The 72,089-nt window shown below is 42.5% G+C and overlaps 1 protein-coding gene across 1 annotated transcript; it reads left to right on the forward strand.

Moving 5' to 3' along the window:
* The first annotated feature begins 16,805 nt into the window (after window positions 1-16,805).
* LOC126470215 (cytosolic iron-sulfur assembly component 2A) lies at window positions 16,806-44,549 on the forward strand. Its single transcript, XM_050097895.1, has 4 exons — window positions 16,806-17,060; window positions 27,077-27,156; window positions 39,235-39,418; window positions 44,357-44,549. The coding sequence occupies exons 1-4, from the start codon at window positions 16,886-16,888 to the stop codon at window positions 44,455-44,457; spliced, it is 540 nt and encodes a 179-aa protein (XP_049953852.1). The 5' UTR covers window positions 16,806-16,885; the 3' UTR covers window positions 44,458-44,549.
* The last annotated feature ends 27,540 nt before the right edge of the window (window positions 44,550-72,089 follow it).

Consider the following 72,089-nt stretch of genomic DNA (forward strand, 5'->3'; position numbering starts at 1 on the left):
GATGATAGGTGGTCACGTGACACTAAACCGTTAACATGAGTCACGGCAGTGAAGTGCCATTCGGCTCTTTGGAACCAGCGTTGTAAGATGGGTCGACGTGGGTAAGTGACGGAATGGCAGAAAGGGGCTACCGTATTTGAGAGTGCCCATGATTATACACTTAATGATAATGTTCGGTTTGTTGCTATATCAACGCGGACAAGTCAACGTGTCTACAAGGAATGGTGTACCAGTCGCAGCCACGTAACACAGCGTTAGAACAGTGGCTCTGAAAACATCCTTACTGACCGGGAACGGTGACGGGTGTCATGTCTTGACAAAGACATCCGATTTCAAATCTGACAGGAATTGCTGACGTTACTGAATGCACGTCCACCTCAACAAGTTTCCGAGTGAACATTGCGGACAGAACGCAATGCGGTCCCAAGAGTCGTGAATTTTCTCTTTTCAAATAAAGAGAGGCGATAAATGCACCGACGGCCCCCTGAGTCGTTTAATCCGCAGTACGTGGAGAGTACAGTTCAATCCACAGGTGGTTTTGTCATGTTTTGGAGGCGTTTTTCGTACCATGACTTGGGCGCAGTCATTCAGTGTACCGTGAACATGACACAGGGATGTTTATTTCAACATTCTCTGTGGTCAGGTTACCCATTCCTCTACGTTTTCATGTTGAATATGTTGACTCAAACCACAGTTACGAGATTACAAAAACATTCGTTTATTGATATAATTAGCTCTCGTTATTTGCCTTGTACTCCGCTAAGTCTGTATCCCAAATACTTTGTCCCTCTTTGAGGGTCTATTTTTGCAGCTTGGTTTTTGTGTAAAATAGCTGGTAGGGGATGCTTGTCACAAAAATATCACATGTGAGAATTTATCCCGGCAAGCTAATTAATAGTTTTTCGCTTGTTTTAGATATATATTTTGAGAAATCACAAAAAAAGACACACGAGGAGAAGTTTCTCGAGACATAACGCTTGCAGCAATGTGGAAAGTAAGAAAGGAGGGATTATCGATTCGTACAGCTGTACCTGATCATTATATTGGTTACAGAACTTTAACAAGATATAGTAAGAAAATTCCCCACAGTGAAATTTTTCGACTTACCACCACCATTGGTTTTTCAAATAGAGACGTTTTTTTCTGATGACGACGAGAAGGAATTAAAGTGATATGTTCTTCAAGACCCGATGTTTACTGCGAGTTAATGCCAAAAGAAATAAAAAAATTCTGGGCTATAGTATTTTCAAGGCAGATTCTATTAAATGTTGTCGGCAGGATAATGGTGTCCTGGAGGTGAGTGGTTGGCTGATTTTTATGAAGAGACGCATAAATCTTTGATTACGAAAACCCGTGACGACGAGGTCTGCACGAGCTCCTAACTTCAACTGAACAAACATGAATTCTTTTTCAATTATTGGAAAATAGATCTTACGATGTGTTTTCCAATCTCGCGGACTCTGGGACATGTCTAAAACGGGAATTAGTACTGTGAAGATTGTTGCTTACAGTAAAACTGAAGAAAAACGGATCCAGCGTACAGAATTAAGAAGTGGCTTTCGCATAATGCACCCCTGGGGCAAATGCGAGTGATATACATGTGAAAATTGTGAAACTGCACTCGAATGTGCCTAGTCTAATATGGGATAGTTTCTTACATACTTAATTACTATTTGATGACTATTTGGTACTAAGTAATATCTGTGAAACCCAACCCGAAGTCGGGGCAGGAGGTCACAAAAATTCCCTCTGAAAGAGCTTTTTTTCTGAAAAATCAAATGCTGCTATGGACTCAAGTTTGACGGAAAATATTGCCAAGAAATTCAGTAAAATAATCAGTCTTAATAGCAAAATGGTTTATACACAGTAACGGATTTCAGAGGTTGAAGATCATCTTCAGACCACACGAATGTGCCCTCTGGGATATGTTTTTTGTTCCGCTCTTCGACTCCGCAGATCACTAAAGGAGACACTTAATGGTCTGACGATGATCTTGAAAGAGTCAAACCAGTTACCATGAACAAATTATTTTGCGATCAATACTTATTATTTTATTAAAACTCAATTTAGATAGCTGATTTCCAACCACGTTTTCAAAATTCATAACCAAGAACACATATTACGCAATATGCCAATTGTAGAAAGAGAAATTGTAAACACTGTCTCTTAAAAAATTAAAAATCTCGAATTAAGGTCTACCCCAGTCTCCCCTAAATTTCTTTGGCGTAACTTTCAAGATATTGCAATTCAGAAAAAAATGTAGCCTTTGAAACGCATACGCCGAAAAATTGGAGAATTACGGGTTTTACGCATTTAATTTAAGATGTATAATAGCATCAGCGTGTCATCACTTCGACAACGTCATAATTTATTGAATATACAGTTTAAGTGCGCACTTCCAATTACCAGTTTTGGCCAAACATTATGATTATGAACACTGTTCTGTAAACTATGGCTGTACGAGCGTGTAAATGAAGGGAACGCAGTTTCATTCAGTCGTTTCCGGCTACCTCTGGGAAATCAGTTTTTTCCGAGGTTTTTCGCCTTTCGGTCTTGCATTACCGTACTCGATTTCCTGCGGTTTGCCGTTTCTACACTCCTGGAAATTGAAATAAGAACACCGTGAATTCATTGTCCCAGGAAGGGGAAACTTTATTGACACATTCCTGGGGTCAGATACATCACATGATCACACTGACAGAACCACAGGCACATAGACACAGGCAACAGAGCATGCACAATGTCGGCACTAGTACAGTGTATATCCACCTTTCGCAGCAATGCAGGCTGCTATTCTCCCATGGAGACGATCGTAGAGATGCTGGATGTAGTCCTGTGGAACGGCTTGCCATGCCATTTCCACCTGGCGCCTCAGTTGGACCAGCGTTCGTGCTGGACGTGCAGACCGCGTGAGACGACGCTTCATCCAGTCCCAAACATGCTCAATGGGGGACAGATCCGGAGATCTTGCTGGCCAGGGTAGTTGACTTACACCTTCTAGAGCACGTTGGGTGGCACGGGATACATGCGGACGTGCATTGTCCTGTTGGAACAGCAAGTTCCCTTGCCGGTCTAGGAATGGTAGAACGATGGGTTCGATGACGGTTTGGATGTACCGTGCACTATTCAGTGTCCCCTCGACGATCACCAGTGGTGTACGGCCAGTGTAGGAGATCGCTCCCCACACCATTATGCCGGGTGTTGGCCCTGTGTGCCTCGGTCGTATGCAGTCCTGATTGTGGCGCTCACCTGCACGGCGCCAAACACGCATACGACCATCATTGGCACCAAGACAGAAGCGACTCTCATCGCTGAAGACGACACGTCTCCATTCGTCCCTCCATTCACGCCTGTCGCGACACCACTGGAGGCGGGCTGCACGATGTTGGGGCGTGAGCGGAAGACGGCCTAACGGTGTGCTGGACCGTAGCCCAGCTTCATGGAGACGGTTGCGAATGGTCCTCGCCGATACCCCAGGAGCAACAGTGTCCCTAATTTGCTGGGAAGTGGCGGTGCGGTCCCCTACGGCACTGCGTAGGATCCTACGGTCTTGGCGTGCATCTGTGCGGCGCTGCGGTCCGGTCCCAGGTCGACGGGCACGTGCACCTTCCGCCGACCACTGGCGACAACATCGATGTACTGTGGAGACCTCACGCCCCACGTGTTGAGCAATTCGGCGGTACGTCCACCCGGCCTCCCGCATGCCCACTATATGCCCTCGCTCAAAGTCCGTCAACTGCACATACGGTTCACGTCCACGCTGTCGCGGCATGCTACCAGTGTTAAAGACTGCGATGGAGCTCCGTATGCCACGGCAAACTGGCTGACACTGACGGCGGCGGTGCACAAATGCTGCGCAGCTAGCGCCATTCGACGGCCACCACCGCGGTTCCTGGTGTGTCCGGTGTGCCGTGCGTGTAATCATTGCTTGTACAGCCCTCTCGCAGTGTCCGGAGCAAGTATGGTGGGTCTGACACACCGGTGTCAATGTGTTCTTTTTTCCATTTCCAGGAGTGTATCTGTGCACTCATTTTTTCGAGATTTGGTTTTCATGCTACGTCTTTCTCTGAAAGTTAGGTGTGAAATTTGAAATGTTATTTACAAGGCGCTTAGGCAAATAACTAGAATTTCGTGTGTTTTATTAGTTTGTTTCGCGCGATTTTCTCGCTACTGTGTTGATAAACATACAGGGTATTTAGTCGGTTGTCAGCTGTCGAAAACGTTTCGTCTGTTTTGGCAGTAGCAGCGATTCTTTATTTTGTATAAAAATGGATAAGGGAATTTGTATTAAAATTTACTATAAGAACAGTTTAAAGTGTAGCAACATTTAGAAACGTAAGTAAAACAAGAGCTTACAAGTGGTATAAGCATTTCGAAGAAGACCCTAGAAATGTTAAAGACGACGAGCGCCCTGTGTTCCCCAGTGCATCATCAGCCGATGAAATATTGAAACCAAGCGTTAAAAACGAATACAAACGGTCAACGAATCGCAGTCAGAGATGTCGCTGAAGATGTTGGCATTATGAGTTCACTCGTCCCGGGAAATATTTTCGAATTTTCTAGATATGAAACGTTTGATAGCTAAATTTGTTCCAAAATTGTTCAATTTGGAAGAAAACAGCGTTGAATGCAAGTAGCTCAGAAGTCGCTAGATGAAGTCAACAATAATGCACAGCTACTAGAACGTGTCGAAACCAAGGCTCGATCGCACCAATAGAAGGGTTAGGGATAGCCAGACTGGAAAAAGAGCGCCAAACACGGTCAGACATGCAGGTTAAGCTGAGTGTATTCTTCCCGACAGCTCGTGGCTCTGTGGTTTGCGTCGCTGTTTCTCGATTACCGGGCCCCCAGTTCTCTTCCCGGCCGCGTCGGGGAGTTGCTCCGCTGAGGACTGGCTGAATGTGTTGTCCTCGCCATCATTTCATCATCATCGACGAGCAAGTCACCGACGTAGTGTCAAATTAAAAGACTTGCAGCAAGCGGCCGAACTCCCAGAAGGGGGCTGCGGCCAAGAAATGCCATACGCACATATTGCACTGTGTTCTTCGGTAAAAATGAAATGTCGTGTGACGAGGGCCTCCCGTCGGGCAGGCCGTACGCCTGGTGCAAGTCTTTCGATTTGACGCCACTTCGGCGACTTGCGCGTCGATGGGGATGAAATGATGGTTATTGGGACAACACAACACCCAGTCCCTGAGTGGAGAAAATCTCGTTAACGGCGTATTGCACCATGAGTTCTCACCATAATGTCGAATTATCGGTAATGAGTATTACTTACAAGTACAACGCTACCTGTGTGAAGCAGTACGAAAGAAATACCCGAATTGTGGCGGAACAAACTGCTTGTTAGTAATTTTTTGACGTGAACAGTAGTGTAATAATGTGCCAGCATCCAAAGTCGCCAGAAACGGCCCCGTGTGACTTTTTTCTGTTCCCAAAAATAAAGAAAACATTAATTGGCCTGCGTTTTGCAAACATAGATGAGATTAAAAACACATAGCTGAGACAACTCAAAGCTATCTCAGTGATCGAGTTCCCGAAGTGCCTTGGGGATTGGAAAAAGCGCTGGGATAAGTGTATAAACTCTAATGGGCCCTTCTTTGAAGGGGATAACATTTATCTGGAAGAATAAATAGAATTCTTTGGAACGAAACAAAAAAATTGCCGTTAATTTTTACGCATATCGTAAGTAAAAATATAAATGCTTCAATAAAAAAATCATCAATGAGTGGCCTCAGCTGCAAGTAGCACACATCAAGAAACTTATATAGACTCTCTTCCTCGCCGAATTGAGGATATCTTCAAGGACAGAAGTGGAATTATACGATACTGCAGTGACGTCCCCTGGGGGTGATTAATTTTTTGTTGGGTACGTTTATGTGAAGTATTTCTATAACAAGTTGTTTCAAATCGCCAGAAAAAATTATTTTTCTTTTTATCGTGTTCTATCAAGGATCAATAAAGAATTCAATCGATGTTAAAAGCTGATTAGAATCACTTGCTTACGAAATTTGGTTAACTATAATTTCCAGCGATAAACTCAGTTACGCAGTGGGAAAGCGAGTCAATGCATCCGGCAGCTCGTCCTCACCTGGTATTGATTTTTCTGTGTGGACCCGGGCGCAGCCAATTCCTAGAAGTGGACCCCGGGTAGCGCACGTTGGTGGGGGAGGCGGCCCGTATAGTTACCTAGCGCGCCCCAACTCTGGGAAAGCTAAAGCATGGGCAACTGCTTGCCTGCCTGCCAGTCCTTATGTAAATGTCAACTGTTCCATCTCGCTAAACAATATACTAACGAAATTTAAGTTTCATTTGTTAATGATGCACATAGCTGTTTTGGTAATAAGGTTTTTGTTATTAAAAGTTTCACGTACATTCGACACTGTCAATACCTGACAAAGTGCAGATTTTTTTTTTTTTTTTACTTTTCCTGTTACTTTATTATTATTCAGTGCATAAAACTTTTCAGGGATAAGGAGAAAACATTAGTTCAATCCAGTGAGTGACAAATAAAGGAAACAGACGTATTCCTTTTCCATAAGGGAGGAAATCACTAGATCGTCAGTGCATAAAATTTACTGTCCCAAGGAATATGTATTTTTATTGAAAGGATCTAACTTAGCGGTTTAGTCAGTAGAAGTCATTTTAGCCAATGTTACTCTTACTTTTCCGATTACAAACATGAGCAGTGAGGTTTGGCCACAGATCACGTACCTGACTCAATTTTAAGAGTAAACGTACAGCAAAGGATGGTCTGGCAGCAATATAAAGCTTAACACGTGCTCTGAATGTGGGTAGAGGAGGCATTGTGTGGTGAGCTCTGTAGCCATTTCCACTGCCATGCTTTGAGGAAGGCAGTTGGTCCCTCTGTAGTTTCAATCCTATCTTCCATAATGGTGTGGTGGATAAGGGGTTGGGATGACCATCAAATCAATAACAGAAACAATGAACAGCTGTCTATCCTCATACAAATTAATTTCTTTGTCTCTGTTTCCAGATTTATAAGTATATCATGCCATTTTGGTGTAAAGTGCGCAGTGATTACTCTATGTGTACACATACATGTGGGAATTATTGTCAGTGGTTGCATTGTTGCTAACTTGTATCTGTGTTGTAGGTTCAGAAGGAAGGCTGTTGTGGAGTGTAGGTGGTAACATCTGTGATGATTTCAAATGAGTTATTCAGTATTGGGTGTGTTACACAGCCTCACTTAGGGAGCGGCATGTGGCCTCATCACCTTCAGAGTCCATGTGAAATTTATTGATTGCTGCTAACTGATTGTTGACTGAGAAACGAAACTGTGGTAGCTTGCACACAGGGGCTTGGAATGCTTCTGCATGTTTTCAAGCAGCTTACATAGAAGGTCTCCCAATCATACCCCGAGTGCCAATACCAGATGTTCTACAGAAGAGCAGTCTGTCTCGTAACAGGAGTGGAAAATTGCTGCATTTCAGGCTGAGTTAGAAGAGGCTAGGCGAGAATTGGGCAGGTTAAGGGGAGAGAAGGGTAAACTGGGGTGGGAAGTGGCAACAGGCGTAAGGAAGAGGCCAAGAAATTCTTCTTACAGCTTTGTTATTAATGTACAAAATAGGTTTGACCTGTTGCCTCTGTCAGGAACTGATGAGCCTCTCACAGAAGCAGATGTAGACAGGGCTCAACAAGCTTTCAGCAGCAAATTGAATAAGAATGTAGGGAAGTCCGCAAAGAGTGTGTGTGTGTGTTTGAGGTTTACGGGCGCTAAACAGCGGGGTCATCAGCGCCCGCCTGCAAAGAGAAAGAAAGTCTTGTTGCTAGGTAGTTCTCATGCTAGGGGTGTGGGCCAACTTCTGCAGGATGAATTAGGGTCAGAATAGCAGGTCACAAGTTTTTTTCAAACCTAGTGCTGGACTGGGGCAGGTTACAGAGGATTTAGGTTCACTATGTGGAGGCTTTACTAAGGAAGATACCGTGGTTATTGTGGGTGGGCCAGGCAACAGTTTTGACATAGATCTGGGGTACAGCATAAGTGTGACCTGGCAAAGATTGCATCAACATCGAGTCATCCTAGTGTTGGGTTTGTGTCGGTTCTGGAGCGCCACGACTGACCTCATTTGAGCTCTACTGTCAGGAGAGTTAATTTGGAGTTGGAACGGCTACTTGGATCTGGTGCAGGGTCACACATTGGTGTGGTTCCTGTTGATTCACTCTGTAGGTGGGACTATACTAGACGTGGCCTACACCTCAACAAGAAAGGGAATGGTAAACTGGCTGGGCTGATAGCAGGAAATTTAAAGGGGGGAGTAACTACATCTCATGGTGGAAACTCTTTTTAGTGTAAGATCAGTGTCCAGTGGGAAACTCAGCCAGGCAAGTACTAAAGATGTTAAAAAGTTCAAGATACAAAAGTAAAGTGATAAATAATGTTAGTATATTTCATCAAAATATTGGGGGATTGAAGAATAAAATTGATGAGCTTCTGCTTTGTTTAGGAGATACAGGAACTGAGAGTGTAATAGATGTACTATGCCTGTCTGAGCATCACATTGTCACTGATATGCAAAAGGTTAGCATCAATGGGTGCAAATTAGCTGCACACGTAAGTAGAGATAATATGATGAGAGGAGGAGTTGCCATATATGTCAAAAGCTTCCACAGTGTAAAAAATTTAGAAACTAAAAAATTTTGTGTAGAGCAACATGTGTAAGCATGTGCCACTGAACTTAAACTAAATGATGGCACTTTCATAATTGTAACAGTGTATAGGTCCCCCTCAGGGAATTTCCAGCTATTTCTAGAAAACTTGGATGCTTTGTTGTGCTATCTGTAAGACAGGGGGAAGCAAATTATCATTTGTGGGGATTTCAATGTTGATTCCCTGAAAGAGTGTAATAGGAAGAATGGCCTTGTAGTATTACTCAGTTCTTTCAATTTGAGCTCCATCATTGATTTTCCTACTTGGATAACAAAGAACAGCAGTACATTGATAGATAACTTTTTTATAGACCAAGATAAGTTTAAGGACATAAATGCTTATTCTGTTGAGAACGATCTTTCAGATCAAGGTGCACAGCTAGTTACAGTACATGACATAGCTCCCTGCAGTATATCAAATCAGACTTTCAAAGCAGTGCATTCAATTAACAATATAAATATTGCAAACTTTAGGGAAAGCTTACAGCAGCTAGACTGGGATGAAGTGTATAAGGAACCCGATGCAAACTTGAAATATAACTTATTTCACGATACATTTTTAAGGGTATTTGAAAATTGTTTTCCCAAGAAAATAGTTAAACATAATTCCAAGAAAACATATAAAAAACCTTGGCTAACTAAAGGAATAAGAATATCCTGCAACCGTAAAAGAGAACTGTATCTAACAGCAAGAGGGAGTACTGACCCCAAAATTGTTCAATATTATAAAAACTATTGTGCGGTACTAAGAAAAGTTATTAAAAAGTCCAGAAGCATGTGTTTCATGTCTGAGATCAGTAACTCTGATAATAAAATTAAAGCAATTTGGAATATTATTGAAAGGGAAACAGGGCAACCAAGAGCACAGGAAGACTTTAGTGCCATAAAACTGAATGACAAGTGTACTAACAAACAATCAGAAATTGAAAATATTTTCAATAATCATTTTTTAAACGTTGTGGAGAAAATAGGATCTAGATCTTCACTAGAAGAGGCAAGGCTACTAATAGAAGAGCGCATACCTGTGCAGTTTGAAACAACTGTAATTCCACCAACCTCTCCCTCTGAAATCAGTAAAATAATAAACTCACTGAAAAGTAAAAGCTCTTACAGAATTGATGGCATTTCCAGCAAGGTACTTAAAGCTTGTTCCCCACAGATAAGTAGGATTCTCAGCCACATATGTAATAGCTCTTTGGAGCAGGGTGTTTTCCCCGATAGACTGAAATATGCCATTGTAAAACCATTGCATAAAAAGGGGGATACGTCGGATGTCAACAACTATCACCCAATCTCTCTTCTGACAGCTCTATCAAAAATTTTTGAGAAGGTAATGTATTCAAGAGTAGCCTCCAATATTTGTAAAAATAAAGTACTAACAAAATGTCAGTTTGGGTTTCAGAAAGGCTTTTCAACAGAAAATGCTATATACGCTTTCACTGATCAAATATTAAATGCTCTGAATAACCGGACATCACCCATTGGTATTTTTTGTGATCTCTCGAAGGCCTTTGATTGTGTAAATCATGGAATTCTTTTAGATAAGCTAAATCATTATGGTTTGTGTGGGGCAGTGTACAAATGGTTTAATTCATACTTAACTGGAAGAATGCAGAAAGTTGAAATAAGTGGTTCATGTAATGTTAAAACAACAGCTGATTCCTCAAACTGGGGGCCTATGAAGTACGGGGTCCCACAGGGTTCTGTCTTAGGTCCTTTACTGTTCTTGATATACATTAACGACTTACCATTCCACATTGATGAAGACGCAAAGTTAGTTCTTTTTGCTGATGATACAAGTATTGTAATAACATCCGAAAACCAAGAACTAATCGATGTAATTGTAAATGATGTTTTTCACAAAATTATTATGTGGTCCTCAGCAAACGGACTCTCTTTAAATTTTGATAAAACACAGTATATACAGTTCTGTACAGTAAATGGCACAACTCCAGTAATAAATATAGACTTTGAACAGAAGTCTGTAGCTAAAGTAGAATTTTCAAAATTTTTAGGTGTGTCCATTGATGAGAGGTTAAACTGGAAGCAACACATTGATGGTCTGCTGAGACGTCTGAGTTCAGCTACGTATGCTATTAGGGTTATTGCAAATTTTGGTGATAAGAATCTCAGAAAATTAGCTTACTATGCCTACTTTCATTCACTGCTTTCGTATGGCATCATATTCTGGGGTAATTCATCGTTGAGTAGAAAAGTATTCATTGCTCAAAAACGTGTAATCAGAATAATTGCTGGAGCCCACCCACGGTCATCCTGCAGACATCTATTTAAGGATCTAGAGATCTTCACAGTAACCTCACAGTATATATATATTCACTTATGAAATTTGTTGTTAATAATCCAACCCAGTTCAAAAGTAACAGCAATGTGCATAGCTATAATAACAGGAGAAAGGATGATCTTGACTATGCAGGGTTAAATCTGACTTTGGCACAGAAAGGGGTAAATTATGCTGCCACAAAAGTCTTTGGTCACCTACCAAACAGCATCAAAATCCTGACAGAAAGCCAACTAACATTTAACAATAAATTAAAAGAATTTCTAGGTGACAACTCCTTCTACTCATTGGCTGAATTTTTAGATATAAATTAAGGGAAAAAAACTTAAACATTAGTGTCATGCAATATTTTGTGAAATGTAATATCTTGTACAGAAATCTTATATTAACCTGACTCGTTCCACATCATTACGAAGTATCGTATTCATGATCTATGGAACAAGTATTAATCTAATCTACTCTAAATCTGAACACAAATGAAAGTTGTGGAGAAATCTGCTCTGAACAGAGATTGATTCACATCTGCTTGCATGGAAGTCCACATGAAAATCTGATTATTGTCAACGTAAATATTACGAAAAATAATCAGTATGTTGTAATAATCGATCCATTCGCTGCCTTGAGTTGAGATGGGATATGTGCAGTGCAGGAAGAGAAATGGTGTTTGGAGTCAGGCTGATCTCAGACCCTGTGTTAACCAAAAATTGCTGGTTGACATTACAGTCACATACATAGAGGTGGCCTTTGCATTCAGATGGTAAAAGCAGAGTGATCTGGTTCACATAGAATATGTCTTGGTGTATTCTCTTAATTCCATGACCTCTGATGCAATGCTCATGAGAAGTGAGTGCATGTTAACAAGGGAATGTGCATTTGTGTGTTGCTGTGCAAAAACATCTGTGGAACCAGCACCAACAGGCGATCTGTCAGCTGCTGCTGAAAGGTGAGTGGCGCCTGGTTGTCTGTTGATGTCTGCTGGGCATGGTGCGTATTGGTCACCTGGGGTTGATAACCCACAGTGGCAGTGTCAGGTGTCTTAGGGACTGCTCGGTACTGTTCCACCATTATCTGTTGGAGTGGAGGGCAAGATGGGAGGCACCGCTCTGTGCATGGTGCGTCAGAAAGCCTTAGGTGTAGTTGGCACTGCTCTCTAGCTGCTTGCCATGTCAATGCACAATATGGCTGCCAACTATATGTACTGCTGCTGCCTGCTGGGTAGCAAGGGCGTCCATCTTGTAATGTAAGGATGCGATCTGGTAACTGTAACTTATCATCTTGTGGGAGCCTTAAATAGCATGAATTGCTGGGGGCAATTTGCTTACCCATATGCCCCACAGTGAAATGTCAGACATTAATACATGATCCGCTAAAGTTAGTAGAGGGCACTAGAACTGTGAGTGTGTCCATCTGTCTAATTGTTCCAAGAAAATTTTTTGAATTTGCTGCTCAGGTGAATTGCGCAGTCTTTGGAATAATGCCGCCTTGGCTGCCTCAAACTTATTAAAAGGAGGTGGTAATGGGATAATAACGTGGATTGTAGCAACATGCGCACTTGTGTGACACAGTGTTCTGAATATTTCGCCTTACTTTCAAGAATGTTGTTAGAAGTGAACCAGATTTCTGGCTGGTCTAATAAGAACTGGGGTATTTCCTGCAACACATGTTGTACAGGAGAAAAATGTCCATAAGGCACAAACTGTCACCTCAAAAACTGTTGTGGAAGCGCACTTCAGATTGGGGAAAGTGAGGAAGCGGTGTCACACACAAACAATGGGATTTAATGGAGGGTCAGAAGTACTTGCAGGAACCAGGTTTTGTGGTTTCTCCATCGGATATAAATCAATCAAATATGATACGTGGAGAGATGTGATAGATGTGGCCATGTGGAAACAGGAGACCCATTTGCACACATGGGTGGAGGTAGGTAGTCATTCTTATTAGCATTTTTGGGCTTAATTTGGTCCATATAGTTTACTGCACTACGCAATCCATGGGAAACATACTCAAAAGCTGTGAAATACCCTAATAACCTCTGATGATTTGTGATATCTATTGTATTGGTGATAATGCTGTGTGGCACCAAGTATGTGGAAAATGTACACTTGTCTTGGGTCACCAGTGTGGGAATTCTATAGTGGTAAGTATGGCAAATGAAATTCAGATATTGTTTACACAAATCACACACTTATTGTTGCGATTACATATAAGATAATCACAGAGAATTTTACACCAAAGCATACAACATCATACAATGCCGGAAACAAAAAGAAAAACACAATAATTTCGATAATGGTAAACACTTTTCATTGTTTCTGTTATCGATTTGGTTGTCGATGACGATCTCAGCGATCGCTGCCGCAGCATAACTATCTGCCAAGGGCGAATTTTCGCTCGAAAGTAATTTTCCAATGAGTAAAATCAATTTTGCATTACTTTTGACTCACATTTCTTGCTCTATACGGAAGTCTAATTCATGTATAGTAATCACACCCAACAGGTATAGTAATCACACCCAACAAGCAACAATTACCTGAGGAAATTGCAAATAATGTCTTTCAGAAAATTATTAAGTGGTTCTCTGCAAATGGACTCTCACTAAATTTTGAGAAAACACAGTTTATACAATTCTGTACATTAAATGGCATAAAACCATTGATAAATATAAACTATGAACGGAAGTCTGTTGCTAAGGTAGAATACTCAAAATTTCTGGGTGTGTGCATTGATGAAAAATTGAATTGGAAGAAACACATCGACGATCTGCTGAAACAGTAGGTTCAGCTACTTATGCTATTAGGGTTATTCCAAATTTTGGTGATAAACATATCAGCAAATTAGCCTACTATGCCTATTTTCATTCACTGCTTTTATATGGCATCATATTTTGGGGCAATTCGTCATTAAGAGAGAAAGTTTTCATTGCACAAAAGCGTGTAATCAGAATAATAGCTGGAGCCCACCCAACATCACGTTGCAGGCATTTACTTAAGGTACTCGGGATATTCACAGTACCTTCACAATACATATATTCACTTACAAAATTTGTCATTAATAACCCATCCCAATTCAATAATAACAGCGAAGTGCATAGCTACAACACTAGAAGAAAGTATGATATTCACTGTTCTGGATTAAATCTCACTTTGGCAGAAAAAGGGGGGAATTATGCTGCCACAAAAATCTTTGGTCATTTGCCAAATAGTATTAAAGGTCTGACAGATAGTCAACCAACATTTCAAAGCAAATTAAAAGAATTTCTGAATGACAACTTCTTCTACTCAATAGATGAATTCTTAGATATGAAATAGTAACTGTAAAAAATTAATTAATTAATTATTTTGTGTAAAGAAAACTTATGTTAAAGTGACACATTCCACATCATAACGAAATGTTGTATTCATGATCTATGGAACAATAATTAATGTATGTAAGCATCATACCATGCCAGTGGCTTATGGCAACTGGAGACACTTTGTCACTCCAATGCACATATGGCATTCCAAAGCGTACTTTTCTAAATTTTTATGTTTAGTGCTGAATGCTGTCTACAGTACACTGAAGGTACATTAGAAGGTAAGGTTTTTGTGTCAAGAGTTCTACTTTGTTTTTATTTTTAAAGTTAGTAAAAGTTCTGATACTGCAGGTCACAGCTTATATAAATACACTCTAAGACAAAAAGAGACGCATCGTGAAGGAATTATGCGAATGGGACAGGAATCGGCACATGTGATATACAAGTACAGACAGACAAATGATTACAATTTCGGAAAAATTGGATGTGTTATTCAAGAGGAAAAGCTTCACAAACTGAGCAAGTCAATAACATATTGACCCACCTCTAGCCCTTATGCAAGTGGTTATTTTGCTTGGGATTGATTGATGGAGTTGTTGGATGTCCTGAGGGATATAGTGCCAAATTCTAACCAATTGCTACATTAGATGATGAAAATCATGAGATGGTTGGAGGACCCTGCCCATAATGCTCCATATGTTCTCAATTGGCGAGAGATCTGGCGACCTTGCTGGCCAAGATAGTGTTTTGCAAGCACAAAGTCAAACAGTAGAACCTTTCACCTTGTACAGGTGGGCATTATTTTTCTGGAATGTAAGCCCAGGAGGGCTTGCCATGATGGGCAACGGAAAGGGATGTAGAATATCGTCGACATACTGCTGTGCTGTAAGGGTGCCATGGATGACAATCAAAGGGGTAGTGTAATGAAGAGAAATAGCACCCCAGACCATCACTCCTGGTTGTCTGACTTTTTGGTGAGCGACAGTCAGGTTGATTTACCACCACTGTCTGGGGCATCTCCAGACACTTCTTCAGTCGGGAATCTGATTGACTGCAGTAGAACTGTCTTCAGTGATGAGTCCTCCTTCAAACTGAATCCTAATGGCCAGTGAACACTTGTCTTGAGATGCCCTTTGATTGTCATCTGTGGCACCGTTACAACACAGTGGTATGTGGACGATATTCTGTGCCCCATTTTGTTGTCCTCCATGGCAAGCCATCCTGGACTTGCGTTTCAGCAAGACAATACCCGCCCACACATGGCGAGAGTTTTTACTGCTTCTCTTCAAGCTTGCCAAACCCTATATTGGCCAGTGATATCGCTGGATCTCTCCCCAGTTTGGAACGTTATGGGCAACACCATCCAACCAACTCTGCATTTTGACGATCTATGGCGCCTATTGGACAGAATTTGGCACGATATCCCTCAGGAGGACATCCAACTTCTCTGACAGACAATGACAAGCCGAGTAACTGCTTGAATGAGGGCCAGATGTGGACCAACATACTATTGACTTGTTCAGTTTGAGACACTCTTTCTCTTGAATAAATCATCCAGTTTTTCTGAAATTGTAATCATTTGTTTGTCTGTACATGTAAATCACTTCTACTGACGTCCATCCCATTTGGATAATTTGTTTGTAGTGCATTTTTTTAGGTGTATGATGTGTCATTTACTGGTGCAGTGCTTACTTTAGTAACCAAGTTTTGTGCTGCTCTGCAGAACAGTCATTACTTAATAACTGCGCCAGTATGAACACTGTTGCTTAACACAGGATTTTATTTAGGGTCAAAAGTAGCTTTAAATCTCTAAAGGCACAAATAAATTTTGTATTTCCACTCCACCAGTACATTTACACTCAATAACTAAGGCAGAAAATTATCACTATCCTTAAATAAAAAGTACCTTTACAATTTTGACTGTTCTGTTTCTTAGCGTGTTGCAACATCTTTCGATTCTGTACCTCCCGTCAGACGATGCTGTGTTACTTCATCACAAATATGTGTTTATACGGAATTGATTAATGCTAAACTGACATTTCTATCATATGGTTTAAGAACAGTTTGCCGCTTTACGATCTATTTAATTATTTACTTGAAAACTAGGACTATTCCTTTGTCGCGACGCTAACTTTTCACGTACAAAAATAAATGGTCCAAGTCGTGTGCTGTGCAATGTCGGAGAGCAGATCCGCCTATCGGCAGCTATTGAAGCTCGTCGGCGATGTTGGGGGAAGCGATTTCGTGTGATAAAATTACAAGCGTTACAACTTCGTAACTTACGCTGAAGTTGGCATGACAGTGTACAAGTAGGTAGTTCATACAAGTAAGTTTTCTTACACGAGTGGTACTGGGGACATGTACGAGTGTGTATTTCATGCCCAAGTAAACCCGGCTACTGCTGCTCTTTACACTCGCTGTGATTTTGACTTTTCCGTGTCTCGGCGACGAATGGCGTCACTTTTGTCGCGTTTGGAAACCCGACTTTAAGCCACACTGCCACAGGTCCAGCGATGTCGATGTCACAGACCGAATGCGATATCTTGACGTGCCCAACTTTGCATGTTTGGAAACTGCGTACTGTAATAGCAGCGGGGGGGGGATGTGTTATTGTTTTGTTGTGTATGATGTTGTTATCCATAATTCAGAAGTCTAAAGCGTTGCTTGGTGTTGGAGCCAATACAGAAGGTTTAGTAAACACCGTGGAAGGAGCAAAAGGACAACAGAATGATGTGCCCAAGCAGACAACGAAATTTGCACCGGAAATATCCACCGAACAACTCAAGGAAATTGTTTACGGTAAGATTTTGTGAGCTTTGAAATAACTGTGACGTAAATGGGATTACTTATATAACCTCCAAAAAATACGACTGACCGTACAGACCACACAATAGGTCAGCATCTTCGAATTCTCTTCAGGCGAGACGAAATTGCATTTAGTTCTGATTTTGAAACTTAAATTGAATGAAACAGATAGAGCTGCCATGCATGATATACTCCAAATAGGGCATGCATAACTATATTGGTTGCTTGAAGAGTACTAAGCCATTTTTCAATATTAATTTTCCAACCTGCTTGGTCTTTGTGACCGTGCCACTCTGTAGAGTGTAGAACATTAGTGTGCAACCATGGCATTGCAGTTGTTTGAGACCATATGCCAACGTCGGGTCGACAGAAGCGTCCGATCCAACGTGTCGGCTTTGACCCGTGACTTAAGGGTGTTGTGTGTGACATCATGACGGCGCGGATTTTGTTTTGAGTGTGGCTGTCTCCAGTTCTGTTTTATTTTATTTACTTTTCTGATCTGTTCGTTCTATCTCGTGAGATTTTTTTTTTTTAATTTAAAAACACTTATTACTTATTTTAATCATCTGTTTCCTCGAATTTCTGTTTTAGTTTATTATATTTATCTTTCTGATCTGTTCGTTCTATCCCCTCAGATTTTTTTTAAAAAGGCAAAAAACACTAATCAGCTACTGAAGCATCTTTATCTTCTGCGGGTTGCAGGGGTTACGACCCCTGGGGAGGTGGGTGGGTATTCATGCATGGCTGTCTTCACTTACATGTTGTAGCTACGCAAGGCGTCTAAATTTGTTTGTATTTAGTTTGCCCCCCACCCAAAACACCCCATTTCCCGCGCTTGTCCCGTTAGTGTCATTAGGCTTCTTGTGGAAAGTGTGTGTGTTTGTTTTTGTTTCCGCCATATTTGTGACGTCATGGGTCAAAGCAGACGGGTGGGATCGGACGCTTCCGTATTTCCGCCAACGTCCGTCTATGGTTAGCAATAAAATGCTAAACTCGCCTTCAGCAGGTTGTATTCACTGTAGTCAAAGTGCTTAACTGGTGTTGTAAGTTGGAAAACTGGATAGAACAAAGGTAGTACACTAATGTAGAAGCCAAATAACGATCATTGAAACACTGCATCGCAGTGTAACAAAGTAAAAAGTTATCCACGAATAAGCAGTTCTGCTAGAGCAGATTTGTGTCGTTCTTTAATATTCCTCTTTCTTCATTAATTATTTTTTTGCGACGTGACAAATGTTCATGCCAGTAACATCTACACAGGTAATTGTAGTTTTAGTTAAGGGCTAGTGCGGTAGTAGCACTAGTACCTTGTATTACCTCGAATGGTGCTGTCTACACTGACCCAGATGCCGCGAAATTTTGCTGTGCATTATGCTCGAGCCTCTTTGTCTGACAATTAGCAACCTGCCTTTCATGCCCTAAAACAGCGTGTAGAGCAAAACCCATTATCTTTTATTATACGCCACCTGGAGCCATAAAATGGTCCATTCTGTGAGTGGGAACCACTTTCCTGATACAGTCCTAGGACCGGACCGCACCTACAACCAAATGATCAAGCACCTTTTTTGGTGGATTGTCAGCGTCATACCCTTGCTGTCTTTAACTGCATCTGGAGCAAGCGTGAGTTCCCATTGCAATGGCGAGAAAGCATTGTTGTCCCAGTACTGAAACCAGGTAAGCACCCTCTAGAAATGGACAGTTATTTTCCAATTGGTCTCACCAATGTTCCCTGTAAGTTGCGTGAACACATACTAACCAATGGCTGTGTTGGTTCCTTCAGTCTCAGGATTTTTCTGATTCCGTTCTAGGGTGGTTTTCATCAAGGCCAATCCACTACTGGTAATCCGGTTTACCTGGAGTCTGCCATTCGAACAGCTTTTGTCCAGTTTCAACACCTTATAGCTGTCTTTTTCAACCTGCAAAAGGCTTATGACATCATGTGGCGACACCACATCCTCGCTACGTTACATGAGTGGGGTCTCCGGGGTCCGCCCCCAATTTTTATTCAGAACTTTCTTTCGCACTGCACTTTCTGGGTCCAAGCTGGTGCTTCCCACAGTACTCCCCATATCTAAGAGATTGGGGTCCTCAGGGCTCTGTACTGAGTGTACCCCTGTTTCCAGTAGCCACTAATGGTCTAGCAGCAGCTGTGGGGTTCTCAGTATCACCCTCCTTGTATGCTGATGACTTTTGCTTCTACTATTACTTGTCTAGTGCAGGTGTCACTGAACGTTGACTGCAAGATGCCATACAAAAGGGGCCTCACTTATGGCTTTTGGTTTTCAGCCGCCAAGATTAACGTCGTGCACTTCTGTCGAAGTTGTACCGTTCACCCACAACCAGAACTTTACCTCGAGGAGCAACTACTCAGTGTGGTGGAGACTTATCGCTTTTTAGGACTGGTCTTCGATTCTCAGTTGATGTAGATTCCCCATCTTCACCAGCTTAAGTAAAAGAGCTGGCTGCACATCAATACACTTAGCTGCCTGAGTAACACCACCTAGGCTGCAGATTACACTACCCTTCTGCAGCTTTACAAAACCCTGATACAATCCCATCTTGATTATGGGAGTATCTCATACAGTTCGGCATCACCCTCAGCATTGCAGATACTGGATCCGATACACCACTGCAGGGTTCGACTTGTGACAGGAGCTTTTTGAACTAGTCGTGTGAACTGCTTACTTGTGGAGTCTGAGTACCTCCATAGCGGATCGGGCACCAACAACAGCTTGTCAGTTATGCCACCCACATTCGCAGCTCCCTTAAGCATCCAAACTACTATCTCCTCTTTCCAAACACAGAAATCCACATCCTGCTATGACAGCTTGTCAGCCTACTGGCAGTTGTGCCCTTTTCTATATAGACAGGCAGTTTGCTATGCCTGCGATGTCATGATTGTGGATGAAGGAATAGTTCTGTGATGACAGCACCACTGTTCAGTGGTGTGTGTGCATTGAGCAGGAAAGCAGACACCTCTAAGGGGGAACGCCTTTGTATCTTATAACTAGGCTGCCTGCAAGGCACAGTCGTAATTGCAGAGGTATTTTGTCCAGGAGACTGACCAGATACTATATACATGTAATCTGTTGTCACCACTTGTATGAAGTAAATAGAGTACATCAGAGGTCAGCCACATAGGGAGCTCTTCATCCTTGTTGGAAACATGATTTACTGCTGGAGTTAAAAGCAAATGCACTAGAGTCACTTTTGTAATCCAAACACACTGTATTTTATTAATTCCAGTGGTTTTGCAGTACCAGTTTTTTAACTGCTTGCTGCATATGTTTCGTTAATGATACCCACTGTCTCCCCAGCCAAAGAGATATTGCTAACTGCATTTTGTTCTTTATTCAACCACTGAGCTTCCTTGTTGAAGCTTTTAGAGTTTTCCCAAATATCTGTCCAGAACGAGTGAGACTCTTTACTTTGTCAATAGTAGGTAGTTGACTTTCCCCCATTAAAGGCTATGTAGAATTTCTAGAAGATTGATTTAGTAAGCTAGCTTCTTGCATCTCCTATCTCCTAATTCTCTGTACATACGCTAGATGATTCTTGAGAGTTAGTTGTTGTGATATTATGCTTTCATCCAATATCTTGAATTTGATAATGAACTTTTATTGTACAATTAATGATAATTGTCTCTTCTGTCAAGAGGGATGTGAGTGATGTATCTGTATCTTTCTCCTTTCCACCTTAATTTCAATGTCTCATATTGTCATAAAGAAAAACATGCCTTGTTGAAAAAAGAGAGGAGGGGGAAAAAATAAGAATTCAAATAATTGACCCCTCAGGGGGCTCAGCATTTAGTTGCTGGGTACGGGCTTGGCGACCCCGGGGTCCCTGAGCTGGGGACTGGGAAGCGCCACCAGTCCTCAGTACCGTAAGCTCTGAGCGTGCTTCAACGACCACCGTAAGGCACGACAGTGGAACGTTGTACGGTACAGAGCCTGGGGATCTTGGCTTAACTGCCTGGGTCACGAGGATGGTATAAACCTCTATAAAAAAAAACCCTCAATCTCAAGGTGTGCTGCGCGCCAAGGAGACGCATGGCTGTTGAGGTAGAACAGTTGCTAGCGGGCGACCTCTGGGGAACCTGCCGCCTCCCGGTTGTATTAGGCTTACCCAGGCAAGCGGGGCTCTGTCTGGGTGGACATTCCTTCCCCTAGCTGCTCGTGGGACCACCATGAAACGAAATACGAATAGTGCGCAAGCACGAGTCTCTAACAAAGGAAAGTTCAATGCTTTACAGTATGACCCCCAATTGTTCCCTTCCCTGTCCACACCAGGGGAGGAACGACGGTCTAAATTACCTGGTGAGACGTATTCTCCTCGATTTCTGGTTTGCAGCCGAACAGATGGGGACTCATTTCTGACCACAAAGCCTCAGTTTTTTGTGGAAAATTTAGAGGACAAGTTTGTAGAAGTTGAAGGCCTGTCTAAAATGAGGTCTGGAGCAGTCCTCATACAGACAGCATCCCCAGCACAGTCACGGGCATTGCTTGCTTGTGACAAGCTCGGTGATGTTGCAGTCCCCATTACGCCTCATAAGAGCCTCAATATGGTTCAGAGACTTATTTTTCATCGTGACCTGTTGTTGCAGTCTGACGATGAGCTTCGTGCATATCTGGAATGCTGCGTTGTCCACTTTGTACGACGTGTCTTCAGGGGACCTAAAGATAGTAGGGTCACCACAGGCGCCTTCATCGTGGCTTTCGAGGTAGACACCCTGCCCGAGAAGGTCAAGGTGGTGATATATCGATGTGATGTTAAGCCTTACGTCCCTCCTCCCATGCGCTGCTTTAAGTGCTGGAGGTTTGGGCATATGTCATCAAGATGTGACGCCAACCCTACCTGTCGGGATTGTGGACGTGCCTCCCACCCCTGTTTGTGTCAACTGCAGACAGAAACATTCACCTTGCTCGTCAGACTGCGCGGTTTATCAAAAAGAACTGAAGATTATGGAGTATAAGCCCTTGGACAGGCTCACCTACACAGAGGCTAAACGCAAGTACGACAGCCTTCACCCTGTGCGCATTTTATCGATGTTTACTGCAGCAGCTTCGATGCCACCGTCCCTGGCGACGAGCCCCCAAGCTCAGCCGCTTTTTGTGGGCCCTCCAACCTGGCCGTCTATTCCTGCCCCCCAGGTAGTTTTGGGAAAACCCTCTTTTGTTGCTCCCCTGTTATCAACATCGGGAGTTACAACCCCTCCTTCTTTGGGGACTTCCGTCCCCACCTCTGCGTCAGAGAACTGCCTGCCTCCTCCGGCTCCCCTCGCGCGGAAGGGATCGCTTGGTGTCCTCCCTTCCATGGTTATTGCTCCTCCAGATGTCAGCCAGTGGCTGAAAAAGCCACCACCTTAGGGCCGTAGGGCTTCCAGGTCTTCCTCGGTCCATGAGACTGCGTCGGAAAAGCCCACCCAGCCTGATAGACCGAGGGACAAACGGGACCCTACCAAAAAGAAGAAAAAGCAAAACGAGAAGGACATAGAGACAGAAAAGGATTTTACCACTGCACCTGAAGATGATGTGGAGCATCTAGCGTCCCCTCAGGAGCTAGATGTTGCTTGACCCGCAGCTCCTATGGAAGTTGATCAGGCTACTTCGTAATCGGTGGCGGCGAGCACTTCTGAGGCATAACCTATCCCCCCCCCCTCCCCCTCCTACAGGTTCTTTCATGTCTTCACAGTCGGGTACCATTATCCTTCAATGGAATTACTGTGGTTCTTTCTACCACCTTGCTGAGTTGAAACAGCTTTTGTGCCGCTTCCCTGGCACTTGTCTAGCCCTACAGGAAACCTGGTTTCCTGTTCGGCGGACCCCCTCCCTCTGTGGCTACCGGGATTACTATAAGAACCATTTAGAATACGACAGGGTGTCTGGCGGTGTATGTGTTTATGTTCTTGCCACTGTTCCTAGGGCCCCAGTGCCACTTCACACGGATCTCGAGGCTGTGGCTGTTGGATTCCGGGCAGGAATGGAGCTTACCATCTGTTACCTGTACCTTCCCCCAGATGAGGTTGTCCCTCTTGCCGACCTAGCTGCCTTGTTTGCCCAGTTCCCCCGCCATTCCTCCTTTTGGGGGACGTTAATGCCCACCACCCTTTAAGGGGTGGGGCCCAGATCTTGGGCCAGGGTAGGAATGTTGAGGCTCTCTTGGCACAGCAGGACATTTGCCTCCTTAACACTGGTGCTCCCACATATTTTAGCTTGACTCATGGCACATACTTGGCCATTGACCTCTCTCTTAGTAGCCCAGGTCTTCTTCCATACCTCAGTTGGAGGGTCCACGACAACCTCTGTGGTAGCGACTACTTTCCTATCCTGGTTTCTCTTTTTCAATCCCAACCCCTTGACCAGCTGCCACGATGACTCTTCGTGGAGCTGAGTGAGCAGCCTACACCTCGGCTACTATGACCATTGCTCCGCTTCCTGGTGGCATTGATTTGGCTGTGGACGAGGTCACTATGGCCATTGTTTCTGCTGCTGAGGCAACTGTCCCCTGCTCGTCAAGTACCGTAAGGCGTAAGTCAGTCCCGTGGTGGACACCAGAGATTGCAGAAGCTATCCGGGACTGCCGGTGAGCCCTGCAACGACACCAGTGTCATCCTTCCCTAGGGAATCTGGTTGCCTATAAACGGCTGCGGGCCTGGGCTTGTCAGTTAATCCGGCGGAGCAAACACGACTGCTGGGAACGATATATTGCCACCTTAGCTTCTCGCACCTCCCCATCTCAGGTGTGGTCGTGGGTTCGGCGCATTTTTGGCTTTCGCCCTCGTGCGTCTGTCCCTTGCCTTTCTCTTCGGGGTACACTTTGTACTGACCCAATCGCCATCGCCAAAAAGCTGGCAGAGTACTTCGCTTATATTTCCTCAAAAGCAGGTTACAGTGCAGAATTCCGCGCCATTAAAGAGCAGGCTGAGCATATGCAGTTGTCGTTTCGCGAGCACCATTGGGAACAACACAACGCCCCATTTGGTGAATGGGAGTTCCAAAGTGCCCTTACAGCTTGCCCCTATACCTCTCCAGGTCCAGACCGAATTCACAACCAGTTTCTTTGCCATCTATTGGCGCACTGTCAGGGTGAATTACTCACCCTGTTTAACCGCATCTGGACGGAGGACGTTTTCCCAACTCGTTGGCAGGATAGCATTACCATTCCAGTGCTGAAACCTGATGCAGATCCGCTGGTGGTTGATAGCTATCGCGTTACCAACGTTATGTGCAAACTCCTTTAATGGATGGTGAGTCGGCGGCTCATGTGGATTCTTGAAGCTCGGGGCCTCCTAGCTCAGCAACAGGGGGGGCTTCTGTCAGGGCCGCTCAGCGATCGACAATTTAGTCTTGCTAGAGTCAGCTATTCGTACAGCTTTTACTCGGCGAGAACATCTAGTTGCTGTTTTCTTTGATCTTCAGAAGGCGTACGATACCACCTGGCGCCATCATATCCTTGCTACACTGCACGAATGGGGCTTACGGGGTCCACTTCTGACTTTTCTACGGAATTTTCTCTCCAATCGCTCCTTTCAGGTTCGAGTTGGCACAAATTTTATCTCTGCTCATATTCAGGAGAACGGTGTCCCACAGGGCTCGGTTCTCAGTGTTCCCCTCTTTTTGGTGGCGATTAATGGTCTTGAGGCTGCGGTGGGCTCATCGATCTGTTCCTCTCTATATGCCGATGACTTTTGTCTTTATTACAGTTTCCCAAGCATCAGTGTTACTGAATGGCGGCTGCAGGGAGCTATCTGTAAGGCACATTTTTGGGCATCCAACAATGGATTTCAGTTCTGAACCTCTAAGACCCGAATGATGCATTTCTGTCATCGTGGCATGGTCCACCTCCATCCAGAGCTCTACCTTGCCAATGATCTCCTTCGTATTGAGGAGATGCATTGCTTCCTTGACATGCTGTTTGATGCTCAGCTCACTTGGACACCTCATCTTCACGAGCTTAAACAACGGTGCTGGCGGCACCTCAACATCCTTCGCTGCCTCAGCCACACCGTTTGGGGGGCTGCATGAACAACCCTCCTACAGCTCTATAAGGCCTTAGTCCAGTCCCGTCTCGAGTACGGGAGTGTGGCGTACGACTCAGCAGCACCTTCAGTGTTTCAGATTCTCGACCCGATTCTCCATTGTGGGGTCAGACTGGTGGCAGGTACCTTCCGCACTAGTCCGGTGACTAGCCTTCTTGTAGAAGCTGGAATCCCTCTCCTAGGATTCCACCGACAACAGTTGCTTGTGTCATTCATCGCCCGCGTCCATGCCTCGCCCGTCCACTCAAACCGCAGGCTCCTTTTTCCATCTTCTGCACTCCCCTCCCCACGATGGCGGCCTAGGTCGGGTCTCCCGATCACAGTCCGCATCCATTCCCTTCTCTCATCACTCGAGTCCTTTCCCATACCTCCATCCTTCCGGCCCTCTTCTTCTACCCCTCTTTGGTCCCTTCCTCGCTTGCGGCTTTGCTTGGATTTGTCCTGCGACTCCAAGTCCTCCGTTCCACATGCCAGTCTTCGTCAACAATTCCTGGCTCTTCTTGCCTCATTTCGCGATGCAGATGTAGTCTTTCATCCACGGCGAATGCGTTGAGCAGCATTCCCTGCCTTGTGGGAGCAATGTTTTCACTGCGGAGCTGGTTTCTCTTTATCGTGCACTCGCTCACCTTTCCTCCTGCCCTGGGGAGTCATTTGTCATATGCAGTGATTCCCTGAGTGGATTGCAAGCACTCGACCAGTGTTTTTCTCGGGACCCTTTGGTGTGCGGTATTCAAGATGCTGTTTTTGCTCTTGCCGAGTGTGGTCGTTCAGCGACGTTTGTGTGGACCCCGGGCCACATCGGCATTCCAGGAAACGAACGTGTCGAGCGGTTGGCCAAGCAGGCCACCACTTCGCCACCCCTGGAGCTTGGTCTCGTGGAAAGAGACCTCTGGTCAGCCCTGCATCGCAAGGTCCGTGATGTCTGGAGCTCGGAATGGTCTGTCTTGAACACGCCAAATAAGCTCCGCATGGTCAAGTCGTCCACGGCCGCATGGAACTCGTCCATGAGGGGCAGGCATAGCGACTCAGTTGTTCTCTGCCGTCTCCGAATTGGACATACGCGGTTGACCCTCAGCTGTCTCATTCGTCATGAGAACCCGCCCAAGTGTCGCTGTGATGCAGGGCTGACAGTGGTCCATCTTCTGGTGGACTGCCCCCTTTTAGCCCCCTTGCGGCAGTCCTTTAATTTACCAGCTGCACTTCCTTTAATTCTAGGTGACGATGCCTCTATAGCTGACTCAGTTTTACGTTTTATCCGTGCAGCTGAGTTTTATCACTCGCTCTAGTGTAGGTGCTCTCGCATGATTTCTCAGGCTACACCCACTCCAGCAACTTTTAATTGTGATTTGGATACTGAAATAGTGTCTTTTATGATAACAAGTTGTGTTGGTACCTCGATCAACGCTTTCCAGCTGGAGGTTCTTCATTTGTAGTTGAGAGGTTGACCTTTTACCTGATCCATCAACCACTGTAGTCTGTTTTACTCTAGTCAACTATTTGCTCTGCTCCTTTTAAGTGTCCTCTATGTTTTACTCTAGCGAACTATTTGCTCTGTTCTTTTTAAGTGTCCTCTATTTTGTGTTACTGCGGTGTTCATTTTAGCTCCGTACCCCTTGGTGTTCCCTCCCTCGGGGTGCAGAGGTTATGCTTTTACTGTATAGGCCTTTTACAAGTATGTCTGTTTGGAACTGGGGACTGATGACCTCGATGTTCAGCCCCCATCAAACCCCAAAACCAACCAACCAACCAAATAATTGAGGTCAGCATTTTCCCGTCGCAGCCAAACCTTGATATGCATCCTCTCGAATCTGTGTCAGTATTAGTTATTAATTAAATTACCCACAATCAGTTTAGGTTTTATAAATATTACTTCTTGTTCAGTAATCCTCATTGAATAACCCTTACGATTGTGTGCATTCTTGGTTGCAGTAATTATTAATTGCCTCTCTACCACTGACTTCTCTTTTTTTAGATCACATAAAGACAATTCGGGATCCTGAGAAGCCAGCCACCCTGGAAGATTTGCATGTTGTTGATGAAGATTGTGTAAGAGTAAGTAGATAATGATACCTCTCGATAACCATTCCTTCGGGTTTCATGTTTTGTAATTATGGCATAAATGACAAGATGTTACATGTCGTTATAAGCATTAAGGTTTGACAACAAACTACAACTCTAGGCTAACAGGCTATGCTGTCAATCATACACACTGAGGTGCCTGTGCGATAGCCATGTTGCTTTCTGAATTTCTGATAAAGATCATTCTTGATGATACAGGAATGAGACTAAATCTTGATATGATGGTGTGAATTTTTCACTGGAAGGGTGTACAGTATTATTTTGATTGGAACAATTTGTGCAGTGAACCGGACACGTTTTTGTTCCCACCATAATTTGTCAGCTGCTCATGCAAGTTTCCAGTTTAGAGACGTAGAGTAGCCAATTGTCACTTCAAAGAAAAAAATTAAAGTGATTGAAAAATTGGGCACTTACACTAAAACCAATAAGATTTTAATGACAGTGCAACCACCTAGTTTCAGTACATATTTTGCATTCACAGTCGTAACTCAAAATTGACAACCAATGTCTCAACACAAACAGGAAAGTCTAATCCTGGTATGCATGTGCAGATTCACTTGTAGTGTCACAAGGGGGAACTGGGAGAAAGCGTAGGTGGTGATGGTATTATTAAAGATTGCTTTGTGTTGGAGGACCTTAGTGTCAAAAACTTGTATCAAGGCCTCTCAGTTGTTTCTGATGTTGTATTGTGTTGGCAACAAACTTATGGAAATTTTTGAGTAGAACCAGACCAGAAAACTCAACATGCACATGTTCCCTTGGGCCAGGTAGCCAAGATGACAAAACTTATAGGGTGTGCTGATATTGATGGGCACAGAGTGTTCAGTACCCATGCCTATTGCTTGCCAGTGGGCACAGTGGAGAACCAGGCTGTTCATTCTGAACGTACTCCAGTCTCCTGCATGTAAAAATGACAGGATCTGAATACCTCGGGGAATATGCCATCGAAACAGAGCTACACACCACCTTGAAGTACATGCAAGGTGTTGTGTCATCTAGGGATGTTGCAGGCAGATGTCCTTGTTCTTATATTTGATAGTACAACATGTCCAGAGCATATAAAGGCAACTTTCATTCATTTAAATGTGAGGCCTAATGTCCCCAACCCAGAGCGCTTTTGGCATACTGCACTATTGTGTACGGGACAAGCCATTTGTAGCAAATGTGTTAAAGCTGCCCACGAAGAAGTTGTTTGTTCATCTGTTACAAAGTGTGTTAATTGTTCTGGGGATCACCTTGTCTGGAGTAGAGAGTGTATACCTTGAAGAAAGGAAGATATCGGAGCTAAAAACACTGAATCCTGTCCCATACGGTGTTGTCAAATAGATCTAGGAGACCATATAACCACACAGTCACTATTACATTTGCTTCAACACTTAAAAGCGTATTAAGAAAACCAATGCCTGTATGGAATTGGAAGTTGCCAGTGTCTGCACTACTACCTGCATTTGTCAGTGAAGCTGTAAGGTCGCTGCCGTTATGAAATATATAACTCTGCACAGGACATCAGAAAAGGTGTCAGTTGCAAGGCTGACCTAACTTGGGAAAGAATCAAGGGAAGGATAACTGTGTTTGTCTATAACAAACATCACTCCTGAGATCATCTTAGAAAGCTTTAATAATGTTACTTTTTCTGTTGTTGGATTTATAAGTTAAAGGCTTTTATTTTATTACAGATAACCACATAAAATTTACTTCATCACCAACCCATTTTTGTCCATTTAAAAACTTTGCAGAGGTTGGCATCCTTTTGGGATTCAGCTACAACTATTGATTAATGTCTCCCTTTGCAAAAATTGAGGCATCCTATGTGGCAGTGATGATTGAGTGCTGGACGAAGCTAGCAACGGTATGTAGTCCATTACCAGGTGAAATTGTACCCCATAGAGGTACGTGTAGATTTTCTTCAGTATGTGGACTTGAAATAGGGCCCCTTTCACAAATTGAGAGAAGTTCTACTGGGCAGAATTTAGTGTTTTCAAGATAAAGGTTGTGGAATGTTCAGTCCCATTTTCCTGCTTTCGTAAAAGAACTACCCACCTCTGTACTGTGACATCTCAGTAGCTAGTATTAATGGCTTTCTGGTGGATTGTGGTTCCAACTAAGGATTGCCAGAAATAATTGTTGTAATTGAAGAAAATGCTGGGATTTTCTGGGACAACTGTTGAAAGTAGCATTATAAGGTGGCAAGGGCACTTGAAATGCCAAAAGGTAACCAGTGGTATTTCTCTAGGCCAAATAGTGGTTTTGAACTATAACTATTAGGAGGTGTGATGCAGTGGAATTTGTAGATGATTGTTCAAAAAGTCAGTCCCTCAGCAATATTCTCCACCTTTTAGCATAGAAAACAGATGTTCTGGGTAGGGTAGGTGCCAATGACTCGTGCTTTTGCTGCTTTGAAGTCTTCAGATAATCATAGAAAACCATTTGGTTAATGCACCACCACCACCAGCAGGAATGCCTATCACTGGAAGCTATACGAGTGAAATTGATCCACCACGTTGAATGGCACAAGAATTGAAAAAAAGATTCACTTTTTCATCAGTTTTGAAACCATGTTGGGAAGAAATCTAACATGAATATGTTTTTTGCTTCCAGGGAATCTATGGAAAAAAGGACAGTTTCTTTGCATCCAGTTTAAATATAACATCAATGTCAATTTTTTTGCTTGTGGATAGCATTTGGCTACTGTAAGATATGATGTGATTATTATGTGGTTATAATACTCTCATACCTAGTGTCAAGTATTTTTTGCACTTAATGTAAGACACTGATGTTCCCATATCTACTTTATAAAGTGTGTTGTCTTCAAAATCTGAAAATCAGTCAGTGTCTGTGGTTTATCAAAGGATTGCACAACATTTGTACTGTATGCGTCATGCTATTTCTGCTCTGTATGCAATTACTGCCTTTCCAGCATGAACTGCACACAACATGGACATTACCATTTTTCATATGGAAGAAACAAACAGCATTTTTAAGAGAACAGTGCTATTTTTCATGTTGCTCAAAACAGTCTGGAAGAGAAGGAAAAGGATTCTGTGAGGAATGAACAGCAGAACTGTTTACAGTTTTGAGAAGATACTGAGTCTGATTTGTAAGGCCACTGTTTGCATTGTTGTATGTGATGGAGATGCCATGCCTTTGGTTATCTCATGGGCTGTTCTGTGTGCCTGTCATCACCTGACCTGGTAAATTCGTGGTTTGCTGAACCGGGTGTTCCTATTTATCATTTAGCTCAGTGGTCTGTTCACAGTAAGATTCATTTTATTGTGTCCTGCACCTATAAACTGAGAGGCATAAGAGGAAGGGCTGACCTTTCGTGTCATAATTCGACAACACTTCACTTGTTCTCTTAAAAGACAGTTTATCCAGATCCTCTTGGGGGCACAATTTCCTCCATAGACACAGTATGTCCTGTGATGGCAATGCTAAAAATAGAAATTTCTGGATATCTGGATGGGTGTGTGAAGCAGTGATGCAGTTGACATTGCTATAGTTCTCAGTTGTACTCCATTTCAGAAAAGATGCAAATGCTGTATTAGTCACTGTAGGCAGTGCCATGGCTAATGACGTTGCTATTTTTTGCTGTGGTCATCTGCTGAAGCTGTAGTTCCTTGTTGATGTATTTCCATCATCATTATTGTTTTCCCACCAATGCTGCATCTATCTTGAATCACATTAGCTTGCTAAATCCTCTTTGTCACTGTTGTGTTGTGGATACGACATGATGTATTTGTACAATACCCTCAAATACAAGATCCGAGTTAAAAGTCCAAAATCACAACAATGGCCAGTCGAAAAACCAAGTATCTAGAGTAAGACAAAAACCAACCCCAGTGCATCCCACAGGTGAAACAAATCCATTACATAGTCTATTGTTGTAGTGTTAGCTTTTAGCTGAGAGTTAGATACAGAGTGTAGTCGTGTGCCCCTGCCCCCACTGCTTCTCGCACGTGTGCGCCCCCCCCCACACACACACACACACGCACGGAATACTATAGTTGTCATTGTTGATGACACCTTATTCCTTTATATACTGGAGACATCTAGGGGGTCATTCCATGTAATATGACATGGTGGCCAAGGATGTGTGGAGGCTCACTGTTTGATGCACTGCCCATAGTATAAGTGAGCAGTTCATCTATTCCTTGTTGGTGTATGTTTTGTTGTCAGCTGCAGCAGCAAGGATGGTGCAAACATCTAAGAAAACCCACTCGACCTCAGTCATGTGCTGTGTATTGATGGTGTCTTCCTTTTAGTTTTCACCCCCTGATGACTTTGAGGTGAAACAGTTGCTAGAGGCCAACCTCTTGGGTACCTGCTGCATCCCATTTGTGTAAGGCTTACCCAGGCAAGTAGGACTGGGTGGAGTTTTTAATCTGTAGCTGCTTGTGGGTATATGATGGCACCCACAAAATCACCAGCAGTGAGATTGTTTGATGGACAATAAAAGCACGCTTCAACAAAGTGAACTTGCAAAAATAGTCCTCCTGAGTAGACTTCCTCCAGAGGTGAATACAATCTACTATAACAGGGCACCCCCAGTGTGTCAAAATGTATGTATTGTGATTAGAAGAGAAGAATGCACCCAGTATGACAAAATGTATTTATTGTGATTAAAAGAGAAGAATGCATGTCTGAGAAGAAACCACTGTATTCAAAATGGCTTCAAAACTTTAGCTTGGTCCCAAAAATCTGTTTATCTGACTGTGTAAGAATCATTACTTGTAGAAATGACAAATTGCAGCAAGCCACCAAGCTACTGGGGATCAAAACAGTTGGGGGAGTGCCGTATTGTAATGGAACTGAACCTTGCCCTTAATCACAGAAAACTGATGATAGCATGCAGTGACACAACCCACATCGACAATGCAATGCTTTAGGAGGAGTTGGCCAACGAACAAGTTGTGCAATGAGTAAATGGAAAGTTAAGAAACAAGCAGCTGTATTTACATTGATGGTCAGGTTATATTAAAGCTGGATTTATAAAACTGAAAGTAAGCTTATACATTTCAAACTGCATCAGGCATTTCAAGTGCCAGAAATTCAACACCACCATTGTTACACATTAAAGTCTGGCTACCTTCTTTGAAATTCAGCCGTGCACATACCCTAACTTCTGTTTTAATTACTTTGGTAGACACTCAGTGTGGACAAGGGGGTGTACTGTCTTGCTAAAAGAAAAGAAAATCCAAGAATTCAAGGTGATAAAGCACGCACCATACACTGACATGAGAAAGAAGTAAAAATCTTTTGAACCGTACCTTTACAACATTGTGGTAATGGTAAGGTAAATATGGGGAGAGAAGTTCTTCCACACAAATCCAACTCCATAAACAAAGTAATGGAAGAGTGTGGTGCCACCTCCAGACCAGCTCTAGTTATCAGCAAAGCTCCAGCATCTAAGTTAGAAATAGCATTATAATGGAGATTACTGAAAACAATGTGTCTCAGTCTAAATCAACTTCATTGAACCAGGAGGTGAAAACTAAAAGGAAACTTAATGTCAAGAAAATGTAAAGACCATAAGATACACTAGAATTCCTGCACATTGTGTTCCACTTGAGTGTAACCACGAGTCCTCTTAACAGAAGAGAAAAGGTGTAGCAGAAACACTACTGATAAATGACTCATGTATTATAGGGGGACATAAGTGGGTTGTGAACACATGTGGAGAAATTGAAACTGTTATCACAGGTTTGCTAGTGTCTACAGGAGACATATTTTAAACTTGCTGACATCCTTGTGCTCATGAGATGTTTGTTCTCAAGGAAGACAACAGAGCAAGCTGAAAACAAATGTTAGAAGGATCGACAAGATACACAATTAGCAAGCATAATTACTAATTTCCATAAGTCTTTTTTTAATGAGATGTTACAACCAAGACATAATAATAACAAAATTTACTAGAGTGGGACACATCATCAAGATCATCAGTGTAACAAAGATCACAGAGAAGGCCAGTCTTGCTAAAAAGGAAAATAAAAAATTACAATAAAAGAGAGATAGAAAGAAAAAAAGAATCATCATACAAGAAGAACTTTATATGTAATTTCAGAAGAACTGTACGATGTACATCTACAGATGACGGCATATCTTTTTCAGCTATCCTGGAAATGGATTGACTGTGAAACCTGTGCTAAGTTCGAACAAGGCTATAATGATGCAGATACCAAAATTTGATCACCTTGTGCCACAGCAGACAGTGCTACAGTAGTAAACATCGCAAAAAATCTGTGGTCAGTATCTCGAACAATTGAAGCACCACCTTTGATAAGTTTGGTCAGTGTTGTTGCAGAAGCTGTGTGACACCTTTCATTGGAAGCTGCAAAAGACACTAGACAAGTGACTTTCTGTGTGCTTGTGAAATTTTCTCAAATACAAAGCAACGTAACGTCTGTAGTTAGGGTGCATTACACATTCTCTGAGAAGACCCAGATGTAGTGATACTCAAGGCCCATAAGAGTAATGTTACAGTACTGTTATATTGCAGCCTCTGTGTCTATAAGCTGTATGGTTTTTTAAGTGACCATGCCTATCAGAAATCAAATGTAACCCTAGAGGATGAGCAAAATGAAATACATCAGCACTCATGAATTATTCTTAGTTACCTTGAGCTATCATCAAAAGATAAAGACAACATAGTTGTGTTCTATCCAGAATGCATGATATTCGTAAAATTCATAAAGAGGTCTAGTTTTACGGCCAATAGTAAGCAATAATTGGTGCTCCTACATATGATGTACCTAAACATTTTACTCTCTTATTGATTACATTTGTTGGGAAATGTTCACACCACATATGTAGCTCAGCAGATTTCATCAACAGACTTGAAGTACTTCATGTAAGCAACTCAGATCACTTAATCAGTTGAGATGTAGACTCACTTTTTACAAGGTTACCACTTGCAGAGTCTCTGGCACTGACTGGTAGTGAATTTCACGTGGACATCACAGGCCCAGAATAGCATGCTCTTACCTCAACCTTTTTTATGTTTAATGAGGAATTTTTGAACAGACTTATGGGGTCACCAGAAGGTAACTCCCTTTCTCCCTTGGTGTCCAACTAGTTTACGGAGGATTTTGAGGAGAGAGCTCTGGAATCAGTGACCCTGAAACCAACTGTTTTTATGAAGATACAAGATATGTTGATAGCAATTTCATAGTATAGCCCCATGGTGTGGACAGGTTGAGTTTTTACACCAACCATATTCATGAATATACTTAAGACACTTGTACATACAGCACATACGGTTTCCGATGCTGAGAGTTCGCCTTAGCTCTTCCAAGAGCATTCATCAGGTAAAATGGATACTCTGCTTGGCAGATCGATTGGGTACTATCAGTTAAAGCAGAAAATCAGCAACAGGATGAGGAGAGTAGTAAATCAAGGAAATCCATAGTTTTTCTTTTATTTGTAAGCAGCATCTTGCACAAGGTAGGCAGCATTCTCCAGAAATTACAAATTAAAAGTCATTTTTTTGTCCACCATCTGAGACCACAGACTTTCTTCAATCAGTGACCAACGATATATTATTGTGAAAGTCTGTAGTGTATAAAATACATTGCCAGTGTGGTATTGCTTAGACAGGGTGTCCCAGGGGGAATGTCAATATTCAGGGATGTGATGAGTATTCAAAGCAAAAGGTCTAGTAAACATGGGCTATAAAATGCATACCTGAAGAGCTATGAGCACTTCTTTAGTAGAAGAGCTGTGTTTCACTGTACAGAGATAAACAAGTGCTCATATCTCTTAAGGTATGCACTTTGTAGCCCATGTTTATTGGACATTTTATCCCCGTTTTGGTATGTATTACCACCTCTCAAAATACAGAAAGCAAAGAGGTTGCAGTAGATGATATCTGTTTCACAGTATTAGAGACGAAGTGTTCATAACTGTTAAGGTATGCAATTTTTATCCCATGTTTACCAGACTTTTTTGCTTTGAATGATCATTCCTTTCATATCCCTGAATACTGCCCATTCCTCGTGGGACATCCTGTCATCCTGTATAGGTCAGACCACACATCCCATGGAATAATGTTGTGTGGAACAGCAATGCTGTACTCATCTTTCGCAAACCATCAAGTCTGTCATTGCTGAGTGTTGTATATCCACTGGGCATACTATGGTATTTGATAAAAAAAAGTTGCATACCACAAATTCTTTTTTAGGATTCCATAATTAGTGTGTCCATGAAGGTACACATGGCAAAAAACTGTATTTACTGAAACAGCAGTTACCAGTTTCCACGATTTGCTCCCAGTGAAGACGACACATTACGCCAAGGCCCATGCTTAGCAGCATTCCATCAGGCAGCTGTTTTTTTTCCCCACCTTTGTGAACCCTGTATGGGCACTATGGTTGGTCTTGTGACTGCAATCATGATACGTGCACAACAACCATATATAATGGACTAGTAAATAGTGCCACATGGGTAGCTGATGTCAGTCTGCAACATTTCATGTAAGTCAGTTAAGCCATGTTTCCGTAATATCCTTTCTTCCATCAGTGCTAGTCCCGCAAGGTATACAAGAGAACTCCTGTGAAATTTGAAAGGTAGGAAGGTACTGGTGGAAGTCAAGCAGGGTGGGTTGTACATCATCTTTGGATAGCACAGCTGCTAGACCGCTAGCCTGTGAAAGTCTAAGGTCCCATGTTTGACGCCCAGTCTGGCACACAAATTTAATGTGACAGAAAGTTTCAAATCAGCGCACACTCTGCTTCAGAGTAAAAATTCATTCTGGCGTGATATAGCTATTTCTTCAGATGTGTATAAATTTAAATTTCCCCAAAAATATTAATAAGCTTTTCTTTATCTGCTCTATGTATATTTTTAAAGTTTTTCTTCTATAATTAAGGGTGTGTTCATAATTTATGAGGTGCAAGCTAAAGGTGGATTGCTGTCACTTTCATTGGTATGTTCTCTAATGGTGCATTTATGCTGTCACCTTGCTGCTCACTGGTATGGACCAGCAATGATGCAACAAGATCAGTGAGTCATTTAATCTGCAGCACAATTACTCGCAACAAACCTCGTCAGCCAATTATATCAAGCTGGTTTGTGTTTCACACTGTGCCCATAACCGCATATCCTGACACTTGAGCCATGATTTGCTACTTCAAGAACATTCCAGCAGTGCCATGTTTGACTCTGCTAGCTATGTGAAAACCTGCAGGGTAATCACTGCCAGCAAGTAGTAAGTCTGTGGCATAAGGCTCCTGGCGAGCAGTGAATTGTGATGCACCAGTTGTGAGGCTGCGGCATAAACCTTACCAATATATTTGTTGCATTCATTGAAGTTACTTGTTGTTAGCAACAATAAATTTGGACAAAGTGGAATGCTGGTATAACCATGGTTTTATCATTTGCTCACTATGTGGCAAGTGCAGAACCAAACGTGAACAAAATACTCCATTGTTTGTAGTTCTGTGAGGCAGGGAGTATCCTGATAATGTTGAAACTCAGTTGGCGATTATTTTCTTTTTTTGAAATGCACCATTCGTGCAGTTACAGGAAAGATGTCATATCAAGTCCATGGCCGTATGAACGTAGACTTCAGAGAACTTCTAGAATAAAGGTAAAATAAAGGCGAAAAATGTGAAGTAGTATGAATGCTGAAATGGAAGAACATTTGCCTAGATACTCACCTTCAGTTTGTGCATCTGATAGTTCATCTGTATGTCTCAAATCCAATGCACCTTTTCCAGTTTTCAGAGCTTCAGGTACACAGTTCTTGGGTATAAGGGGAAGCAAACCTGTGGAAATGGAGCCTGGATGCTCGTGATTGAGGCTTATCATACTCAGATTCACAAGTGTTTCATCAAGTGTTCAGGCAAATGTCTGGTGTGATGATAGGAATGCCTAGCTTTCTTGGAGGAACAGAAGACTCAGAAACTGCATATGACGACGCATAAATTTTGTCAAGAAAGATCTTCAAAGCTAAGCAACTTAGTGTTTCCAGCCATTTCATTTTCCTCTGTTCTACGAAAAATCAGTTGCAAAGGCAGATGCCACAGCACAAGCATACCATGTGTATGCACATCCACCTGCACATGTAAAAACCACTTTACATCAGAGTGAACACAGGTGAATGCACATTCACAATGAATACACAAAGGATTCACTTGTGCACACCAACAGTGACCTGTAACTGTGAATAAGCATTTACACTGGAGCGAACAGGTGAGAATGCATGGGAGTGAATGTCGAAGCATAAGCAGTAAAGTTGCAAAACTTATTCCGTACAGCACATTACAATCATGATGGAGAACAGGTACATAGAACTTGCCATAAGAAAGGAAGAATTTAGGTGTCTTAGTCTGTTCGTAAATGTGAACTGCGTGGAGGTAGTGCACGTAACACTTTTAGAGGGCAGGTAGTGTAATCCTGAGTAAACCATTTTTATTTATTGACAGAAATCTCTAACATAACAGTGATAAATCAACCACATGATTGCAGGTACCATGAACGTAAGCAATGAGAATGATGTCTTCTGTATATTTTTAATTTTAATTGACATAATAGATACGTATTTGCTTTTGTTTACTTTCAAGGAAATTTATTGTGCTTTTCCTTTTTAATGTTAAAAAGAATTACAAAACTGCTTCTTATTTGCTCCATTCTCACCTGATGCAAGCACATAATGAATTTATCATCTTTCTCACATTCCCTGTAGGATCTTGGAGTGCTTGAGCAAGTTCCTACCAGTCATATTTCTTTTCCTTAGGCATTTACACTGTGAATCTCTTCGATCGTTGAAGCGTGTGTGTATTCTTTCTTCGGCAACACTACATTCTTTTCAGACTACCCATCACTCGTGCAAATTGTTTCAACAGCAGCAAGAGTAGACAACATAGTGGACCTAAGCTTTCTGTATTGCAAGTGCTAAAGCAGAGAGGCTGTGAATTTCTTATGATGGCTCAATGAAGAACTGACAACCAGCAGTTTCGCTGCTGCAAATTAGCTTGTTTGCTTTGGTGTAAGGGGGGGGCCTAAAGGTGTTACTACAGCTGTAGTTACTAAGAGCAAATCAGCAGTGAATGGATATTAAGCTCTCAAATTATGTGCAGAAATAAGGCCTGGAAACAGGATAACTCCGTCTACATCCCCTCTACCATCTGAATAGGAGAATTATATGAGTAAATTGCCATCATGAAATATTGTGGCATTTACACAATGTGATCTGGCAGTAAACACAAGAAGTGTGGATTTCGAAGTGTACCCATATGTCTAGCAAAAAATATTTAGCTTTGCATCAGCTCCTGCAGTAATGAATAAGGAGGTGTGAGGGGGATAAAGATCATCATTCATCACATTTGAGGGCCATTTCTTTACAATAATCTCACTCAGTTGTTGACAGCAAAAACCTTACAAATTTTTATTGGCTTTATCAGCCTGGTACTGATGCGGAGGACAGGAGCTAAATTTACTCGTGCATAATGTGCATGCTTTATTCATATAAGAATATAGATTTAGTTTATGATTAATTTAGTCTTCTTCTGAAGGCTATTTGTTATTAACGCAGGTAGAGATTTTTTGTAGGATTATAGACTGTGTTTAGAAGGATAAGTATTGTAGATATATGGCAAGAGAGAAGTGCTGGAGGAGAGTAAATACTTCAGATATAGTATATTTAATTAGTAAATGCTTCAGATGTAATTTGTTTAGTTAGACTGATTCAGGTGGTTCATATTATAGTGTTTAAGAGAAAGTAAACAGGTGTTTTGGATATAGCTGCCTTGACCTGAGACAGCTGAATAACACCTAATGCAAATAATAATAATAATAATAAGGCTGAAAAGAAAATAAGTGGATGCTGAGAAATGGAAGGAGGAAAACTATTGAGGATAAAAGTTAATAACACTGTACTTATTTGCTAAACATTCGACACTTTCAAAGACGTCTTGTTCTCTTATTTTGCATTTTTATTTATTTATTCATTCATTCCCATTTTACCTAGGGCTTTTCTTCATCCTGCAATGGGACTATTTATGGTATTTTAATGAAAAGTCAGTTAAAGATACAATTTTTGTTTGTTTGTTTTAGGTTGAATGTAGTCCAGATAATGATGTGTACTCAGTTCATATTGAATTTATTCCTACTGTGCCTCACTGCTCATTGGCTACTCTTATAGGCCTTTGTATTCGCATAAAACTGGAAAGGAACCTTACAGAAAAATTCAAACTGGATATCAGCATAAAAGAAGGGACACATTCTACAGAAGATGAAAGTAAGTACAATCTTCTAAGGCAGTTGCAGTTATGCTCTATTTTCTCCATATTAATATACACGAAGGAGCCAAATCACTGCACATTCATTGTTGTTTGTTTCAGAAGTAGCCGTGTAACTAATAGTGTGGAGAACCTAATTTTTGTGTTATTAGTGTCTAACCCACACTGGAGGTTTTCCAGTATGATCTCATGATCTGAATTTGTACGCTATTTCCAATCTGGCTAAAACATGGTGAACAGATAGATGAGAGATGCAATCAACACACTAGTGTGCACAAAAGATGTCTGATGGGGCTTGTGTCAGGGTGTTTGAGTGTCCTAATTTGTAAGGCTCACAGACAGTGACAAGCTTTGCTGAAGAATAGGTTGAATGAGGATTTTGTAAGATACATGTTTCATGAGACAGTTACATTTCCTTAGGATTTTCCAATGACTATGCGGCATCGGCTTTTTATACAAGTAGTTGAGCATGATTATTCCACTTTCAATGGCTGTGGCTGCATAGTACTACTTTTTTATGTCATCAATTAAAACTAATAAGTCTCAGTGTAAATCAGGGGAAACAACTCCAGACTATCACACTATCTCCCCTAAATTTCATTGTGAACACAATACACTCAGATAATCACTATTTACTACATTTCTGCTGGATCCACACCCACCCACGTGAGAGTGACATCATGTACACCCATTCAACAATACTTTCTCCCAGTATTGAAAAGACCATTCGTGGCATTCTGTGTTCCACTATAAATGATATCTCACAACCATTGTTCTTCTTGCAGATTCCAAATGATAAATAATCTGTGTGGAGTTAAGTATTAAAGGGAGGTCACACACACTTTTTTATAGGCCACATGCCTCAGGAGATATAGTGACAGAATGCTTCACAGAAAACTTGTAGAATATCATTGATAAATTTAATGATCATGCCATGGTTGTAGATGGAGATATCAGCTTGCAAGTGAAAGACTGTTGTGTCTTACTGGGGAAAGAGATTCATACAAGTTTCTTCTGAACCTCTTGTCTAAAAATTAACTTGAGCAGTCAGTAGGAGAACTGACTTCTTTTTGGATTTTTTGGGGGGGGGGGGGGCAGGGTGGGAGGGGGGGGGGGTAATGTCTCAGATACCCTGGCAACTAATGGACCTGATCTTTTTATTTAGTTGATGTTGGGGTGAGACTCAGTGACCATAGGAATGTTATAGCATAAATGACTTCAGGTGTTGAGAGATATGTTAAGAAAAGTAAGTAAATATCTCTGCCTAGAAAATGCATTAAGAATCCAAGTCATCACTGGGGAAGAAATTGCGATGTCAGTTGATAAAATGCAAGAGTATTGCTGAATATGCTATAGCCATGTATCTGGGGAGCAAAGTTGTGAAGGACTGGAAAGACTCACTGTAATAGCCATGTTAGAAAGTTCTTATGAAAGCAGAGAGATTTAAATGAAGTGATCATTTTGTGGAATGAAAATCTCCTTTGTAGGAAATCAACTGCTGTCTCATCATCTGCCATATACAGCATCACTTGGATGCAACATGGAGGAGCACGGGGTCAGCTTTCCAGCCCATGAAGGTGCTACTGTATACTTATGATCTGATGGATGGCATCTGAAACTGTGCAAACTTGTATGCAGATGATGCTTTGTACATAGGGAAGTCTGAACACCAGAATAGCTTTGCATTGTGCATAAATAGCTGGGAAAATTGTTAGTGTTTAATGAAACAATTGATAAGTAATAAATGGAAATAGACATAACCTATAAATATCAAGGAGTATAAGTCCAAGTTACCTTCATGAACTTAGGAAAAGTCAATTTCAGACTGAAATTTGTTGTAAAAATTTTAATCTACACTACTGGCCATTAAAATTGCTACACCAAGAGGAAATGCAGATGATAAACGGGTATTCATTGGACAAATATATTATACTATAACTGACATGTGATAACATTTTCACGCAATTTCGGTGCATAGATCCTGAGAAATCAGTACCCAGAACAACCACCTCTGGCCATAATAACGGCCTTGATACACTTGGGCATTGAGTCAAACAGAGCTTGGATGGCGTGTACAGGTACAGCTGCCCATGCAGCTTCAACATGATACCACAGTTAATCAAGCGTAGTGACTCGCGTATTGTTACGAGCCAGTTGCTTGGCCACCACTGACCAGACATTTTCAATTGGTGCAAGATCTGGATAATGTGCTGGCCAGGGCAGCAGTCAAACATTTTCTGTATCCAGAAAGGCCCGTACAGGACCTGCAACATGTGGTCGTGCATTATCCTGCCGAAATGTAGGGTTTCGCAGGGATTGAGTGAAGGGTAGAGCCACAAGTGGTAACACATCTGAAATGTAATGTCCACTGTTCAAAGTGCCATCAATGGGAACAAGAGGTGACCGAGATGTGTAACCAATGACACCCCATACCATCATGCCGGGTGATACACCAGTATGGTGATGACGAATACACACTTCCAATGTGCGTTCACGACGATGTTGCCAAACATGGATGCGATCATCATAATGGTGTAAACAGAACCTGGATTAATCCGATCCGAAAAATTACGTTTAGCCATTCGTGCACCCAGGTTCATCGTTGAGTACACCATCCCAGGCGCTCCTGTCTGTGATGCAGCATCAAGGGTAACTGCAGCCATGGTCTCCGAGCTGATAGTCCATGCTGCTGCAAACGTCGTCGAACTGTTCATGCAAATGGTTGTTGTCTTGCAAACGTCCCCATCTGTTGACTCAGGGATCGAGACGTTGCTGCACGATCTGTTACAGCCAAGCGCATAAGATGCCTGTCATCTCGACTGCTAGTGATAAGAGACCATTGGGATCCAGCACGGTGTTCTATATTACCCTCCTGAACCCACCGGTTCCATATTCAGCTAACAGTCATTGGATCTCGACCAAGGCGAGCAGCAATATCGCGATACGATAAACCGCACTCGCGACAGGCTACAATCCGACCTCTATCAAAGTCGGAAACGTGATGGTACGCATTTCTCCTCCTTACATGAGGCATCACAACAACATTTCACCAGGCAACACCGGTCAACTGCCGTTTCTGTATGAGAAATCGGTTGGAAACTTTCCTCATGTCAGCATGTTGTAGGTGTTGCCACCGGCGCCAACCTTGTGTGAATGCTCTGAAAAGCTAATCATTTGCATATCACAGCATCTTCTTCCTGTCGCTTAAATTTCGTGTCTGTAGCACATCATCTTCATGGTGTAGCAATTTTAATGGCCAATAGTGTAGTTTAATTCATGAAGTTCCATGGGATCAATGTAAGCCAAAGCTACTTGGTTAGGGAATGAGTAAGTGCATAATTCACAGAAAGCTGAGAAGAAAATTTGAACAACGGCCCACACAGAGTTCACAAATTGACTCCATCGATTGTTGCAAACATACGTAAAGTAAATAACAAGTTAACTCCTCGATCAGGCCTAGAGGATCATATGATGTCAACTGGTCACCACGTCATACTCTGCCGTATTGCTTCATTTGGATGTGGTATGGAGGGATTCATTGCTCAGTGGTAAAGTGCCAGACTGTGGATTCAAAGATCTTGTGTTCAGTCCCTGGTCAGTCATGGGATTTTTGTGTGTCACTTATCACTTCTTTTACCTTTGCCCCAATTGCGCTATGGTTTCTAGTCCACAGTAAGGTGTAGGACCCCATAGAACTGGCTGGGGAGATCAGCTCCAAGGTCCAATAGGGCTATTCCTAGTGAAGCACTGTACTGTTCAAACCACTTTCAATTTGATGACAACTTTATCCTATGTGGAGAGGCATGGGGTCAGCAGCAAATCTTTCTCCTGGCTGCTGTCAGCTTTCCAGACTTTGGAGCCATTGATTCTCATTTGAGTAACTCCTCGATTGATTTCACAAGACTGAATGCATCCTGTCCCAGTCCCCCAACCAAGGAAATCCCTGGCAGTTCCAGGAATTGAAACTGGGTCCTCCACAACTTAATCAGAACATCACAGCTCAGCTACAGAGGCAAACATGTAAAACAGCTTTCATATTTTCTTGTTAAAGATGGTTAGTTTCTGCACAAGATCGTGAATGTTTCACTTCCAAAAGCACTAAGGAAATGTATTTCACACATGATAGAGGTAGCTTACAAAATCCTTGTTCGACCAGTTTTTTTGAGTATTATTAGTCAGTTTGGAGCCCTTATCAGGAAAGTTTAAAATAGGAAGTAGAAAATATCAGACTTTTTTGTAAACACAAAAATGTTTTGGAACTACTCATTTACTCCAGTGCAAGACATAATAAGAGAGGCACTGTGCATCACAGAGATTTGGTTTAAGTTCAAAGAATACAGTAATTAATTCTTCCCAGATGCACCTTGTGAAATGTTTGTGTTGGTAAAACCAAAGAAACTGTAACTTGTGTGGAGTTTTACCCATTGTCTCTCCCCATACACCATTCATGAGTGGAACAGGAAAGGACAAATGAGTGTGGCACACTTTACCACACACTGTAAGGAGGCTCATGGAACATAGCTGTTGATTACTGTCCTCTCTTAAGAGTTCAGTTCATGAGTGCCTCATGACACTCATCATTCTCCAGCAGTAAGTCCATCCAATGTGTTTGCCCTTATTTCGTCAATGGCTGAAACTTTCACCAGAAAAAGGAAGCAGATGTAGGAAAATGGAGTGAAAGTAGTTTATTCTGAATACATTATATGAACTTAGATTTTAATTCTTCTTAAGATAGTGTGAATTAATACCTAAATTGATATTTGGTGATAAATCAGCACTTTGATCTATGTTTCACATGCTTTTCATCAACTTTTCCAATACACCAGTGTCTTAACACTTGTACTCCTGAAAAGTAATATTTACACGTAAATTTTTGTAAAGACGCAGCACCCTTTAATGCAATGAGCACCTTGCTAATGAAATTTGTATATTTACAGTAAATAAACAAATCAACGACAAAGAAAGGATAGCTGCAGCAATGGAGAATCCAAACCTAAGGGAAATTGTTGAATCTTGCATTGATGACGAAAAAGACTGAAGTTATATTGTAAATGGACTGATGATTTTGTTTTTTAAAAAAATAATGCGGATGTAAGTTATTTTCTTGATTAAAAGTGTGAGTTAACCTAATCACTCTCTTTATTTTCTTTCTCCTAAAACCTCAGAGTTGCAGATTGTGTTATCTAAATGTGCTAAAACCTGGAAAGATAATGCACGTAACAAAGAGTTAGTTGCTCAAAACATAGATTAGTAACTAGCAGAGAAAGTATTTAGAAATCTTTCACTTTTCTGCGTTACAATATCTGAAAAGGGAAATTAAGAGTATCAATTTGCTCTTTATTCATTCTTTCACATAGCACATGCCACAGTGATTATGGGGTATGTGCGCTGCTTCCCTACTCCCTCATTCCTACTGCTTCTCCCCTTCCTACCACTCCCCTCAGCTTGCACTCAGTGCTGCCACTGCTTCTTGCAGCTAGCCTGGCAGCTGCCGACAAGAGGCAGGGAAGCATGAGGAGTGGCTTGTTTGGAAGAAGAAAATTGTGTCAGTTGCTGCCGGTTTGTACACTATGTACTCGTATATTTCTCGAAAGAAAAGCACTCGACACCTGTAAAATAGTAGATATAACACAGTGGGTAATAACTGACAATAATGAACATACTAGAACCAAAATTTTTATTACCTACAGTGTTGGTTTACACAATTCTTCCCAGCCTTTCATGCTTGTTTCAAGAGGCGTACATTTTTCTGAGGTTATTTCTGAAATCAGTGAAGGTATTTTAAATCGATCTTGTGACTCCAAGGAAATGCGTATTTTTGTCACCAAATGTGTTTTGTTTTATTGAAATAAAATAACATCGGTGGTCTTAGTGAAACACACATCCCATTTGGCTTGCTTCCTCCATCTAAAAACAGTTCATTACAAAAGTTGCTGATGTTAGTACTTAAGGTTTTTGCTCACACCAGGAAATGCCATTTGCTTGCAAGTGGTGTTTTTTTATAGATATTTCCTCATTTGCATTATTGTTTCTTGTATCATAGCTGCAAAGACAGATTGTCAACTTATGTCTTAACTTACCCTTCAGATCTAAAAATTTGTCAGGCAAAAATGTTCAAACTTGTCTGGAAATCAGGGAAATATCAGGGAATTTCACTTGGGGAAACTTGTGGAAACCCTGATAAAGAAAGTTACTGGGAAAATTGTTGTCAGAAACAGGTTTGCCAATAAAAAGAAACGGCAGTGTCATGATTTTGAAGAACATACCACACTCTCATATCCTAACAAAGGTGACATGCCACGGCATGAACTTCACAAGACATCCATTAACCCACTAAGATGTTATTTAAATAACATACTATTTGCTAGGAAATCAGGTTTATACATGTTAGCTAGTATGATTGGTGGGTATGGTAGACATTTGAACAGTCCTCTAAATGTAGAGCACCACCACACTTACACTGCCATTCACTGCTTTTTTCTCTTGGGGAGAACACAATACACCTTTTTGTGACTTTTTTATTCTCCGGTAGGGCATGTGCATTGGGAAAGGAGTTTATGTTTTTGCCTAAAGTCTCATAGGAGCACTTTGCTGATGTTTGCCTGAAGAGTACTCGGGTAGCCATGCATATTAGCAGTTGCTGTAAAATGTTGGTCATGAAGTCGTCGTAGCAGGTTTATTCTTTTCACCGGTCTTATGATACACATTTAAATGTTGAAAATCCGCACACTAAGAAAATAAAAAAAAAAATCTTTCTTTACCCCTTCATCGTACGTCGTATGGTTGGAAATAGAACTGTCATCTGGTCTTGAAGGTCTGCGCCACTCATTCCCTTCTACTGTTCAAGGGCACATGTAGGTTTTATCATCTCCTGTCTTGATGTTTGATACTTCACACACAATATATTTAAGAGGACCATCTTTTGTGCTCTCCATGTTTCAGTTTTGCTTTGGAGATGTCCTGAGGCATACTTTTTCTGTTATATCATACAGTTCCTACAACGTTTGTGTGCCTGTCTGTCAGTCTCCTAAATAAATAAAGGGAAGAACACCAACAGCACTACATTTTTGCTAGCCAGAATGGCAGCATTTGACTCATTATCACCATTATAAATTTTGAAAGCGAGAAGGTGAAAGTAACCATAACTAGATTCACAAATTTTGCAGAATTTTACACGAAATCTTACATCCTTAGATTAGTTGCATTGAACGTCTGAAAGAGAGTCTCCGAATTTCATTAGAGTTTTGCCTAGATCTGGGTTCTAGTAAGGAGAGTATAACTGAAAAAATTGTCAATGAAATGCAAAATGCATGATATAAGAGTGGATCTGGAATGAGATTTTCATGCTGCAGTGGAGTGTGCACTGATATGAAACTTCGTGGGGATTTGAACTGTGTGCCGGACCAAGGCTCAGACTTGGAGCTTTTTCCTTTTGTGGGCAAGTGCTCTCTACTGACTGAGCTACCCAACCATGGCTCACGAACCATTCTCCAGAATTACTTCTACCAGTACCTCATCTCCTACCTTCCAAACTTCACAGAAGCTCTCCTGTGGAACTTGCAACACTGGCACTCCTGGAAGAAAGAATACTGTGGAGACATGGCTTAGCCACAGCCTGGGGGACATTTCCAGAACGAGATTTTCACTCTGCAGTGGAGTGTGCACTGATGTGAAACTTCCTGGCAGATTAAAACTATATGCCAGTCCAAGACTGAAACTCAGAACCTTTGCCTTTCATAGGCAAGTGCTCTACAACTGAGCTACCCAAGCACAACTCATGACCTGTCCTCACACCTTCATCACTTCTCTTCCAGGAGTGCTAGTCTTGGAAGTTTCACAGGAGAACTTCTGTGAAGTTTGGAGGGTAGGAGCTGAGGTAGTAGCAGAAGGAAATCTGTGAGTCGTGCTTAGGTAGCTCAGACAGTAGACCACTTGCCCATGAAAGGTGGAGGTCCTGATTTCAAGTCTCAGTCTGGCACACAGTTTTAATGTGCCAGGAAGCTTCAAGAGTGAATATATATCTCTCTCTCTCTCCATACAGATTGTTTCATGAAAAATAGGTGTTTGCAAACACCTGTTTTTGCTCCAGTCTAATTGGATTCTAGATTTTCATACTTGTGACATCAGAAGAATCAGTACATAATATGCCCTAGTCACATCTTCTGTAGTTTCAAACCACTTATCTTATAGTTTTATCTGTCTTTATTGTCTGTTGTTTTCTTGCATAAGCATCAGTCTCTACACAGATCAGTCTGAACAGTGGCCCCATGTATTCTAAAAAAATATGTACACACCGGTTGTGGTTTGTATTTATTTCACAAATCTTCACAAACCACGCTGTACACATTAAAGTGGAAGACAACTGGGTTGTTACAAATCATTTTCCCATCCCATTCTCTTTGCTAAGCCTGTGTCATTGTATGAACACACTTCGAACAGGCTGAAGTACACTTGTCATTATTGCCACTTGATCTTTACTTTCAGAACTAGACTCACTCCGAACTACTGCTTGCAATTCTTCAGGTTCTGTATCACTGGAAGACAAATCACTTTCTTCCTTATGACATTTTATCTCTGCGTAACTACTACACCCTACATATATTTGAACTTGTTTACTGTGTTCAAGCCATGGACTCCCTCTGCAGTCTACGGCTGCCGCCCCCCCCCTCCCCTCATATATATACATTTTGCATGTTAACTATTCCTTGATATGTCCTGTCAGTTTATCCCGTCTTTTTGTGAAGTCCTTCAAAATATTTTTCACTCAGATATCAGCATGGAATAAAGTTTAATTTTAATTAACCAGCTCTGTACATTTTCTACGGTACTCGAAACTCCTCATAGAAAGTAAATGGTGGAGGACGACAGTGTAGTCAGCCGGGAAAGTGTGCATGTGTATATTTTGTAGTCCTGAAAAGGAATTTGTCTGAAAGCTAGCAACGTTCTCAAACCTGTGAGAACTTAATGCCTTGACTATTCGGTGAACCTATATGTTTTATTTAATTGAATAGTAGTAAAAATCTTCTCATATTCTTTTTTCAATAAAAATTAAACGAGGTTTTAGCCAAAACTTCAGAGTAAATAAATAATGACAGACACCTTTTAGAACAAATTTAAATATCCATCTCCTGTTACAGACTTAACAACTTTGTTCAAATAATAATCACTTTTCTTTACTCATCAGCAATCCAATACATACAAAATACCAATATTTTATATCGAATATCGCACAACAATACTGTAAATAATCATCATGGAGCTTCTTCCTTGAAATACTATTAATGCTTAATGTTTTGTCTTTTAAACATGAAGGATTAACGTTCTTATAAACAGACTTTCTGAATTCATCCACAGTTATCAAACATAACTGAAGCATTTTCAAGCTGTAAAAATGTGCAACCTGAGGAAACATTTGTCACATTGTAACCACAACAAATTCAAGAGCAGGGTTGTCCACAGTCGATCTGCATGTCAGAACTGTAGAAGGACCTCATATCTAGGATATGGATGTCTTTGTGCTTTTGTGTCCTTGAGGAAGGGTCATAATACTCTGTTTTGAATGTGACATCTGACAAGTGAATAGTCCCAGTTTCTGCACAGGCTTAAAAATCCATACCAAGTCTCCTGAGCTTATCTTACTGGCTGCTGCTTTGTGCTACCAGTAGGTAATTTGGGTACCTGCTTCTGTCAATGGCATTCCTTACAGTGGCTCATATGGTATCTAGGGTATCAGTAGAGACCTAGCCAGAGTTAACATGTATCTGATTCTGTGTAGAGTCTTCATGATCCCAAATGACCAGACGTTGGAGCATTGTGGAAATATTTCAGGATAGTTAGCCGTAGATGAGCTGGGATGATAAGCACCCATTTCCACTATATTGGGTCACAGTTCCTCTTTTGTCTATAGGAATGTTTCTTTTGCTGGTTTCCCCATCTTCAGGGCTTGTCTGGTTGTCAGCAATACTGGATCTTCTCTCTGTTCAGTAGCAGTGTCATTTAATGCAGTGATGACTGAGATTTCACCCCTGCTGCTGTGTTCTGCCAAAGAATTCATTGAAAGACTGTCAGCATGCTTGTTTTGGTGTCCACTTATGTATACCACTGTGATGTCATACTGTTGAAGCCTCAGTGCCCTGGTCGGTCAATGCGATGGAGCCTACAAGCTAGTCAGATAGCATAGAGAATAGTGATCCATTACAGTGCTGAATGGTTTGCCAAATAAATACGGCCAGAACTTGATGGCACAAACAACTGCAAGGGACTCTTTCTCGGCTGTAGAGTGGTTCATCTCAGATGTGGAGAGTTCTATGTTGCATAAGCAATCACCTTTGCAGCACCTTTGTGTATTTGCTTTAGAAGGCATTACATAGTTCAAACAGTGCCAGCAACCTGTCTACATGTCCATAGTTGAGATATATTGTGCTCCTTTCAAGCAGTCCAAGGTGTCATAAATGAGTGGCAATGTACAGACTTTTTTTGTGATTTTGTTCATTCATTAGTTGTCAATGCTGGAAGGCCATTTGCCATCCTTCCCCTTCACAAGGACCACAGGAGAGGACCAAAGACTCTCTGAAGTTTCATTGATGTCATATTACATCATCATCTCCACTTCCTCCCAAATTAGGTGTTTTACCAAAGATTGTGTGGTCTGGTTTTTTTCTCCACACCGGAATTGAAAGCATCAGAAAACTGGTGCAGAATGGCTAGCAGATGATGATCCTTGGTCTGCCCAGATCCAATTGGCAGTTTGTTATCACTACAGACAACACAGGTGAGGAAGCTAATATCAAAGCATGTTTCTTTGTCGATGGCATTGAGCTATTCATCCTGAACTGGATCGGCTGTTCCTACACATATACCTTTATGGATGAGATGTGACTGCTCATGGCAAATAGTGATCCAAAGTTCTTGACCACCTGCAATGCTTATGATCACTGCTAGTTTATAGACTTTTCTTGCAAACCTGAGTAAGTTTTTGCGGTCGACAAAAGCTTAACATTTTAACTGAGCATCTATATTGATGACTGGAACTCATCTAATTAATGATGGCAAGGTAGTATTACAATGTCTTCAATGCCAAACAACTGCCAACAGCACTCTTTGTTGCATGAACTTGTTGAAATAGCTTTTGTAATTTGGAGCTATGATCATCCAGTCTATGACTGCTTCTGATGTTGGTAAGAAGTCCAAACCAAGAATAACATTATGACTATGTTCTGATAAAACGGCAAATTCAAAGGATCGTTTTTCTTGCAATACCTGTTCCTGTCAGCTGGGTATATCTCCTATTTATGATCTTCAGCACAATCACTTTTGTATCACAGAACATACCATGAGCCGGCAGCAATAAGCATTCAGCATTACAGAAAAAGGAGCCCCATAGTTGATACGTGTTGGCTGTCAATGAAGTTTCCTGACATTGTGGTGTCTGATGTCCATAGAGGAATTGCATCTGTGGCAACCTGACCTTTGTAGATGGTCACCTTGCTTAATTTTTCTTGATTCGGTTGGTAGGTGAGCAGCTGACACCTTGGTACAGCAGCAGGGAATGGCTATTGTGTGTTGGGACCAACCTTGTCAAGGATAGGGTGATGGGCTTTGTCCCACAAGTTGATTATAATTGTATGCAGTTGACTGTTGTTAATAGGACTGTTGCAGCATAGTAGTTGTTGATCATGTGTTTCTTTCTCTGCACTGGCAAACAACATGTCCAGGGCATCCACAGTGAAAACATTTATCTTCACCCACATCTACATACATACTCTGAAATCAACCGTACAGTGCATAGTGGAGGTTACCCTGTGCCACAACTAGTCAGTTCCTTTCCTGTTGCACTTGCAAACAGAGCCAGGGAAAATGACTGAATGACTGTCTGTATGCCTCTGTATGAGCCCTAATTTCTCGTATTTTATCTTTGTGGTCCTTATGTGAAATGTATGTTGGCAGCAGTAGGATTTTTCTGCAGTCAGCTTCACATGCCCGTTTCCTAAATTTTCTCAATAGTGCTCCTCAAAATGAACATCGCCCTCCCTACAGGAATACCCATTTCAGTTTCCAAATGATCTCTGTAACACTTGTGTATTGTTCGAACCTACTGGTAACAAATCTAGCAGCTTACCTTTGAGTTGCTTCAATGTCTTCCTTTAATGCACCCCGGATAGGTCGCATTAGCATACTGTTTGTGGTGTCCTTTACAGATTAACCACATTTTACTAAAATTCTCCCAATAAACTGAGTCAACCATTTGCCTTCCCTACCACAGTCCTCAAATATTTGTTCCATTTCATATAATTTTGCAACATTACACCCATATATTTAACGGTGTGACTATGTCTAGCAGGATAATACTAATGCTATATCCGAACATTTTGGGTTTGTTTTTCCTTCTCATCTGGATTAACTTAACATTTTTCTACAATTAGAGCCAGCTGCCATTTGGTCTAAGTCATTTTTATCATCCTACAGTCGCTCATCTTTGACACCTTCCCGTACACCACAGCATCATCGGCAAACAATCCCAGATTGCTGTCCACCCTGTCTGCTAGATCATTTATGTATACAGCGTGAACATTAATAAAACTGACAAACTGCAGGGTCAGATTCCTGACTGGAAATGGGGAAAAAGGTCCTGTGAACATGTATCTGGAAATGAATCATTGTCATGGTAGATGATGCTGACGAATGAAAGTTCCTGTGACCACTTGCCATGTGTTCCTTGTGTGTTGGAGACTGTGTGATTGACATAGCATACTGTAAGCAGCAGAACTGTCCAGTATTCATGTCAGGAACAAGCCAAGATGGTGTTACCATATGGCCACGGAGATGCAAAAGGTCAAGAGGCAGAATCCGGTCCTCCAAATCTAGTGTACAGTCAGTCCACTGCCTCGTTGCATGTTAGTCTGTCTGAAAGGACCCATGATCACACAAGTGCCCAAAAAGGACTGGAAATGTTGTGTGGTGTAGCTGGTGTCTGTGAGTATTCTCGTTTTGGTAATAACAGTGGTCCCTCTCGGCTGTTTCTGTCTGCTTGGCCGTACACAAACACCATCTCGGCATGTTCCCATCATGAATACCTGACCATTCTGCTGCTTACAGTACGCTGCATCAGTCACACAGCCTGCAATACACTGGCAACAATGCATTTCCTGACACATGTTCATAGAATCTTTTTTCCTCATTTTCCAATCAGGAATCCGCCCCTGCAGTTTGTCAGTTTTATTAACGTTCACCCTGTATAGAAAATAATGGCGGTCTTATCACACTTCCCTGGGGCTCTCCCGACTATACCTTTGTTTCTGATGTACACTCGTGATTGATGTCAATGTACTGGGTTATATTAATTAGGAAGTCTTCAAGCCACTCGCATATTTGTGAACTTATTCCATATGCTCGTACCTTTATTAACAACCTGCAGTGGGGCATGGTGTCAAATACTTTTCGGGAATCTAAAAATATGGAATCTACCTGTTGCCCTTCATCCATAGTTCGCAGTATATCGTGAGAAAAGGGCAAGCTGATTTTCTCCCGAGCGATACTTTGTAAAATCTTGCTGATTCATCAATGTAAGCTTTTTTGTCTCTACAAAATTTATTTTATTCGAACTCGGAATATGTTCTAGAATCCTGTAACAAACCAATATCAAGAGTATTGGTCTGTAATTTCGCAGGTACAATTTTTTTTTACATCTTATATATAGGAGTCACGTGCAGTTTTTTCCAGTCGCTTAGGACTTTGCCCTAGGTGAGAGATTCTTGATAAATGCAAGCTAAATAAAAACAGAATCGGGGTTCCACCAAGACCTGGTGGCTTTATTTGTTTTCAACTGTTTCAGTTGCCACATCAGTCTGGCAACGTTTCCACATTGCTAAACACACTGGACCTATACCTGGAGTTTTGTCTGTGATGCGATTTTGTATGACATCAGGTGCACTCTTGTGGTTATCCCACACCATCTGACTGCAAATTTGTGTGTCAATCTGGTGATTTGACCTGTTGTATTGCTATTCATGAACAGCATTCAAAGGGATGTTTTCCAACAGAATAACACTTTCCCACATACTACTGCTATAACCCAGCATCCTCTGCAGAGTGTTGACTTGTTGCCTTGGCTTGCTCGACTGCCGGATCTGTCTCCAATCAAGTATATACAAAACGTCTTCTGATGACAACTCCAGTGTCATCTGCAAACAGCAGTAACTGTCCCTGTATTGACGAACCAAGTGTGATAGGCATGGACTCCATCCTGTAAACTGACATCCGTCACCTGTACAACACAATGCATGTACGTTTGCTTGCTTGCATTCAACATTCCGCTGGTTACATCATTTATTAATGTACCAGCTTTTGTGTTGTCTCGTTATCACTGTAGGCTTGTACCATGGGAAGCAATGAGAGGACATCGTTTGGTGGCTGGTATCCTCTTTCGATAACACAGACTGCATGCATATATTAACAGGGTTCATTATTCGTAAGAACAAGAAGTTACTTGATGTAGTCCAAGTGTTGTGGTTCAAGCTTTTCCATAATAGCGTCACAAGTACAAGTCCCGCTATGCACACTACTCTGGGCGCTATGACCTGCCTGAGATGAAGACTCTGTCTGTGACAGCAAGAGACTGTGCTGTGACTGAAGACTCAACTCGGTGACGCATTGGATGACTGACTGAGCCATCTGTTCTGCGGCGGCGATCTAAATACCAGCAGCCAAGAGGGCATTGACAGTGTGTTTCTTGCTAGTCTGTCTTCTGCCTCCATCGATCTTCTCGCAACCTCTTTGCTGCCTGGTGTGCTGGTGATAGCTTACACCAGCACGCCAGCATTTCACACTTACAATGGTGTATCTTGCACTTACATTAATCTGTGATCTTATTGTGTTAATCACTCAAATATGTTACCTAGGTAAATGTGTACCTGAAATTTCAGTTTTTTCCATCAGTGTATTTATTGACTCTATAGCCTTGATCTTTTGCTGTTGGCCAGACAGTTCCTTTAGCGATGACCATATGGTTTTAATTTTATCCTGAGAACTAGCTACTCTGCATACAATGTGCTTTTGCCTTCCCAATGACATTTTTGAGCACTTAACAGTACTCTTTGTAATGAACTATTGCAGCTCGGTTGTTACTATCCATAACATTTTGATATAATTCCCAGTTTGTTCTACATGATATCCTTATCCCATTAGTCAGCCATTCAGGTTCCTATTTAAAATCTCTATTGCCACTGGATTAACATTTATAATTCATTGTTAAAATTTGTGCATCATGGCCTGAAAGTCCAAGGCCATATATCCTTTTACTAACAGGATGACCCCCTAGTAATGAAGAATGAGCAAAAATATTGTCTATTATTGTGCTGCTGTCCCCCTGCAGTCTAGTTAGAAAGAACAAAGTCTGCATCAAATGGAATGAATTCAGGAGACAAACACGATCATATTAATTTTATATGTCACCACACAAACTAATTCTTGGTACTTTTTATGAAGCTTGAACAGAAGTACTGTGAAATCAAGAGTGGTTAAAATATATATATATATACATATATACACTCCTGGAAATTGAAATAAGAACACCGTGAATTCATTGTCCCAGGAAGGGGAAACTTTATTGACACATTCCTGGGGTCAGATACATCACATGATCACACTGACAGAACCACAGGCACATAGACACAGGCAACAGAGCATGCACAATGTCGGCACTAGTACAGTGTATATCCACCTTTCGCAGCAATGCAGGCTGCTATTCTCCCATGGAGACGATCGTAGAGATGCTGGATGTAGTCCTGTGGAACGGCTTGCCATGCCATTTCCACCTGGCGCCTCAGTTGGACCAGCGTTCGTGCTGGACGTGCAGACCGCGTGAGACGACGCTTCATCCAGTCCCAAACATGCTCAATGGGGGACAGATCCGGAGATCTTGCTGGCCAGGGTAGTTGACTTACACCTTCTAGAGCACGTTGGGTGGCACGGGATACATGCGGACGTGCATTGTCCTGTTGGAACAGCAAGTTCCCTTGCCGGACTAGAAATGGTAGAACGATGGATTCGATGACGGTTTGGATGTACTGTGCACTATTCAGTGTCCCCTCGACGATCACCAGTGGTGTACGGCCAGTGTAGGAGATCGCTCCCCACACCATGATGCCGGGTGTTGGCCCTGTGTGCCTCGGTCGTATGCAGTCCTGATTGTGGCGCTCACCTGCACGGCGCCAAACACGCATACGACCATCATTGGCACCAAGGCAGACGCGACTCTCATCGCTAAAGAGGACACGTCTCCATTCGTCCCTCTATTCACGTCTGTCGCGACACCACTGGAGGCGGGCTGCACGATGTTTGGGCGTGAGCGGGAGACGGCCTAACGGTGTGCGGGACCGTAGCCCAGCTTCATGGAGACGGTTGCGAATGGTCCTCGCCGATACCCCAGGAGCAACAGTGTCCCTAATTTGCTGGGAAGTGGCGGTGCGGTCCCCTACGGCACTGCGTAGGATCCTACGGTCTTGGCGTGCATCCGTGCGTCGCTGCGGTCCGGTCCCAGGTCGACGGGCACGTGCACCTTCCGCTGACCACTGGCGACAACATCGATGTACTGTGGAGACCTCACGCCCCACGTGTTGAGCAATTCGGCGAAACGTCCACCCGGCCTCCCGCATGCCCACTATACGCCCTCGCTCACAGTCCGTCAACTGCACATACGGTTCACGTCCACGCTGTCGCGGCATGCTACCAGTGTTAAAGACTGCGATGGAGCTCCGTATGCCACGGCAAACTGGCTGACACTGACGGCGGCGGTGCACAAATGCTGCGCAGCTAGCACCATTCGACGGCCAACACCGCGGTTCCTGGTGTGTCCGCTGTGCTGTGCGTGTGATCATTGCTTGTACAGCCCTCTCGCAGTGTCCGGAGCAAGTATGGTGGGTCTGACACACCGGTGTCAATGTGTTCTTTTTTCCATTTCCAGGAGTGTATATACACACACACACACCTCATTGACTCTGGCTGGTCCAACACCGTGATGCTGTCTAGTTTGAGTTACATGGAATGCACTGATTGCTATCTTGCGCATCGTCTTTATAATGGCTACTAATCTGTTGCCTGCTGCATGCAATATGTGCGTTGCCACGACTGCACGGAAGATGCAGTAGCCTAAGACCACCTTTCCACTGCTGTCCATTGTGACCACTGTCATACTGGCCATGAAGGCGCACATGATTATGTTGCCTGTATCGGTTTGCACTGTCTAATCTAACCAAAACTATCTGTGTTCTGAACAACATGCTAAGCAATTTTCCACTGAAAATGGCAATTCAGTGTGTGAATACTGCATGCCAAGCCAAAGGAAGTTCAATACAGAGACAATAAGTTAGAAAATATGGACAATTTCATGCTACACTCCTGTAAATTGAAATAAGAACACCGTGAATTCATTGTCCCAGGAAGGGGAAACTTTATTGACACATTCCTGGGGTCAGATACATCACATGATCACACTGACAGAACCACAGGCACATAGCCACAGGCAACAGAGCATGCACAATGTCGGCACTAGTACAGTGTATATCCACCTTTCGCAGCAATGCAGGCTGCTATTCTCCCATGGAGACGATCGTAGAGATGCTGGATGTAGTCCTGTGGAACGGCTTGCCATGCCATTTCCACCTGGCGCCTCAGTTGGACCAGCGCTCGTGCTGGACGTGCAGACCGCGTGAGACGACGCTTTATCTAGTCCCAAACATGCTCAATGGGGGACAGATCCGGAGATCTTGCTGGCCAGGGTAGTTGACTTACACCTTCTAGAGCACGTTGGGTGGCACGGGATACATGCGGACGGGCATTGTCCTGTTGGAACAGCAAGTTCCCTTGCCGGTCTAGGAATGGTAGAACGATGGGTTCGATGACGGTTTGGATGTACAGTGCACTATTCAGTGTCCCCTCGACGATCACCAGTGGTGTACGGCCAGTGTAGGAGATCGCTCCCCACACCATGATGCCGGGTGTTGGCCCTGTGTGCCTCGGTCGTATGCAGTCCTGATTGTGGCACTCACCTGCACGGCGCCAAACACGCATACGACCATCATTGGCACCAAGGCAGAAGTGACTCTCATCGCTGAAGACGACACGTCTCCATTCGTCCCTCCATTCACGCCTGTCGCGACACCACTGGAGGCGGGCTGCACGATGTTGGGGCGTGAGCGGAAGACGGCCTAACGGTGTGCGGGACCGTAGCCCAGCTTCATGGAGACGGTTGCGAATGGTCCTCGCCGATACCCCAGGAGCAACAGTGTCCCTAATTTGCTGGGAAGTGGCGGTGTGGTCCCCTATGGCACTGCGTAGGATCCTACGGTCTTGGCGTGCATCCGTGTGTCGCTGCGGTCCGGTCCCAGGTCGACGGGCATGTGCACCTTCCGCCGACCACTGGCGACAACATCGATGTACTGTGGAGACCTCACGCCCCACGTGTTGAGCAATTCGGCGTTACGTCCACCCGGCCTCCCGCATGCCCACTATACGCCCTCGCTCAAAGTCCGTCAACTGCACATACGGTTCACGTCCACGCTGTCGCGGCATGCTACCAGTGTTAAAGACTGCGATGGAGGTCCGTATGCCACGGCAAACTGGCTGACACTGACGGCGGCAGTGCACAAATGCTGCGCAGCTAGCGCCATTCGACGGCCAACACCGCGGTTCCTGGTGTGTCCGCTGTGCCGTGCGTGTGATCATTGCTTTTACAGCCCTCTCGCAGTGTCCGGAGCAAGTATGGTGGGTCTGACACACCGGTGTCAATGTGTTCTTTTTTCCATTTCCAGGAGTGTATATTCACTGACAGAAGACTAATTAATTTGAGTAGTTTTAATAACATTGATTACTTTCAAATGTAGGACTGAACATTTTTAACAAACAGTTTAATTGTTAAGACAGTTCAACGAGAAAGAAAATTAGCTTTACATCACTATTGAAAACAAAGTAAGTCGCTCATTTTTTATTTAACATAATGACACTTGCTTGTAATTAGGAATAGTTATAGTATCTAAAGCCAGCATTCCGGCCCAAGATGCTGGAGTTGGTGGTCGTGTGTGTGTGTGTGTGTGTGTGTGTGTGTGTGTGTGTGTGTGTGTGTGTGTGTGGGAGAGAGAGAGAGAGAGAGAGAGAGAGAGATGTGCGTACTTTGTGTGTGTGTGTGTGTGTCATCTCTTTACTGATGAAGACTGTGGCCAAAATCTACATGTGAATGTCTTTTAATCGTGCCTGTCTGCATCTTGACGTGTCTTCTTTATGGTAAGTAGCAATGTATCTGTACCTACATTGTTGATGTTCCTTCCTGGAGTTTCCATTGTTTGGTTAAAACATTATTTATGTTCACCATACACTTAAGAAAACTGGAAGAAAGGTTTAGTAGTTGTAGTTTCAACTGTGTTGATTCATTATAATTCTACTAATTTCTGCTTACACACATTATAACTTGGCACTTTTCGTGAGGGTTGCTTTGAGCATAAGCCATCAATTGGTGCCTAGCAGAGGGAGGAGACACTGTGTGTGTGTGTGTGTGTGTGTGTGTGTGTGTGTGTGTGTGTGTGTGTAAGGGGGGGGGGGGATAAGCCCTGCCGCCTCCTCCTCCTTATAGGATAAGCACTACACTGGGATCAGTGTTGCATTCACAGTACCTACTGCAATTGCTATGGCACTATGTATTGTTTTCTAGGTAAAACTGGCAACAAACACAAACAATCCATACCAGTCTGTAGATATCTGACTTCACCTATTCCTCCTCTCCCAGAAAAGTGCTAAGTTAACAGTGTGTGTATAGTAGGTCACTGTAAGAACTTCATGTTTGCCATTCATATCAGATACAAGTAACTCACACTTTGACAATTGATCACAAAAGGTCCAAAATTGCATTCCTGCCCATTTCTCTGTGGTAATCTTCATCTTGCAAGTTTTCTGCGTGTCATGCAGATGTTGAGATGCTGCTTAGTGCCTTGTGTGCGAGTCTGCAGTTCTAAATGTACAGTTCTTCTCTGCAATATATCATTTCACCTGAACTAGCTCAGCTGCACTATAGTGACAATGGTTTATTGGCAGCCTCATAACACAGTGTCGACACGTCTTGCAATATCATTTATCTCATAAATTCAGTATGTAGGCTTGTGGGTGTTGACAAGAACCCGTAATTCTGCTCAGGTCTGTGACAAATTGAGATACTCCTCTAGAGGATAACCATGGAATAATGTCTGTCTTTCTAGTACTAATAGTTGGGACTTTGTTTACTTCCACAGACTGGATACTTGCATTGCCCAAGACAATAACCAACATGCATGAAGATACAGCAACAATCGCTCATTAACATTTACATCCACATGGTTACTCTGCAATTCACACTTAAGTGCCTGGCAGAGGGTTCATCGACCCATTTTCATACTAGTTCTCTACCATTCCACTCTCGAATGGCGCGTGGGAAAAAGGAAAACCCAAATCTTACCGTTCAAGCTCTGATTTCACTTATTTTATTATGATGATCATTTCTCCCTACGTAGTTGGGCGTCAACAAAATATTTTCGCATTCGGAAGAGAAAGTTGGTGATTGAAATTTCGTAAATGGATCTCGCCGCAAAGAAAACCGCCCTTGTTTCAGTGACGGTCACCCCAACTCGCGTATCGTATCAGTGACACTCTCACCCCTATTGCGCGATAACACGAAACGAGCTGTCCTTCTTTGCACTTTTTAGATGTTCTCCATCAATCCTGCATGGCAAGGATCCCACACCACGCAGCAATATTCGAGCAGAGGACGGACAAGTGTAATGTAGGCTGTCTAGTGGGTTTGTCGCATCTTCTAAGTGTTCTGCCAACAAAGCACAGTCTTTGTTTCGCCTCCCTCACAATATTATCTATGTGGTCTTTCCAATTTAAGTTGCTCGTAGTTGTAATTCCTAGGTATTTAGTCGATTTGTGCGATTTATCGTATACCCAAAATTTATCGGATTTCTTTTAGTATCCATGTGGATAACCTCGCTCTTTTCTTTGTTTAGTGCCACCTGCCACTTTTCGCACCACACAGAAATTCTCTCTGTCTCATTTTGTAGTTGGAATTGACCGTCTGATGATTTTACTAGACGGTAAATTACAGCGTCATATGCAAACAATCTAAGGGGGCTGCTCAGATTATCACTTACATCATTTATGTAAATCAGGAACAGCAGAGGGCCTATGGCACTACCTTGCTGAACGCCAGATATCACTTCCGGTCTACTCGATGATTTACCGTCTATCACTACGAACTGTGACCTCTCTGAGAGGAAATCACGAATCAAGTCACATAACTGAGACGATACTCCATATGCACGCAATTTGATTAATAGTCGCTTGTGAGGAACGGTATCAAAAACCTTATGGAAATCTAGGAATATGGAATCGATTTTAGATCCCTTGTCGATAGCACGCATTACTTCATGGGAATAAAGAGCTAGCTGTGTTGCACAAGAACAATATTTTCTGAATCTTTGTTGGTTATGTATCAATAAGTCATATTCTTCAAGGTGATTCATAATGTTCGAGTACAATATATGCTCCAAAATCCTACTGCAAATTGAGGTCAGTGATATGGGTCTCTAATTCAATGGGTTACTTCTATTTCCTTTCTTGAATATTGGTGTGACCTGTGCTACTTTCCAGTCTTTAGGAACAGATCTTTCGTCAAGTGAGCGGTTGTATATGATTGCTAAGAAAGGCGCTATTGTGTCTGCATACTCTGAAAGGAACATGACTGGTATACCATCTGGACCGGGAGACTTGCCTTTCTTAAGTGATTTGAGTTGTTTCGCAACACCTAAGATAGCTACTTTTATGTCACTCATACTAACAGCTGTTCTGACTTCAAATTATGGAATATTTACTTCGTCTTCTTTTGTGAAGGAATTACGGAAAACTGTATTTAGTAACTCCGCTTTAGTGGCACCATCATCGGGAACATTTACATTGCTATCACACAGTGAAGGTATTGACTGTTTTTTGCCAATGGTGTACTTTACATACAATCAGAATCTCTTTGGGTTTTCTACCATATTTTGAGACAATGTTTCATTGTGGAAACTATTAAAAGCATCTCGCATTGACGTCCGCACTCAATTTTGAACTTCCATGAAACTTGGCCAGTCTTGGGGATTTTGCGTTCTTCTGAATTTGGCATGCCTTTTTTTCGTTGCTATTGCAACAATGTTCTGACGTGTTTCGTGTACCATGGTGGATCAGTCCTGTCCCTTATTAACGTATGCGGTATGAATCTATCTATTGCTGTCGATACTGTATCTTTGAATTTGAGCCATATCTGTTCTACACTTACATAATTAGCTTGGAAGGAATGGAGACACTCTCTTAGGAAGGCATCAAGCGAATTTTATCTGCTGTTTTAAATAGACATATTTTGCGTTTATTTTTAGTGGTTTTTGTTGATATGGTTTTGAGCCTCGCTACAATGACTTTGTGTTCACTAATTCCTTTATTCGTCATGACGCTCTCTGTTAGATAAGGATCATTTGTGGCTAAGAGGTCAAGTGTGTTTTCGCAACCATTTACAATTTGTGTGGGCTCATGAACTAATTGTTCAAAGTAATTCTCAGAGAAAGTACAATTTCTGAAGATGTTTTCTGTCTACCACCGGCTTTGAACATGTATTTTCGCCAACAAATTGAGGGTAGATTGATGTCTCCACCAATTGTAACTGTATGAGTGGCGTACTTATTTGTAATGAGATTCAAGTTGTCTTTGAACCGTTCAGCTATTATATCATATGAGTCGGGGGGTCGGTAGAAGGGGCCATTTATTATTTTGGTACGGCTGTTGAATATAACCTCTACCCATAGTAAATCGCAGGAACTATCTATTTCAACTTCACTACAAAATAAACTACTACCAACAGGCACAATCACACCACCACCTACTTTATTTAATCTATCCTTTCTGAACACGGTTTGCGCTTCTGTAAAAATTTCGGCAGAATTTATCGCCGGCTTCCTTTTCCTATAACGATTTCAGCTTCAGTGCGTTCAATCAGTGCTTGAAGCTCTGGTGCTTTTCCAACACAGCCACGACAATTTACAACTACAATACTGACTGTTGCTTGGACGAATCTTGTCGTTTCTTTGCCCTGTGCCCTTTGAGACTGGAGCTCTTGTTGATCTTTCCCGATACTATCTAACCTAAAAAACCGCCCAGTCCACGCCACACAGCCCCTGCTACCCGTGTAGTCGCCTCCTGTGTGTAGTGGACACTTAACCTATTTAGCGGAACCCGAAACCCCACCACCCTATGGTGCAAGTCGAGGCATCTGCAGCCTACACCGTCGCAGAACCGTCTGAGCCTCTGATTCAGACCCTCCACTCGGCTCTGTGCCAAAGGTGCGCAATCGGTCCTGTCGACGATGCTGCAGATGATGAGCTCTGCCTTCATCTCGCTAGCAAGACTTGCAGTCTTCACCAACTCAGATAGCTGCCGGAAACCAGAGAGAATCTCTTGTGATCCGTAGCGACACACGTCATTAGTGCCGACATGGGCCACCACCTACAGTTTGCTGCACCCTGTACCCTTCGTGGCATCCGGAAGGACCCTTTCCACATCTTGGATGACTCCTCCCGTTACGCACACGGAGTGCACGTTGGCTTCCTTCCCGTCCTTAGCTGCCATATCCCTAAGAGGCTCTACCACCCGCCTAACATTGGAGCTCCCAATGACAAGCAATCCCACCCTCCGCGCTTGTCCGGACCTCTCAGGAAGACCGGCTACTCCCGCAACAGGCGAGGCCGCCCTTGCTGGCTCAGAAGTACTTTCAGCAGTGGACAGTACCTCAAACCTGTTACGGAGGCATGAGGGTACAGCCTTGCGGCCAGCGCCAAATTTCGCCTTCCACCCAAGGGATTCGCGACCTCGCCACAGTTTGCCAATCATCACCAGGCAAGTGTCGACCAGCAGGGACGTTCGAATCCGAGGGCGCAGTGATTTTTTTCAAATAATGTTCCACAAATAATTTTTTTATTAATGAAAAACATCCTGTAATGAATGACATTACATATAGACATATAAAGATAGATTTTAAAGTTCAAAATAGTGAGTTACAAAATTTTGGAGATCGTCAATAATAAAATTCCGAGTATACTAGTCACTAGACTTTGACTAAAATATCGTGAAACTTGAAGTCACTTTTTAAATCCTGTGTAGCTATGAAGTCTAACTATGTGTTTCACATTGGTTTCCTATGAACATAACTTTTAGGGGAGTGGGCTAGAGCCCAGTGGGCGTATTTATCCCGTACCACTGGCAAGTACTTGTCACTCAACAGATGAAATGTCGTCATTTTCAGTCTCTAATGAAGTAACATCACATTATTCTTCACTTTCTGAGCTGCTAGATTCAGTGTCAAACTCAGGAACACTATAGCCATCCTTTTTTGAAAAAAAATTACCTAAACAATAATACAGAGAAAGGCTGAAATCATGCATTTTATTGTCAAGCTGCACTCAATGAAGACCATATCTAGTGGCAACTACCTCAACCAAAACACAACAGCGAAGCTGCAAATGTAGAACCAATGCTGTTCAGTGGCTAAACACTGAACTATAAGTGCTGAAATGGATGTAAGTGAGGTTTTGTTCTTTCACAGGTCTGTACTCAAGTTGCCCGAGTATACTTGGGATTTTAAGTTTCTGTCAAAATAATAAAAACGAGATAACTTGCAATTTTATGTTATGGAGTTAAACCACAGTTTAAAGACACACTATGCCATCATTTGGTAATCTTTAGAATTCTTAGCCTTTGATGCCTTAAAAAATAAGCTTACTCTCAGGAATAAAGCCAGCTTCTGTAAATCCAACACGAAGCATTTGACGTCAATTACTTTGGTCAACTGTATCCATCTTTCATTTTTCAGCACATTCCCCTTCCATAGTTTTGATTGATGTACATTTCATCTGCATAATAAATTCAGACCCTATCGGCTTGTTTTATCTCATGCTTTTTTTTAAAGTCCACAAAGACATATGATCCTTTTGATTCTGATGAAGTTTCGACTTCTTTCATAGGCAAAACTGCTTTTTTTCCCCTAGTTGGATATTCGCCTTTAATATACATGCTGAATGCTATGCTTCAAAAAGTCTTCTAGGTCACCCATGGGAGTCTTTACTGTTCAGTGATACAGTTTCATCTTTGCTTATTTTCTGTGGCTGCATATGATGTACTCAATTTAGGATACAAGCTTTCAAGAGTTCTACGTATTTACTTGTACTAACAAAATTTTGATTTAATATCTGACTACTGACAAGAAGTGATTATTAATCTATGATGGATCACTAAAAGTTTGATTCTCACACAAGAGGAACACCAGAATTATGTCCTGATACATCTTCCACAATTGACCATGCAGTTTTAATTTTGTCCTGAGAGCTTTCTCTTCTCTTGATGTAATGCACTGTTTTAGCCCGTCTAATGACATTCTTCAGCACTTTTCAGTCTTGTCTGTAATGAAATTCTGTAATTGGGCTCCTTCATATTGTGAAACAGCTCTAGTGTTCCTCCTACACAATATTCTAGTGTCATTGGTTATCAAATCTGGTTGCTTATTAGTACTGCATATCTGTCTGTAGCTTTTTAATTGGAAAGAGCTATCAAACAAAAAGTCAAAGACTTGAAGAATTGTATTATATGTGTCGTTCAAGTTGTCTGAACTGTAGGCTTCTTGTCAGGTTTGTCCTTAAGAGATAGGCTTTAAATGTCTGCATTTTAAGTGAACTCATATGTCTAAATCTTTCGTTTACTGCTTTGGGATATGACTATGCCTTGTTTCCTTTCAGTATCACTATCTTTGCATCACGATTTGAGTGGCCATTACTGTTTTTTTCACACTCTGCCCATCAGCGAGAGATGAGTGATCATGCTGCTGTTTCCCTGAACTCTATACTTTGTCCATCATAAGAATAAACCTGATGTAAACGAACACTGTGACTGGTACTGACCGAGGTGGCTCAGTGGTTAGCACACTGGACTCACATTCAGGACGACGACGGTTCAAACCTGCATCCAAACATGCAGGTTTAGGTTTTCTGTGAATTCCCTAAATCGCTCCAGGCAAATGCCAGGATGGTTCCTTTGAAAGGGCACTGCTGATTTCCTTCCCCATCCTTGACACAATTGGAGCATGTGCTCTGTCTCCAGTGACATTGATGTTGATAGTTAAACTCAATCATGCTCCTTCCTTCCCTATGATTAGTCAGCAGCCACAGCATACGTACACTGGTGCTGTTATGCTCTTGGGAGTAGGCCCTACTTATGTATTAGATATCTTATTACTATGTTTTGTTGAATGAAACTTTTAAGATACTCTAATGTACTAACAGTCATCAACACTTTTCCTAATCCTACTTTAGCTAAGTAGCTTATTTAATAAATCATGTACAGTCATAGTTCCACTACTGTTGTGCTCATATTGACACTGTTAATTTGTAGTGTGAAAATGGCTGATGCTGCTTCCTGCTCTGTAGTGAAACACATGCATGGAACACAGTTAAAAAGCGGTGAGAAACAGGTTGATCTTAACGTTATTTACAAGTTTACAGAAAAAAATCAACTTTGAAATTTTTCAGTGCATTTAACACAGTTAAGGTTCATTAGATGACTAGAAGTACAGCTTAATCAATAGTGCAGTAAATAGTAATCTGGAACAATGAATATATCAGTGTTTGTGGTCTTTCTTTTTTTATTCATTTAATTCGGAATACCTGTATCTTTTAAATGTAAAATTCATCAAATATGAGCTAATACAGACACATCTAATCATTTTAATAAAAAATACATGCTTTCTTGTTTCTAATTATATATTGCATACAAAATACCAGTTTTCATTGAAAATATAAATTCTTAATTATCAACATTTTGTAAAATATTGTTAATAAAGGTGATTTAAATCAAGAAAACATAAGAAATTGAATCTTAAGGACAAAAATTAAAAATCAAATGCTCTTTATTTGGACTATGTCCACTGTTATATACCACAGATGTGGTCTCATATGAACCAAAGCGATAAAGTGTCATGGAAACATGGAAAACAATTTTCACAGCATTGAGCACACCATACAAATGCTGTATTTTTCCAGTTGTCACCGTCCCACTACAATATGAACCCAACAGAACTGATATGAAGCCAAATTAAGGTACTTATCTTGAGAAATAACAAGTCATTTAAGCTGCCAGATGCACTGAAACTAATGCACGAAGCTTTGTCATGCGTCACTGCCAAATGCTGGTGAAATACGGAACGGCACATTGTAAAAGAGGGAAAAATGTGACTCTGGGCTGTCTTAATGGTTTCTGTTGTTTTTTGACTTGTTATAAATGTAGTAGATAACAGTTCCAGCACTAGATGTATTTCTTTGTTTTGGATATGGAAGGTTTTCAAAGATTACCAGACTGTAAGTGGCTTCAGTATTTAACTACCTCTGTCTAACATAAGAACTTCATCATTCTTGTTTTTAATTAGAATGCTATGTTAGCTACGAAATAGAACATGATATGCTTTCCATCTGGTCCTCTAAGAAGCATACAGTATTGCTGGAGTTTAACCAAATATTATTTCATTCTCTTTAAAAATTCAATGATGTTCAGAGCTATATTGTTTCTCTGCTTGCCCTTTTTTACGTATTAACTGCAATTGCGCACATCATAATAGTTGGACCAGCTGGCTCGCCAGTACTGCCCAAGTTAACTGTTGTTCCATATTATTGCTGAATCAATGTGCATGTAACTCACAGCTCCAGGCTGTGATGGCTTTGGTTACACAGCTTGAGGCTGCAGTGGATGGGCACAACTGTTGTGGGCTGGCCGTGGGGATCCAACAGATGTCCAGCACGTCTGAGTCCTCTGATTGGTCCTTGCCGGTGGCCAGCCCAGTTACTACTATCACTGAAGTTGACCCCTCACCTGTGGTCGAGTGGGAGGTTGCCCCAGGGCATAGCAGGTGGCAAAAGACTTCCCAGGGGGCCGCACATAATGCCTGCCCAGTTAGTCTCACAAAGAGGTTCTAGGTGCTGTCTGTGGCTGACACTGTCGCTGCGCCAGATGCCGTCGCCTGGCCTGTTTCAGAAGAAACCTCTCACCCTGCAAGATCCAGACAATCACAGAGGGTGAGATTAATGATAGTTGGGAGCTCCAATGTTAGGTGTGTTATGGGGCCCCTTAGGGACATGGCTGGCAAAGAGGGGAAGAAAGCCAATGTGCACTCTATGTGCATACCGGGTGGAGTCATTCCAAACGTGGAGTGGGTCCTACCGGATGCCGTGAAGAGCACAGGGTGCAACCAACTGCTGTGCGTCTGAGAAGGACTGTGTGACTACTATTGAGGTTCTAATAGTTATACCACAATGGTCTGTATCTACCCTGCCTAAAATCGTAGTAACGATACGCACATCGTACACCATTAGGCATAAATAAAAATTCTCTGTATGCTTCTCTAAATTGCTCTATCAATTGTTCCAAATTAGGTTTATAAAACCAAAGCTCCTCCAACACAATAACAGCAGCTGAATAATTAATTTTATTTCCATAAAATGTTAATGCCAAATCGTCGATTCGTTGCTGCGAAGTAGGAACAAGGAAGGCGAGGCGAAGGTCATCTGGATAGTTCCTGATATGGTCCCAGTTTCCATAAAAATGGAATGGCTAACGTTGGTACCAGTGATGTGTGTCACTTTGAATCAGAAGAAATTCTCTCTGGTTTCGAGCATCTAACAGAGTGGTAAAGGCTGTCAGTCTTGCTTGCGAGATGAAAGCAGAGCTGACCATTTATAGCATAGTCGACAGGACTGATGGCAGACCTCTGGTGCAGAGCCGAGTGGAGGGTCTGAATCAGAGTTTTAGACGGTTCTACGACCGTGTAGGCTGCAGATTTCTTGACGTGCGCCAAAGGGTGGTTGGGTTTTGGGTTCCACTGAATAGGTCAGGAGTCCACTATACACAGGTAACAGGGGCTGTGTGGCGTGGACTGGGCGGTTTTTTAGGTTAGAGTGTCTCAGGGAAAACACAAAAAGAGCTTCAGTCACAAAGGGTGCAGGCAGAACACAGGAAGAACTAGATATAGAAACCATTGGTATAACAGTTATAAACTGTCGTAGCTGTGTTGGGAAAGTACCAGAGCTCCAAGTTCTAATAGAAAGAACTGATGCCCAAATCGTTATAGGCACTGAAAACTGGCTAAAACCGGAGACAAACTCAGCTGAAATTTTTGCGAAGAACCTAATGGTGTTACAAAAGGATAGGCCTGACACAGTTGGCAGTGGCGTGTTTGTTGCTGTTGGTAGTAGTTTATCTTGTCGCGAAATTGAAGTAGAGACTTCCTGTGAGTTAGTATGGGCAGAGGTCATTGTTGGCAACCGGAATAACATAATAATTGGATCCCTCTACCGACCTCCCAATTCAGATGATACAATTGCTGAAAGATTCAAAGAAAACTAGAGTTTTATTTCAAACACGTACCTGACTCATATGATTATACACTCCTGGAAATTGAAATAAGAACACCGTGAATTCATTGTCCCAGGAAGGAGAAACTTTATTGACACATTCCTGGGGTCAGATACATCACATGATCACACTGACAGAACCACAGGCACATAGACACGGGCAACAGAGCATGCACAATGTCGGCACTAGTACAGTGTATATCCACCTTTCGCAGCAATGCAGGCTGCTATTCTCCCATGGAGACGATCGTAGAGATGCTGGATGTAGTCCTGTGGAACGGCTTGCCATGCCAGTTCCACCTGGCGCCTCAGTTGGACCAGCGTTCGTGCTGGACGTGCAGACCGCGTGAGACGACGCTTCATCCAGTCCCAAACATGCTCAATGGGGGACAGATCCGGAGATCTTGCTGGCCAGGGTAGTTGACTTACACCTTCTAGAGCACGTTGGGTGGCACGGGATACATGCGGACGTGCATTGTCCTGTTGGAACAGCAAGTTCCCTTGCCGGTCTAGGAATGGTAGAACGATGGGTTCGATGACGGTTTGGATGTACCGTGCACTATTCAGTGTCCCCTCGACGATCACCAGTGGTGTACGGCCAGTGTAGGAGATCGCTCCCCACACCATGATGCCGGGTGTTGGCCCTGTGTGCCTCGGTCGTATGCAGTCCTGATTGTGGTGCTCACCTGCACGGCGCCAAACACGCATACGACCATCATTGGCACCAAGGCAGAAGCGACTCTCATCGCTGAAGACGACACATCTCCATTCGTCCCTCCATTCATGCCTGTCGCGACACCACTGGAGGCGGGCTGCACGATGTTGGGGCGTGAGCGGAAGACGGCCTAACGGTGTGCGGGACCGTAGCCCAGCTTCATGGAGACGGTTGCGAATGGTCCTCGCCGATACCCCAGGAGCAACAGTGTCCCTAATTTGCTGGGAAGTGGCGGTGCGGTCCCCTACGGCACTGCGTAGGATCCTACGGTCTTGGCGTGCATCCGTGCGTCGCTGCGGTCCGGTCCCAGGTCGACGGGCATGTGCACCTTCCGCTGACCACTGGCGACAACATCGATGTACTGTGGAGACCTCACGCCCCACATGTTGAGCAATTCGGCGGTACGTCCACCCGGCCTCCCGCATGCCCACTATATGCCCTCGCTCAAAGTCCGTCAACAGCACATACGGTTCACGTCCACGCTGTCGCGGCATGCTACCAGTGTTAAAGACTGCGATGGAGGTCCGTATGCCACGGCAAACTGGCTGACACTGACGGCGGCGGTGCACAAATGCTGCGCAGCTAGCGCCATTCGACGGCCACCACCGCGGTTCCTGGTGTGTCCGCTGTGCCGTGCGTGTGATCATTGCTTGTACAGCCCTCTCGCAGTGTCCGGAGCAAGTATGGTGGGTCTGACACACCGGTTTCAATGTGTTCTTTTTTCCATTTCCAGGAGTGTAGTTGGTGGTGGCTTTAATTTACCCTCGATATGTTGGCGAAAATACATGTTTAATTCCGGAGGTATGCATAAAACATCATCCGAAACTGTGCTAAATGCATTCTCTGAAAATTATTTCGAGCAGTTAGTTCATGAGCCCACGCGAATAGTAAACAGTTGTGAAAACACACTTGACCTCTCAGCAACAAATAATGCTGAGTTAATAACCAGCATCAAAACCGATATAGGGATTAGTGAACACAGGGTTGTCGTAGCGAGATTGAATATTGTAATCCCCAAATCCTCGAAAAATAAGCGAAAAATATACCTATTCAAAAAAGCAGATAAAAATTCACTTGACGTCTTCCTGAGAGACAATCTCCACTTCTTTCAAATTAATAATATAAGTGTAGACCAGATGTGGCTTGCATTCAAAGAAATAGTATCGGCAGCAATTGAGAGATTTATACCAAATAAATTAACAAATGACAAAGCTGATCCTCCTTGGTACACAAAAGGGGTCAGAACACTTGCAGAAACAACGAAACAAACATGCCAAATTTAAACTGACGCAAAATCCCCAAGATTGGCGGTCTTTTACAGAAGCTCGAAATTTAGTGCGGACTTCAATGCGAGATGGTTATAATAGTTTCCACAACGAAACTTTATCACGAAACTTGGCAGAAAATCCAAATAGATTCTGGTCGTATGTAAAGTATGTTAGCGGCAAGAAACAATCAATGCCTTCTCCGCGCTATAGCAATGGAGATACTATCGAAGACAGTGCTGCCAAAGCAGAGTTACTAATCACAGCCTTCCGAAATTCCTTCAGTAAAGATGACGAAGTAAATATTCCAGAATTCGAATCAAGAACAGCTGGCAACATAAGTAACGTAGAAGTAAATATCCTCGGAGTAGTGAAGCAACTTAAATCACTTAATAACAGGAAGTCTTCTGATCCAGACTGTATATCAGTTAGGTTCCTTTCAGAGGACGCTAATGCAATCATATACAACCGTTCGCTCGACGAAAGATCCGTCCCCAAAGACTGGAAAGTCGCACAGACCACACCAATATTCAAGGAAGGTAGTAGCAGTAATCCACTAAATTACAGGCCCATATCATTAACGTCGATAAGCAGCAGGATTTTGGAACATGTATTTGTTCGAAGATTATGATTTACTTCGAAGAAAACGGTCTATTGACATACAGTCAACATGGATTTAGAAAACATCGTTCTTCTGAAACATAACTAGCTCTTTACTCGCATGAAGCATTGAGTGGTATTGACGAGGGATTTCGGGTTGATTCCGTATTTCTCGATTTCCAGAAGACCTTTAACACTGTACCACACAAGCGGCTTGTAGTGAAATTGCGTGCTTATGGACTATCGTCTCAGTTACGTAACTGGATTCGTGATTTCCTGTCAGAGAGGTCACAGTTCGTAGTAATTGACGGAAAGTCATCGAGTAAAACAGAAGTGATTTCTGGCGTTTCACAAGGTAGTGTTATAGGCCCCTTAATGTTTCTTATGACGCTGTCGTTTATTGACTAATAAAGTATCAGAAGATCAAAACAAATTGTAAAACGATTTAGAAAAGTAAATATTCCAGACAGACAGAGCTGATCCTCCTTGGTACACAAAACGGGGCAGAACACTTGCAGAAACAACGAAACAAACATGCCAAATTTAAACTGACGCAAAATCCTCAAGATTGGCGATCTTTTACAGAAGCTCGAAA

Source organism: Schistocerca serialis, chromosome 3 (genome assembly GCF_023864345.2).
Source record: "Schistocerca serialis cubense isolate TAMUIC-IGC-003099 chromosome 3, iqSchSeri2.2, whole genome shotgun sequence".
In the NCBI taxonomy this organism is placed as follows: Eukaryota; Metazoa; Arthropoda; class Insecta; order Orthoptera; family Acrididae; genus Schistocerca; species Schistocerca serialis.

What these genes read in the sequence shown, in the direction of transcription:
- LOC126470215 (XM_050097895.1), top strand. Translation starts at nt 16,886, where the DNA reads ATGATGTTGTTATCCATAATTCAGAAGTCTAAAGCGTTGCTTGGTGTT. An exon ending in ACTCAAGGAAATTGTTTACG is followed by an intron (nt 17,061 to 27,076) that starts GTAAGATTTTGT and finishes CTCTTTTTTTAG; the next exon opens with ATCACATAAAGACAATTCGG. An exon ending in TTGATGAAGATTGTGTAAGA is followed by an intron (nt 27,157 to 39,234) that starts GTAAGTAGATAA and finishes TGTTTGTTTTAG; the next exon opens with GTTGAATGTAGTCCAGATAA.